Source organism: Juglans regia, chromosome 4, assembly GCF_001411555.2.
Source record: "Juglans regia cultivar Chandler chromosome 4, Walnut 2.0, whole genome shotgun sequence".
NCBI lineage: Eukaryota > Viridiplantae > Streptophyta > Magnoliopsida > Fagales > Juglandaceae > Juglans > Juglans regia.
Window position 1 is genome coordinate 16,943,888 of NC_049904.1, and position 72,089 is coordinate 17,015,976.

At 37.6% G+C, this 72,089-nt stretch overlaps 3 protein-coding genes across 3 annotated transcripts in view; all 3 read left to right on the forward strand.

The window, feature by feature from the left end:
- The first annotated feature begins 21,906 nt into the window (after window positions 1-21,906).
- LOC118348270 (lysine-specific demethylase JMJ18-like) lies at window positions 21,907-23,684 on the forward strand. The gene is made up of 2 exons (XM_035689571.1): window positions 21,907-22,394; window positions 23,053-23,684. The coding sequence occupies exons 1-2, from the start codon at window positions 22,260-22,262 to the stop codon at window positions 23,200-23,202; spliced, it is 285 nt and encodes a 94-aa protein (XP_035545464.1). The 5' UTR covers window positions 21,907-22,259; the 3' UTR covers window positions 23,203-23,684.
- Window positions 23,685-40,881: 17,197 nt separating this feature from the next.
- On the forward strand, window positions 40,882-42,709 carry LOC118348298 ((S)-scoulerine 9-O-methyltransferase-like). Its single transcript, XM_035689733.1, has 3 exons — window positions 40,882-41,664; window positions 41,969-42,033; window positions 42,184-42,709. The coding sequence occupies exons 1-3, from the start codon at window positions 40,917-40,919 to the stop codon at window positions 42,481-42,483; spliced, it is 1,113 nt and encodes a 370-aa protein (XP_035545626.1). The 5' UTR covers window positions 40,882-40,916; the 3' UTR covers window positions 42,484-42,709.
- A 28,886-nt stretch (window positions 42,710-71,595) lies between these two features.
- The window catches only part of LOC108984020 (pentatricopeptide repeat-containing protein At1g30610, chloroplastic), a 14,927-nt gene continuing 14,433 nt past the window's right edge, over window positions 71,596-72,089 (forward strand). The window contains exon 1 of the mRNA XM_018955846.2: window positions 71,596-72,089. This exon is cut by the window's right edge and continues 1,097 nt beyond it. Coding sequence (XP_018811391.2) covers window positions 71,994-72,089 — 96 coding nt within the window. The 5' untranslated portion in view covers window positions 71,596-71,993.

A 72,089-nucleotide genomic window follows, 5' to 3' on the forward strand; every position in this document is an offset into this window, starting at 1 on the left:
TGACTTCATGGGCTTGGGTGCCATAAAAATAATAATAATAATAATAATAATAAAATATTTATAGTTATATAAAAAAATACATAAAACTTATCTTATATCCTAATCTTAGGATCGGGTTGTTACAAACTTTATGAGATGTTTCCATTCCTTTTATATTGAATTATCATATGTAATAAGCCAAGCCATCTAGATTATTAAGGCATGATCATGTAAGATATGTTTATATATGATAGGAAATATTGCCCATCAAACATCCCATGCATGTTATACTATGGATACCTACTATTGATACACATTTTAGTATGCCTGCGGTGTGCCCTAACGACTTGCAACTAGAAAGAAAAGCTCGGGACTTAGTGGGGATGCCCTCAATGCTTAAATCAGTGAGGATTTATGCTTCTTAATCAGTAATGAATTAAGAGACTTTCATTATGTATATACGGTAGGATATTTATAAGAGTATTGTTGTTAATTAGAAACAAACCTTACAACTTACTAATTACTAGGGTAAATTAGAAAAAATTTTGTACTCGAAATTAAGTTCTCTAATTGATATGAGATAATTCACGTATATATAGTAGCTATGCATGCATCAAGTACTTATTTATAAAGTTATTTTACAACTTAATATGAAATTAACTTTAAGATTGTGTGTGTGTGTGTGTGTGTGTGTGTATATATATATATATATATATATATATATACAATGAATGTGTATCATTATTGAAAAAGAAAAGGCAAAGAAGGCCAACGACTCAAAGAAATTACCGTCAACGAGTCAGATCAGATTTTGCTCGGCTAGGTGGTTTTCTCATTTGAGGGCTCTGTTTGAGATTTAGACGAAGCCACTGTCTAATTCTGTGGCCAAAAGGAATTATTTTAGGGTTCAACGTGTAAAATATAAAACCCTTTTACATACCATGACTGTTTTCTCGTCGCAATACATGATTTGCCCCCATCGTTTTTCACTCGACACACGAAATCTGGTGCTAGTTGCTAAAACTTATTGTGGCGGCTTTGTTTTGTGCCATAAGCATGTTATTTCTCACCTGCGGTAGTCTTTGAAATAAAATTCGTGGCAAAAACCAGTGTCATTACCAGTCTAATTTATGAGAGATATAGGGAAAGAGCCACACTCTCTTGCACCAAAGAATATTGAAAATGAAAATGCTAGGTAGTCCCTTGATTTTGTCCCCTTAGTTTAGTCGTTCATGTGTTTTATTTTTTATTTTTTTTAATGATTAAGAAAGTGACTTTTAGTGAATGTATGTATTTTTTTAAATGTTTAAATATATATATAAATTTAAAAGAAAAAAAATAGAAATACATGCATAAAGGACATGCCCAACTATACATACTAGACCCGTTAAAAAAAAAAAAAAAAAACTATACATACTAGATACCCCTAACTTTCTCCTATTGAAAAAACCTCCTCTTCATTATGATGAGAGCCAGCCGGCGGCTAGAATTGGGTGACGCTAAATGGTTCGGACCATGTCTGTAACACCCCATCTTCGAGGATCCGGAGATTTAACTCATGTTACCTGATAATCAACTCCAACACTGCTAATATACTTCCAAAAGCTCCAAATCAAACGTAAACACTTCCAATTTAAATAATCTCACAAACTCATTTATCAAATCCTCGATACAATAACCCAAAAAATATCAAGTTCTCTACAAGTCGCTTAAACTCACATTTCAACAATATAATTATAAACTCTAAACTTCCAATATTATAAAGAAATTTTGATTCAAACTAATTTTCTCAATATAATCAATTCTTCAAAATGCCACATCATCAGAACACAATGAAATTTCCTAACAAAAATCACCAATACTCATCGAAACTTTCTATTCTTAATCCATTATTCTAAAGTCATCTCACCCAATACTTTATGGTCTTGATCCTCTGCTGAAATATCTAAAATCATCTGAAAATATTAGAGATAAGGGGGTGAGTTATCAACAACTCAGTAAGTAGAGAACATATACTAGTAGGTAAATATGAGCATTTATCAGATTTTAAAATGCTAAACAAAATATTTTCTCTCAGAATGCCTAATTAGAAAACTTGTTTTCAGAATGCAAAACGAAATATGTTACCAAAAATATAAGAGTGAAACTTTCAAAAATATTCTTATTCAAAATTTCCTTGGCATAGCATAACCGAAACATCATATCAGAACATAATTTCATATTTAACCTCCGTGGTAGGGTTATGCATTCTACGGAAGGCCAAGCAAAACATAAATCATCATGAATATCAAAGCGATTGCACTCAGAATAGAAAACCATTATTATATCCCATGGTGGGCCAGAAGTCACTATTATATCCCGTGACAGGGCAACTTATCAAAGTAAAATAAAATCAGAATAAGAATTAGAGTCAGAACAGAATCAGAATCAAAGTCAGAACAGAATCAGAACTAGAGTCAGAATAGAATCAGAATCACAGCCAGAACAGAATCAGAGTCAGAATAGAATTATAATCAAAGTCAGAACAAAATCAGAATCAGAGCTAGAACAAAATCAAAAAGTGATGTCAAAAGATTTTTAGATGCCACATCATATCAAAACAGAGTACTAAAATTAAGATCATTTCATATTTTCCAAAACAGATTCAGAATATCTTCACATCACATGCAAAAATTATCAATTTTCATATTCGCTCATATTTTTCTGAGTTCAATAACATAATGCCAAAAATAAATTCATGTCTACACCAATCATACCAGAAAATACATTATTCTTATACAAAATCTTATGAGGAATGCAGAATAAATAATTGAGATCATTTAACATTTCTTTTCATAACACAACATGCACATTTTCAAAATTGACCTCAGTCCATTTTATTTTTATGCAAAGTCTAGCATAAAAATCTCGTTTACCTGTACTTCTTAGCTTCCATGAATTTCCTCGCAACAGTGCCAAACGCATATCAATCATCACCTAAAGAAAATTTATGTAATTTAAATAAATCTCCAATGAACAGATATCTTATATTTATATCTGAAGTACCTATATTAATTCCTCAATACTTAAAATTCTATTAACTCTAAATATCATCACTTTCCAAATTCATCAATATCCACCATAACCAACATCAAACTTAAAACACCAATATTTAAACCTGAAACAGTCACCAGACTGTAGAAGAATTGTTAGTGCAAAAATATATTTAAATCTCAAAAACTTCTTTGGAAAATTACTTATAGTGCTAAAATATAATTTTCGGAGGATCAAGGAGGTGCTAGATGGCGGCATAGCAATGCAATAGTGCAAAAATGGACAAGGGCCGTGGGTATAAAAAACTCAACTTTTGAATGGGGACAAACGATGGCTTGGGATGGCTAGGTGAGGGCTTAGGGGTGTTGGTCAAGTTACTGGTGGTGATGGTTGGTCGTGGATGGCAATTGAAGGCCAAAACACCCAAATCGAAAATGGGGATGAAGGGGCTTTAACGGTGACAGATCTGGGCTAAGGATGGGTGGGTTACGAAGCTGGGAGGTCGCCAGTGCTGTGCTGAAAAGATGGTGGCCAATGGCGGAGGCACGGTGGCGCTGGAGCACAAAAACTGCTCAGCTTGAAGCCGTGCGTGGAGGCTAACGTCGGCGAGGGAGGAGCTGAAAATGAAGGGGAAAGTTGCCGGCCGGAGGGGAAGAAAATGGGAGGGGTGGTGTTGCTCACGGACGGGGTACGACAGCGCTGTGGGCGGACGAAGAAAATGGACAGGGGAGAGAGGAGGGGGGTGTCGCGCAGGAGGCGAGAAGCCGAGGAAAAGAAGGAGAAAAAGAAAATAGGAGGAAAAGAAAAAGAGGAAAAAGGGAAAAAGAAAACGTGAGAGAAAGAAATGAGGTCTAATTCTCACAACTTGGGTCACAAAATTGATCCAACGAAAATAATTTCAAAACAGTAAGGTGGATAAAATCATTTAAATGCAGATACTAGTTAAATAAAATAATAATAAAAACCCAACAATAGAACAATTTTAAAGTCCAATATTGAACTAATTTAAAGTAAAGAGCAATTTAAACGCACATCATAATAAATTTCAAAACTTAAAAATCATAAAATAAATCCAACGAGAAATCCAATAAATTTAAAACAAGAGAACCAATATTTAAAATAATTAAAATAATCATTCAATTAAAATACACTAAAATACAGACGAAGAAAACGGGTGAGGGAGAGGGGCGGGGGGGGTCGCGCAGGAGAAGAGAAGCAGAGGAAAAGGAGAAAAATAAAAGAGGAGGAAAAGAAAAAGAGGAAAAAGGAAAAAAGAAAAAAGAAAAAGTGAGGGAAAGAAATGAGATCCAATCCTTACAACTTGGGTCACAAAATTGATCCAACGAAAATAATTTCAAAACAATATGCTGAATAAAATAATTTAAACGCAGAGACTAGTTAAAATAAAATAATAATAAAAATCCATCAATACAACAATTTTAAAGTCCAACATTAAACTAATTTAAAGTAAAGAGCAATTTAAATGCACATCATAATAAATTTCACAACTTAAAAATCATAAAATAAATCCAACGAGTAATCCGATAAATTTAAAACAAGAGAACTAATATTTAAAATAATTAAAATAATCTTTAAATTAAAATGCACTAAAATACAAGATATCACAATGTCGGATGACCAAAGTTTGGCATTTTACATATGTTCCTACCCTAAATTAATGAACTCTATCATGACCAGGCCAGGGGTGGTCATTTATTAAGAAATAAAAAGCTATTAAATCCTCTAAAAAATCGTGTTGATATTAGGTTATTTTGAAAATAATAAATACTAGAAGGCTAACTAGCTCGCAAGGAAGAACTTTCTTAAAATAGAAAAAAGACTCTAAAAGAAATTAAAACATTTAGAAATACTATTTTTGATTAATTACATAAAAATTTATTAACCTAATAAGTTTAAATAAGAAAAAAGATCAATTGTTAGAGTGTAATTAAGAAAAAACTAAAATGAAGATCAACAAAACACTTAAAATCGTTAATGTATAATTACATAATTAAAAAAAAAAGTAAAAATGTATAGTATTTATGTTCAACATAATACTTTATTATATTATTGTATCAAAATAAATAAAAACAAATTAAGCTTCTTAATCTTTGCCTTGTGCAATCAATGATTGAGTCGCCCATTGATTGGGATTTGCTTTGAATGTATTATACGATCTACTTGAATATTATAATACAGCTCTGCGTTGTTACTCTACCTCTCAAATGCACCGTGCTAGTGCATTTATATTTTTTTTAAATATTAAAGAAATACATAAATGTACTAGGAGCAACTTTGAGTGGTATATTTGGAAGTGCAACATAGCATTTTCCTATAATATATAGTAGCGTATAGCTCCACACACTTTATTTTATCGAGAAATACTAGATACAGTTATAAGTTGTGCAAGCGCCACACACTCCTTTTGAAAAAAAGTGGAGTCTATGATTAAAAAATTAATTTTTTCATTTTGGTCTCATATTTACTCTTTTTTTTTAAAAAAGAAATGCGTGATGCTTGCGCAATCCAAAACTGCAAATATTATTTCTCTTATATATTTGTCTACGCCCATTAATGGGGAGAAAAAGGTATACATGCATTGAAGTTATATCTATCTAACCTAAAATAAGCTCTATAATCAATTAATAGGATAGCTAGCTAGCTAATTAGTATTAGTTCATTGAAGTACTACGATTATAAATATATACATATTCCATCCATATGCTAATGATGGGGAAAGATGTTGAAAGAATTGGAGTGTAACACCCCTGTCCTGGATAGGTCGGAGAGTTACTAACTGTCACTTAAATCATATCTCACAGTACAAATGTAAAGTCTAATTTCTCAATTACCCAAAGATCTTATTATTTTAAACCAACTATTCCAAAATAATTAATTAGAAACACTCCAAAGTCTCAAAATAAATGTCAACCTTTCAAAATACCAAGACAACGTAGCAAAACAAAATTGAACAAACTCTCCAATAATCAAAATACCCTATTTGTACTTGGGGCAAGTTTGGGTAGTAGAGTATTCTACTATTCATTATTTTATTATTACTTTTCACATACTTTTCATTATTATTCACTACTATTTAATATTCTATCATTACGTTTTCATTACTTTTTCATTATTATTCACAGAATATCTGAGATCATCTCACAACCCAAATGCAACCTTAATCTGCTTTGCTCACACAGGCTTGCCCACGCTTCCTATTTTTGATTCTCAACTGAAACATCTAAAAATACTATGGAGATAAGGGTGAGTTATCAATAACTCAGTAAGTATAGAATATATACTAGTATGTAAACATAAGTCTTTTCACAGAATTCAGAATGCAGAATAAAACATTTTAGTTTCAGAATGCATATCCAAAACATGTTATCAGAATATCAAAGTGATAGTCCAAAATATTCATATTCAAAAGTCCTTTGGTATAGCATAACTAAACATCATCGTCTTGTCATATCATTTCATATTAGAGCATCATATTAGAACATAGACCATGTTTAACCCTCATGGTAGGGTTGTGCTATCTCCGGTGACAAAACTGGGCATAGATAGAAGTGAATCTTCCCCTTTAATATTCTCGGAGTCCTGAGTGTGCACACATGAAAGATCATGCCGAAAACCATTTTGTTTTCAAAGTGGGTGCACTCAGAGACAGAGAAATTACTACCAATCATATAACATAGGCTACAGTTTGACACCCGTGGTAAGGTCAGAGCAAACCAGAGCATAAACAAAACCAGATACATAATCAGAATGTCATGCCAAAGGTTTTCAGATGCCACATCGTATCAAAACATAGTATTGAACATAATCATATCATCTTCACATAATCAAAACAAATTAAGAACATCTTAACATAACATGCACAAAGTTTTAGATTTCATATTTGCTCTTTTTATACAGTTCAGAAATAGTATGCCAAAAGTTTGCTCATGTCTACACCAGTTATGAAAAAAATATTTTTTTCTTTTATATAGATTTCATGAGTAATGCATAATAAATAACTGAGATTGGTTCAAATTTATTTTCATAACAAAACATGCGTATTATTTAAAACTCAACCTTAGTTCATTTCTTTTATGCAAAATCTAGTATAGGAACCCCGCTTACCTGACTTTTCAACTTTTCTGAATGGGTAGTGCTACTATGCCCCCTCAATTTGCCCACTTGGTGTACCTCTTAGTGCAAATTGCACTTTTCGTTTTTTTTTTTTTTTACATTTTATTTCAAACATTTTTTAAACATGCTTAAATGTTTTTAAAACATAAAAAAATAACAATACACTAATAGTTATTTCCTTAACCATTACGCAAAAAAAAATTAAAAAAATAAATAAATACATTAGTTGTCAAAATAAGAAGCAAAATGAGGGGGCATACTAGTTGATATAAATAAAAAATAAAAATTCTAATATTGAATTTATACAATTAACAAGTAGAATCTCTATTGAATTATAAGATTTTAAAATTTTAAAAATAATTAATATCTAACTAGTTGATATTTATCCATAATAACAATATATTATATACCTACAAAAATTATTAATACATACATATAATATGATAGCATATATTTATTTCATATATGATTCTCACATACTAATATATGAAATTATTAAATCTTATCGACTAATTATTATACAAATTATAAAATATAACTATTAAGTATATTCAATATATAGAGACATAAGTAATTAATTAGGTTACATATTATATATTTAATTATTAAAGTGCTATGATTATGTTATTAGTTAATACATATATATACATATATGTATGCATATGTACATGAGTGCATATATATTTATATATATATATATATATCAATATATGAATGAGCATTAATCGAGTCAAGCTAACGAGTCGACTCGAGCATTAACGAGTGGGTCTTAACAAGCTTTAGCCGAGTCGAGTCGAATTTTGTTATGTATGTATCATTTATTAATCGAGCGGGTATCAAATTTCACGGGCGATATTTTTTTTACGAGTTGAGTTTGATTTGAGTTTATCTGAGCGAGTACTGAGAAGGCTATCGAACAGACTGGTTCATTTATAGCCCCAAATACAAAGTGAGAGGGAAAAGGGAAAAAATGATGGTTGTAGAGGTTTATCGAGATAGGAATGATGCCATGCATGGGGACTCTTGGAGCAATAACTGGTGGTTCGAGGTGGGGTTCACGGTGCCTGGGTGGTTGCTCAAGGTTGGCAAGGGCTGTTTTCGATGTGCATGGAGGAGCCATAGTTGCTATGTTTGTGTGGAGGCTTGCAAACCGGTGTTGGACAATGGATGGCTTACGACTGAGTATGGCTGAGCAGCAGTGCAACCATGGTGGGTGGTGCAAGGGTGGAGCTGGGCTGAGGAGCATGTCTTACGGCATTGTGGTGCTCTTATGTGGGTCTGGGTTGCGGTATTAGCTGGTGGAGGTGGCCGGGCATCTAGGTTGTTTTCTTGGTGGTTCACGGTGCAATAGAGACCAAACAGGAAAGTGTCTCACGTGGTCCATTCTAGTGGTTGATGTCGTGTGTGCGGTGCAAGTATGGTGGATCGCATCGTGGTTGTGGGTGACTTGGGTCATGACAGGAAAGGTTGTTAGCCTTGCTGCCTAGGCTGGAGATGTTGCTGAGCTTCACCATGTCGTGGCTGAAGACATCTATCGGGTCATGGTTGAGGGAGCGGTGGGTAATGGTGCTCGGTTTGCTGCTGGACTTGCAAAGGCCTACTGCCTTCATGGGTGGTGGTTGGCTATGGAAACTTGAGGGGTAGCAAGACTAATTTGAGAACACAGAGAGAGATAAAAATGAGGAAGAGCATTTGTTGAGAGAAATGAGGACGTGGGTAACGGAAGGGAGAAATGGCATGAGAAGGGGAGAAAGTGTTGGGGAAAAGAAGAGGGAGAGGAAACCTTCGGGAGAGGGGGAGAAAAGAGAGGGAAAAAAAACCCATTTATCAGAAACCGCGTCGTTTTCCAAAGCTATTAGGCTTCTCTACTGGCCTGGATCAAGATTGGGGTGTTACATTCCTCCCTTGTTAAAAAAAGTTATTCAAAATTTGCTGCACCTAAAGCAAACTCTAAAATACTTATCCATCACAGTTTTCACACATATCTTAATCCTTGATTATTTTGTTGAATTCTAATATTCCAAGATGCTAACTTTTCGATATTGTCACTTGGTACCCCACCTACTTTCCTCATGGAAACACGTTCTCGCACATTGCCTTGATTATCACATATTTTAATGTCCAATTCAATTAAAAAAATCTCCACAATGGCTTGATTATAAGCCTAAAAATAATTTTCACCCAACTTCTTAGATTAACTCCATCTGAAATAGTACGTAAAACTCCTAACATAAAATAGTAACCTCATACAAACATTAAAATATAACTCTCCAAAGTCCAGGGTCCTTGATCTCACACTTGATTCATGAAGATATCCCACTCGCAGTCCCTAAGAATTTATCGTTCCTCATAATCCTAAAAAATTGGAAATATATAGCCACGTGATTTAAATTCTAATGATCTCATGTCAACAAATCTTCAAACCCTCACGAAATTTACTTTCAACTCATCATGCCAAACTTCATTTGCACACTCTAATAAATTCACCATCACTTCCTCAATGCCACGTATCCATGTTTTCTACTTCCACTATCTTTCACCTCAGAATCTCTAAAAATCTCTCGTTCTTAAAAATCATCAAACTTGCAATAGTCACGAAGATTTAAGTTCTTAATTGATCTCAAGTCACAACTAGCTTCCAAATGGCCACTAAGTTTACTCTCAAACTATCGTATCACTAAAAACCAAGCTTCTGTTGCTCACTCTGATAACTTTGTTAAAATGTCTAAAACTAGGATACATAAACACATCAATGCTGAGTCTAATCCATTTCAGCAACTACTAAGATGACTCTTACCACATGTTGAAAACAAAACGACTTCTTGTCTCCCAAATCCATGCACTCTCACTTACACTCTTAGATACTCTCTCTCATTATCAACTACAAGCAATAACCTTTTTAGTACACATTTATGATTAATAACCACATACACACTTATGATCTAATAGCCTACATACACCATCTGTACTATCGTTTTACTTTGGAGTGATCTGAGAACTCAGAAACCACCCACTAATTTAAGCTCATGGGATATGCTAGGTTGGGTAGTCAGAACGGGAGTGGTCGAAAGTTAAAGATGAAGTAGTGAGAGTTTGGATTTTCCCCGTATGTAGTTGATTGGCGAGAGGGAGCTGATATAATGAATGAAACCACATTTAGGCACCAAAGGTGTGCTCTGCAAAGTGACTATGGAAGAAGATGCTTAACAACTAAAATGGGAAAGCCATAATGAAGTAGTTGGGTTTAAGATTAGTCCGTACATTGAAAAACCTTTTTTCATTTTCTTTTTTTAACAAAACATACAAGGAAATTTTATCGAAATAGTTTCCAAAAGTACTCTGATCAAAACACTAACTTGAGGCGCCAAAAAGATTTCATTAGGTTGGACAAAGAGGTTGGCTTACCCAAAAATAAATAAATGGAGTTTATAGGCAAAACATTTTCTCAAAGTCGAGCTCTAAAAAGTTTTAGAAAAATAGTGGTTTTCCTTCATATGAATCCCCAAAAGAAACTTGAAGAAAGGAAGACGACTTAGAAGCTTTTGAAAGAAATTGACCAAAACTTAATATTAAATTAAGTCATTCCACTCGGACCATTTTGCAAGAAATTTCTGAAAGAATCTTTTTCAACAAACATAACAAATAAGAACGTGAGGAAATTTGAAAAGTTGGGGAAGATTTAAGTCGACATTGATTAGTGCGAAAGCCATGTGTTGATGTCGTGTTTCGCGAGTCTGGGCAATTCCACACATATAGTACTCGAGCGGTCACTTGCACAGTAACCAGGGGGACCTCAGGGTCTGTTGATCCTCCAATGCTTAAGTTAGTTATGGTGTTGAAGATGAAGATGAGTAATAGTGAAGGTGAGAGTGTCAGATTCCCTACCTATTTGCTGCATGCAATGTTTATTTATACTTGCCGACCTGGTCTCCACGACAGTGGAGTGTTATATAGTAGGAGATTATATTTTCACATTGTCTACTCGCAGAGCTATCTTTGTGCTGTCAGTTCTCCAAGCTATGTAGTGCTCGGGGTAGCTGTGTGCTGCTTGGGCCTTGGGTCACATTGAATGTGGCACACCTTCTATTCTGGGTTGTATTGAATGCGGCATGTTTTTTGTCCTGAGCTGCTCCTATCTCATTAATGCTTGGTGTGAACTGCCGCATGTTTTCCCGTCTGGCATTGAATGCGATATTCCTTCTTCTTTAAGCCTCTCCTATGTCCTCTGACTTGTTTCCTGATGTAAACATGGTCCAACCTGGGTCTCATACCCAGGTTTTGACCCAGGCGCCACTGTTCAACCCAGCCCAGACCTTGTATCTGGGCTCTAACCTAGGCCTTGCATTCAGCTCGACCCAGCCCAGACCTTGTATCTGGGCTTCAACTTAGGCCTCGCCATCAGCCCGACCCAAGGGATTTATTCCCTTCATAGTGCCCTACGAATTTTTAGCACACTTGTGGATTGGAAAGTATAAGAAGTCTCCTTTTTTTTTTTTTGTTGGGCAAATCCCTATGAAGATTTCTAACCTGGGCGAGCATATAGAAGGTGAACGGGTTTGCGTGTACTTATCCGTTCGTTTTCCCCAGATCTAATGGGATGTGAACCGATCTCTGCCATTAATGAATATGATTAATCATTAACTCTGTCTTCATTTATTGAAGATGCTTCTTGATGTGAACTTCAACGTTGCTCGGGATTCGTTCTTTTTATTCACGAGTGTGGTAGGTAACGTCATGCTGTATTCCTGTGGTCGATGTATCCCTTCATACTTCGTGCCGTCATTTCAGACACCTAGCTATTCCATCGAACTGTTTTCATTCAATTTCCTCCTCCTCTTTCTCCTCTTTGCCATTTTTGTCTTGACCTCCCCTTTCGTTTCCCTGAATTTCAAAAAATTCTAAACTCTCCACCTACTTTCACCATGACTAAGCGAGGCGATAAAGAAGCCAGTTTCAGCTACTTTGCTGGGAAGCGGTGGACGTCGGCCATGACTAGTAATGACCTCCGTTCATTCTGTAGACAGTACCCTATCCCTCCTGAAACTATTCTAGAAATCCCTAGTTCTTGCATTCCAATGGTAGATGTGGATGGCCTAGTGACAAGGATGGCTCTCTACCCCCACATGTTTTCCAATGGACTACGCTTGCCATTCTGCCTCCCAGTGCGTGATATCTTGGACTTCTTGCAACTAGCCCTAGTGCAACTTAACCCCAATGTTTGGCGTTTCATAATGGCTAGTTGTGTCACCTTTCAAATTACTCTGGGTGATTCAGAAGATTACCCCGATCTAACTACTCGGGGAGTTTCTGTCGGTGTATCGTATGAACTGGCTTGATAGGAACGTTTGCAGTTTCCAATCCCAATCCTCTGAGAAAATTTTACTACTCTGGAGAGGCATTACTCTTTAGTAAAAGAATGGCACCGTCGATTCTTTTTTGTATCTGGCTTAGATTGGGAGTTTCTGGATGGGGAGAGGGAATATAAGGAGTTTCATGTCCGATCCATTTGGGGTAAGGTTCCAACTTCCAAATCCCTCTCCATCAAGTTATTGGAGAGAGAAGAATTCAGGGTTGCTTCTGTAATGTCCTGGGCAACGGCTCATCCAACTCTTTTTGAGTTCGATTCGTTGCTAAGCGATGAAAACAATCAACATTATATTGTACTTCCCCATTGCTCGCATGTGCTAGGTCAGGAGTTCTTAATAGTTCCCCCCTCTTCTTCGAGGGAGAAGCGCCGCGCAACCTCTCTGCGTAAAGGTAGCCTCGCAAAGCACTCTCAAACAGAGGAAGGTGCTTCTGTACCTATTCAGTTTGTGTCTACCCAGGGTGTCCCTGTGAAACCTTCGCGTTCTCCTCCGCCGAATGTTCCCCGTAAAGAGAAGAGGAGTTCCCACTGAGCGGCTCCAAAGATCAGTTCCTAACGAGCTGCTCCAGAGAGTAGTTCTCACCTAGCTGCTCCTGAAAGTAATTCCTTTCCTTCTCGCCGAGTCCTGGCAAACAAACCACCAATAGGTAATTTCTTGAGATTTTTAAGACCCTTTTTCCTTTTTGTTGCGCTCATTAAGTAAAAGATAATAACATTTTGTCTTGTTTTTCAGGCTCTGCTAAGGGAGATAAGGCTAATATTGTTATTGTCTTTCTCTTCTCCTCAACATTTGATCACCCGGCTTCTCGAGATTCTAGTCCAGTGATGGGAGTTTTTCCCTCCTTTGAGAAGGTACTTAGTCAAGAGGAGGTTTCACGACACAAGCTGCTAGTTACGAGCCAACTCCTTTTGAGGAAAGGCTCGTTGAGGTTGAAGTTTCCTTCGGCGAGTGCTTAGCTAACACCCATGTTTCGCCTTCGAAGCTCTCAGGTCCGACTCCCCCAAGTTTTCCTGCTATCCCCATTTCGATAGTTCTTGTCACCCCTCCAGCGTCGCCCTCGGGAACAACTATGGAGGTTACACCTATTGGAGATAAGGAGCTAATTCCTCCTAAGATTGTGGAACCATGTTCAGAGGAGGTTATGGAACCAATTCCTTCTAAAGTTTCGATTTCTTCATCAATGTTGGAATCGACTCTTCCCCTTGCTTCTGATTTGGACATTCCGACTGCTATTGGGATGAATCCTTTCCCGATTCCCGAGCCAATCCCCTCTATGGTTCCAGAAGTTATACCTTCGCCTCCAGTCTTTCAAGTATTTATTTCCCTCCCTTTTCTCTCCTTTTTTTTTTTTAATTTGTGTCTCATGCTGAGCTGTTCATTCGTTCCAAGAATCTGCAATTCCCCAAGCCGAGACTACTCCTTCAAACCATGAAGACGTCATTCAAGTGGAGGATGGTTCTTCATTTGCTTCCCCTTCATCTGGAAATGGTCCTCCGCGTTCGAGGGCTTCTCAGGGTGAGAGTTCGACTCGGGCTGAGGAACAATCAGGCTCTCTGTCTGTGCTCCCTCAGGCTCCCTAAGTAGAAGTTCCCATTCAACGCGAGGAGGGGTCTGGTCTGCTTTCCATGCCTACTGAAGTTGTTCTGCCGTTAGTGTGTATGGAAAGAAGGGAAAGAAAAGCCGCAGGAGACTAGTCTTGGTTTTAAAAAGGTGCTGGCGGAATCATTTTAAGCACAGGCTCAGAAATTCAGGCCCCCGTTTGCCAACATAAGCATTTCCTTTCTATAAACTGATTTCCATTTTTTTGTCTTTTGCTTATAAATTTTATCTCTTTCTGATCTTTAGGTCATAGATCAACTTGTTGAGATGGTTTCCAAAGAGCAGGAGGCTCTTGAAGAGGAGTTTAGAGCCCAGAAAGCATTAAACAACCTCATGCACTTGCAAGGGAAGAAAATTAGTGATGACCTCCACGATTTAACCATGGAGAATAATTCCTTGAGGGAGGACAACGGGTTCTGTCGTCAAAAAATCCATGCTCAACGGAAGGAGATTGAGGAAATGGAGTGGAAGATGAAGGCGATGGAGCATAAGGTTCAAATGATGGCTTAGGAGATCAAGCTTAAAGGCAAGGAGATTCAATTGAGAGACTTGGAGATCGAGGAGAGCACTACGGAGATTGCTTCAAAGGTCCAAGAGTTGGAATCTGCCTAGAAGGAGATTGAGGATCTCCAAGTCCACTCCGAGCTTCTTTTCACTAAAAGGGAAAACGCCTAAGCAGAAGTTCAGAGGCTGGAGTGTGAGTTGGAGCCCATCCAAGAAGAGCTGAAGCAGTGCAAAGAAGCCATCGAGACATTGGCGAAGGAAAAAAGGCGAGCCATTGAAGTTTGTTGCCAAATGTTCCATTAGTACATGGGGATCTCCATGTCAAGAGATAAGATAAGGGCTTCAGCTCGACTTCTCCAACTCGAGGTTTCTCATCTAGAGTCTTCTCTGGACGTAGCTCGGCATCGCGCGAACCTTATTGAATCTCAACTCAGAAATGCTCCTGCCCTGCGCAATAAAGCTTGAATTTACATGTATAAGGAAGGTCTCGAGTGTCTCCAGGAGGTGCTGATTGAGAATCCGGAGATCGATCTTCATACTATAAATCTTCAAGAACAACCTCCGAATAAGTCAGCTTATTATGAAATGTTGACATGGGGTGTAGCTGACGTGCCTCTAGCCTTCCGTGATGCTCCTCCTTAACCTTCAGCCTCCCTCCTTCTTTTTGGTTTCCAGACCTGCGATGGTCTTTGATGTAATTTTGACAATTTTTTGTATGAATGTACTTTTGGTTTGGTCGAAGCTCGGCTGATTTAAACCTTCTGTTTTTTCTTCTTTTTTATGCCAGTTGCATTCGTTGGTCTTCCTTCGTTGAAATGTGCATTTTGACTGTTATGGGTAGAAACCTAATGAGGTATCCTTTAATTGATGAGAACTGAGCTAATCTCTTCCTTGTTGGCGGAAATCTAAGTTGGGTTCCTTTACTAGATGTTTACCGAGTAGCACCCCTTCACTATAAATGTACCGAGCAAGACTATTTTAGATGGATGGGTACCGAGCAGGACCCCTTAGCTAGGTGTGTACCGAGTAGGACCCCTTTTAGATAGATGGGTACCGAGTAGGACCCCTTAGCTGGGTGTGTACCGAGCAGGACCCCTTAGCTGGAAATGTACCGAGCAAGACTCCTGTCAAATCTCATATTCGTTTGAACATATATTGCTCGCTTATGTACTTTTCATGCACGTGAGTGCTTTGATCTACTGCCGATTCTATGTTGGTCCTGAGGTCACCATTGTTGATGTCCTTTCAATTCCTATTTGTTAATTCGTTGGTGCAATTAAGTCCTTTACTAATTTCCCATTAATTCTGCATTTAACTCCATTATTAACTTCTCCATGAACTCCATTACTACTATCTGCTGCCAGCTGCAAGTGTTCTCCTGATCAGTTTTCATGTCTTAAACATGCCAACCATTCTGTTCATGTGAAATAGACAATAGATTTGTGCTTCTGCGCTACTCTATGTGTAATAACCGGGCTTAGGCCCAGCCCCTTTGTTTTGGTCGGATGCAAGAAACCCAGCCCACAAACAGGTTGAGTGAAGAACGGCGTCGTTTTGGGGAGGGATTTAATTCCCTTTATGCCGTGCACTGTTTTTCTTCTTCCTCCACTGCGTTCCTTCATTCTGCTTTCGGTCTGCATTTCCGTGATTTCCTCCATTCCCGTGCAACTACTTCCCACACCCCACGATCTCTACTTTCGGTTCCGCACATGAAGAGCCTTCCTCACCACATTTTCGAACCACTCAAACTCTCTATCTTGCGCGGACTGGTATTTCATCCTTAGCCGACACATCCGTTTCCGTGGGTCTCGAGTTTTTTGATTCTTCGAAGGTGAGCCATTGTCCTCTCTCGTTCTCTGCATATTTTGTTCTTTCTTTCTGTTTCACTAGCAATTCGTGAATTATTTTCTTTGGGTTTTGTCACTTTGCAGCATATTGTGGGTACCGAAAATCTGAGTGCCGTGGTTGGGTTTTCCCTCTTTGAGTTCTTGAATTTAATTTTCGGTAACTCTCGCTCCACCCACTGAACCGTTAGTCACTCCTAATTCTCTACTTCTTGTTAATGCTCTTAATTCTTCCTTCAATCCGACTTTCCCTCTCTTTCTTTTTTATGTATATTCTTCTTTCTTTTTCTTTTCTTTTTTTTTCTGGTTTTATGTTCACTAGAGATTACTGTGAATATTTTAGACGTGAATTGCAATGGCCATTCGAAGTGGTTGAATTTTTGGGACGTGAATTGTAGTGGCCATTCGAAGTGGTTGAAGTTTGTATTTTTTGTTGGGGTAAGTTCCTCATAGCTGTTGGTGGTTTTTGATGATAGGTTTAGACTGTGAAATATAATAGAGTTACTGACTTGATGGTGGTTGAGTGTGATGGAATTCTTGATGTTGAGATATATGATTTTGGATGATTTGTGAGACTGTTTTTGAATTATTATTTGAGACTTCTTGGTGTAAATGATGGGTGTTTTGGAACTAGTTGTATTGAACTCTCATGCAAGTCTTAATGTGCAGAATGAATAAAATATTGATGCGGACACTGAAATTGTTTTATTCGAAGGTTGGAAGTGAAGTTGGGTTGGGTTATGTTTTTAATTATTGAAGTTGCAATTGTTGGTTTTGGAAATAATTATGATTGGTTTGGTGTTATAGAAGGTGGCTGTTTTGGGTTTTAAATGCGAATGATTTGAAGAGAGAGTTGTTCGGGTTTAATTGTTAGATAGTAATGGAGCTGTGAATGTAACGCCCCAAACCCGGGTGGCTTGGAGAATTACTACTTGTCACTCATAAACATGTCTCCCAACACATCCAAAGAAAATTCTCCAAAAAAACTTCATAAATGAAATTTATCTCAAATCTTCTCAATAATCTCATTACAAACTCCACACAATCTTTAATGCAATAATAATAAATCAGAGGGGTCCACAATCTCCTGATAATAGTAACATACCAAACTGATAAAACCATAGGTCCTACTAAACCCAAACATATAATTAAAACTCAAAGGCATTAAAACTAAGAACATCAAAAGACCTTCCTCCAACCACATCTCCTCAGCTTAAACACGTTCACCAATCTAAACCAGGTCCTCATTTGGACTCTCCACATCATCTGAAAAATATTATCATGATAGGGGGTGAGTTATCACAACTCAGTAAGCAAAAATCATATGCTAGCGTGCAAACATGAGCATTTATAAAGTAGAGCATGCAGAATAAAATATTTTCCAGAGTTATCATGCAGAACAGAACATATCTTCAAATAACAGAGTGATGGTTTTAAGAAAAGTAAAATCCATAGTACTTTGGCACGACATAAACTGAGTATCATCATCAGATCAAAACAGAGCATCAAATAGAGCAGAGACCATGTTTCACCCCCGTGGTAGGGTTGTGCTAACCCCAGTGGCCAAACCAGGCAGAGACAGAGGTGAAATCTTTCCTTTATTCTTCTCGGAGCCCCGAGTGTGCATACAGGAAAGACCACAATAAAACCACTTTGTTTCCAAAGTGGGTGCACTCAGAGACAGAGAAGTTGGTACCAACCCAAACAGAGCAGAGCATAACAAAGCAGAGCAGAGCAAAGCAGAGACAGAGTGAGATATGAAAACAAGTACACCATGCCAAAGGTTTTCAGGTGTTATATCAAAATAATATAGAGTATCAAAATAGAATCAGACAGTTTACACACACTGAACACAAAAGCCAGAATATCTTTTCAAATAAATGCACAACTTTTCATATTCTCAATATCGCTCATTTTTCAGATTTCAGAAACCACATGACAGAATTTAGCTCATGTCTACACAATGCATGTCAGAACATATTTTTCTCTTTTTCACACAGATTTCATGAATAATGCAGAATAGTGACCGAGGTTGATCTTTGTTTTCACAAGTTCCCAACACAACACAAATTATGCAAGTTTTCATAAAATCAACCTCAGTCTTATTAACTTGTATAAAACCTAGCATAGGAATCCCGCTTACCTGACTCCTGCAGCGTATTATCTATACCTTGAAATTGACCTCTATCAATCTCGTCGCCTATTCATAAAAAAATATATAAAGTAAGTGTTAAAAGAAAATAACACAACCCCCATTTAAATAATTAAAACCCACAATTCCAAACCATATTATAGCAAAAATAGTTTACTAAGTCAACCAAGTAGTAATCTGGACAGCCCTAAATTCAATCCAAAATAACATATACTAATCTTAATATTTACTAAAACACCCTCCAAAGCCAACGTCCAACACCAATAATCAAAAATTCTAAGACCATTCTAATACAAAGTGTTGGCTTACTCACTTAAATTACCAAGAACTAGGAATCACAAGCCACGGAAGTCCAAGAACTGACGAAAAGCAACTCAACTCACGGCAACAACAAACTGCAGAAATGAGAATAAAATCAAAATAAATTCGAAGAGGAAACTGCATGAGTACGCTACAGCAATGAGAAATTCCAGCAAAGGCTTCAATGCCTAACCGAAACACACCAACCCGAAATACTCACCACGCACAACACCCAGACTCACAAAACGCAACCCAACCTCACGGCCAAAACAGAAGCTGCAGGAAAAGAGATTAAATCAAACCAAAAACTAAGGAGCAGATTCAGCACAGTTTCAGTAGATGAAACTAAAACCTAAAGGGATGAGAAGGAAACACTTACCAGTCGAAAAAATGGAGGAATGAGAGGTACTGCTCGCTGACTTGCAGAGGAAGAATAGAAACGTAAAAACAATGGAGAGAAACAGAGATGCAGCAGACAGCAACTCACTGGAATAAGATGCAGCGCAAGAGAGAAACCGAAGCAATGAGGAAGTCTAGGGCATGGGATTCGGAACTTCAAACTAATGCCAACAACTGGAAATAAAGATGAAACCGAAAAGAAAAGAGAGACGTGCGCGAGAGAGGTGCGGGAGAAACTGAAACTGCAGAAGAGAAGGGAGAAAGAAACGGAAAACAGAGGAGATATTCATACCTCCCAAAACGACGCCGCTCGGTGGTCTCACTAGACACTAAAATGGCTGGGCCATTTTCACGCACTTATCCGGGCCACTGATGAAGAAACTGGGCCTTACATCCTCCTCCCCTTACAAGAATTTCGTCCTCGAAATTCACTACAAGCTATAAGAACTCTCTTCGAACAAGAGAGGATACTTGACTCGCATCTCTTCCTCGAATTCCCATGATGCTTCATTGGTAGCATGATTATTCCACAATACTTTAACCAAGGAAAATTTCGCTCTAATATTTTTTTACAAGTTTTGTTTCTGCATTCTGAAAGTAAATGTTTTGTTCGGCTTATCAAATGTTATAAATACTCATGTTTACATGCTAGTATATGCTCTCTGCTTGCTGAGTTGTTGATAACTCACCCCGTTAATCTTCATAATATTTCAGATGACATCGATGGCTCAGCTGAAGATTAATATTAGAGTCTATGGAGAAGATTAGCATTGATTTGTTGTTGGGTATCTCATTATATTAGTGTTGGTGTTGGAGGTTAATTATCTTTCTTAAGTTTGCTTCAATGGATTTAGACGGTTTATGGAGACTATGTTAATGTTTTATTATTTCTAGTTGTTATTTGAGACATGAAGAAGAGTTGATTTTATTTGGGTTGTTGGATTGAATATTGGATAAATGAGTTTATTTGATTTATTTAATTGAAGTATTTACGTTCGATTTGAGGTTTGGGAAAATTGATATATTCTTGAATTTAGAAGTACTCTAGCCTTGTTAGAGCTGATTATCAGGTTTTATGAGTTAACTCTCCGGACCCTCGGGGTCGGGGCGTTACACTATGAGTGAGTTGAACACACTGGTTGACGCATTGGAAGGAAGCGTGGATGCGATAAGAGTATGGGCATCAGATGCTAGAAAGGTTATATGTGTAGCTAAACCAGATATTAAAAGTGACACATTAGGAACCGAGTCTTATGATCAAAAGGAAAGTTCATCTTTTTGCCCGGAAACTGAAGAGAAATTAAACTTAAATGTGCCCTGCACTTCATATAGCAATCGTTTTTTGGAAGTTATCTGGTCAGAATCTCAGCATGGATCATTTAGTGTATGCACATCTCATATGAGTATAGATAGTCAAAATAAGATCATGAATGACAAAACTGTAGTCATGAACGGTGAAGGTAAGGTGGAGCAGGATTGCTGTATTGATTTGAACCTCAACATTATGTGTGATGACCATGAAAGTGGGCTGCTATGTACATCGGATAGCCATAATATCAAGGCTGTCACAAATGGGGAGACCTCCATGTCAAATTGTAAACAAAAAAATGTTGATAGTTCATTTTCAGCAAGAGAACCAGATAAAGTGCAACATGATAGCATATACAATCCATCAGTTTCACAAGTTCTTACAAGCAGAGATTATCCTTCATGTTCGAGAGGTATTAAGCATACTGGTTCAGTTGTTGGTAACAAGCTGTTTGGGGTTGATCTTTTATCTTTGCATCCACAATCTGAAGTGCCATCAGACAGATCTTTAGAAACAGGAATTGCGGATACTTTATTCAATGGTAGTCATCCAATACAACAGTTAGATCCTTGTGTTGAGCCTATAAATCTTGGGACTCTCATGTTTGGCAGGCTTTGGTGCAGTAAGCAGGCCATATTCCCAAAAGGTAAACAAATTTGCTGGATCCTGTAAAATACCTTCAATTTGTTCCTTTCCATTCTATGCTGTAATTTTACAGAGGATACCATCACTTTCTTCTCAATTTGGGTTACATTGTGCAGGATATAGGACCCGTGTAAAGTTTTTTAGCGTGCTCAATCCAACAAAAATTTGTAGTTACATATCAGAAGTCCTTGATGCTGGCTTTCTCGGGCCACTGTTTAAGGTGTAACTTTCTTTCTTTTCATTCTGTTTTTAGATTTTTTACGTCTGTTTTGGGTATTAATATGATGATAACCAACACGGTTATAGTCATCTGTTTGGGTCGATGCATATTTACTATTTTTTGAAAAGAAGTTCTCGTACCCGTTAATCTCCTCTATCAATACATGGCACCAGATTTGGGTTCATTCCCTCGTCTAGACTGATGTTCGAGGTAGCCTTGGACCTAGATTAAGTCTTGGTGGTTTTTCAAGCATGACTTCTCTTGATTGATGCGCTGCTGTTGTAGTCAGTTTGGCTTGTTTGTTTCAGCCCAAAAATTTCTCATTTAATCTTCTAGTTATAGTTAGATTTGATCAGCCTGAAAATTAAATGTGAACAAAAATCTGACAACTTGAATTTAAAATGACAACAGACAAGCCTCTACTATACACATGACCACAATTTTGCTTTGTTTTTTTCTTCATAATAAATTTGAACACATTTAAATTTGATAGAGACATGCTTTTCTGTATACATTTAGATGCTACATGCTGTGAGAACAATGGCTTGATTTTATAATCTAAGAAATTGCACTCACTGATGAACCACTAATGACATATTGGAACACATATTGAAGTAATGAATCACACCGTTACACAATAAATGTTTGTAACTTAAGTTTGTGTCTTTTTATTAATATGCATTTTACCTCTCACTTTTGATGGGAATTCCAGGTTACTTTAGAAGAATCTCCAAGTGAGACATTCACAAACTTCTCAGCAGAAAAGTGCTGGGAAATGGTGCTCCAGAGGATAAAAAACGAAATTATACAAAAGAGCAGCCTAGGGGAACGGGGACAGCCCTCTTTGCAGCCTTTGCAGAGTGTTAATGGGCTTGAAATGTTTGGGTTTCTCTCTCCACGGATTATTCAGGTAAAATATCTTCATGCAATCTTAAGTGCATTCATTTGTGCTTTTGTATAGAATCTCTAATACCTGACAACTGAATTGGTTTGAGAATAGAATTGTAACTCTTTTCCTTTTTTATTAGCAAAAGCTGATATATTTTGCATCTTTGTTGGAGTAGATTTTCTTATCCATCCTACAAGCTTGTGCTTGCGCTTTATTTATTAAATTACTTCTGTCAAGCATGAGTGCATCCCCCTACTGTCTGCAAAACAATGTATTTGTTCCAAAGAGGCCTGAAGTAAGTAATGAGTAATTAACAATAATGCTTTTATTGTATCTGCTTTTCCTTACAAAATAGAGTTTGTTGAAAGCCCAATGCTTTTTTCTCCCTCTTTTGTCGTTGTTACTTTCTTTTTGATACATGATAGTTGTTTTTCTTTTGGATTGTTTGAGAGCTACTCTTGCAAGCATGTACTCTTGCAGACATGAATGTCTTGCTTTCAGACAGGCACACGCACATTTGCAAATGTATGCACATTACTTTGTTTCTGTTCTATTTACTTGTCCACATGCTTGCGCTTGCAAACATAGATACTTGTTGATTTTCATTTTGCTGTTACATGCATCTGTTGCAGTTTAACTTTTGAATTCCGTGTTCTGGTTCTGACTGTATTGCTCTCAGGCTATTGAGGCTCTTGATCCCAATCATCGATGTGTGGAGTACTGGAATCACAGATGCATGGTACCTGTGACTTTGGATGCCAATAAGTACTCATGGACATTGAGTTCCTGTACAGAAGACAGGAAGGAAAAAAACTTAGCATCAACTTGACAAAGCAAGACCCGGATAATCCATCCAAAGGGCAAGGTCACCATGACTTAACTGATGAAGAGTTACAGCTAGCACTATGAGGAAACCCGAAAAAATTGACAAAAAATGTAGGATATTTATTCTGCAGTGGAGAGTGCCATTGACACCATTGATAGAGAAGATCCAGAAATCCTGTAGATAGAATAAGGATTAGAAATAGGTCCAACCATTCTTTTTCATTGAAGGTAACTTCTTATTCCCATTTAGTCAAATAGGCCAGATTCTTTCAAAGATCTATAACAGGCAAAGAGAAATCCTTGTGTGAGTTGTGCACAGATGTCAGATGTGCCCACCAATGATGAGCATGATGTAGAGTCTTAATTTGATGATTCAGAACTCATTAAAGGATCTCAATTAAGGCTGCTTCTACCTTGGAAAAGTTTACCAGTTTTGGTTTAATTGTCTTCCCCAGTCTTACACCTCTCACTGTATATGTTGATGCAGTTTTTGTTCAATTGTCTTCCTGCTTTCCTACTGCCCTTATTTCCTAGTGATTTGCATAGAGTAAACATTTGGAAAGACACCTTGGTTGGTTTTCCAATTATATCAAACTTTTCTCAAGGTTTGACCCGTCCGTAAGGCCTGTTTGGATACGTAAACATTCTCAATCCATCTCATCTTATAATTATAATTTTTTTAAATTTCCATACAAAATATAATAAACAATTCAATTTTTTTAAATTTAAAATAATAATAATATTAAAAAATAATATTTTAATAATATTTTATTTAATTCATTTAAAATCATCTCATCTCACTATCGAGACCTAAATTGATCTCCCTTTATCATTTGAAAATTTGACTTCTCTGACATGTTTATATGATTCGGTGCACGACTTCTTATAAGTTGAATGGCGGACATAAAAGCATCTAATCAAGCTTTGTTTGGGAGTGGTAACTTGCTATCAGCAATAAAGTGATTCAAAGGGCTGGAAGCCAAGATCTCTTTGACATGTTGGGTTTTCTGAGTACTTTTTGGGTTGGTTTGTTTTAAAAGGAGATGGATGCATAAGTGACAAGATAAAAGAGGCTTTCTATGACGATATAATGGGGTAGTTCTATTAAATTTCTAAATGATTGGATTGAAGAATCGGTTTGGAATTGAGTTAAAAAATTAAAAAGCATAATCTTCATTGACAAAAGCATTGTTTTGAAACCACATGCAACCAACATATAAAAATTAGCTTAGATAGATAATTGTTTGTGTAAAGGAGATCCGGTCATTGTGAGGTTACGCCACGTGGCAATGCCATGTCAGTGCGTACAAAACTCCTTGAGTTTGTTCTATGCCCTTACACATTTGTCTCCTAACAGCTTTGTCGATTCACACTAAGGTTAGACATGAGTAGTGGACTACGGGACACACATATCACACACCTCCATAGCATGGGAATTAGAGGTATAATCGGTCCGATTTGGTTTTGTTTTGAATAAAATTTAAGATCGAATCGGTATGTATCGATTTTATATTTTCGAAAACTGATTACGCACCGGTTATCCTCCTAAACTGGTACATCCGGTTTTTTTATTTTAATAGTATTATAAGTATTATGGTATAAAATGTAATTAATATACTAATGTATACTAATTAATTAAAATGAAACGTAATTAATATACTAATATATATTAGTATTACTAATATATTATGTATTTATTAAAATGAACATGTTGAGAATTTATAAGGCCATAAAATATTATTAATATATGTATTTTATATTTAAAGCATATGATCAAATAAATTTTCATTTTTAAGATTAAGATTTTATGTTATAAATTATAATAACATTGTCTTATATATAATTATAATTTATATTATTATACATAGTATATACATAAATTTTATATAATATTAAAAATATTCTATATAATATTAAAAAAATTAATTTAAAATATATAATATAGTGAACCGGTCTGATCCGGTCCTAAAAACTATAGAACCGGAACAAAATAACTCAATAGGATTGAAATTCATTTGGGAATTTTAAGAAACACAAATAGAAATATGTCCCATAATATACATTAAACAGATTCTTTTTCTTTTTTGATACAACTGATTATTTTTCTATACATAGTTATAAAAATAAATAGAGTACTATAGGTTGAACCGCCAACAAGGTCTAAAGATTTAAAAACTTGCACTTTACTTCAATTAAGTGCAAGCTAGCTTGTGCTTTATGAATGCCTAGGCTCGAGATGGCACTGTTTCACCAACACTAGAAATTTACATATCAAATCATGATATGGCACAATAGACTTTACTCCATGAGAAAGAATAGTAGTATCTTAGGAGGCGCGGGATAAGATCTAGCTATCGAGAATATGATACCAAAATAATTCTTTCTGATCATCTTGCATTAATGGCTATCCGTAGCATTTCATTTCATTTATCAGCGGCAACAGTACTACATCTCAATATGGCTTCCATGGTAGGTAAGAACCATTTAAATCCGACTCTGCCCATGATGCTACCCAATAAATCCCTCTACTTTCTCTTAAAAATGTACATTATTCTAAAGATAAGTTAAAAATTCAACAATACTTTTAGGGACGAAATCTAGTGGAACTGGTCGAAAGCATTTGAACGAGAATATTCTTTTGGGACGAAACCGTTTCGTCCCAAACAACCGTTCGAATGGAACATGTATTGTTCGAACGGACGGGTTCTGTTCGAAGTCAATCGAAATTTGATTTAAACGATGCGAATTTATTCGATCCTATTCGAATGGATGGAGTGTTCAAACAGTTTATGTCTATTCGAATAGATATATTTATGTTCGAACAAAAATAATCTAATCGAATGTGATTTATATACGTTCGAATTGAAAACGTATGTTCAAACAGGTGGTTCAATATTTTTGTTCGAACGGTTTCTGGTACATTCGAATGATGACAAATGTGTTCAAACAAACTTTTAATTGTTTGAATGTTCAAACATGCAGTCTGTTCGAACGGACAATTTATATATTCGAACAGAATTGACAGTTCTCAAGTCATTTGAACGATTCTGATTGCTAGTTTGAGCGGAAGCTAAACTGCGTTTGAAGGTTAATCAATTGCAAATTGTCGTTCGAACTAGGTATTTTACGTTCGAACTATACTCATGATACAATATATAACTACTAGTATACATATAGTATTATAACTACTAGTATTATAACTACAAATACTATAGTTATACTAAAATATATGTATAAATATTATACTATAAATATTATACCACTATATATAGTATACATTAAACATATATATATTTAATGGTAGTTAAGTATGTAATTATATAGTATACTTATATAGCCATTCGAACGGAGTAATGGCCCATTCGAATGGGCTGGGATCATGTTTAAAAATGAGAAGTTTCATGAATTCACGTGTTCGAACAGGATAGTACATAGTTCGAACGGCTAAATTCTCTGTTCAAACACCAAAATTTCTATTCGAACAAAATAAATTAACAGGCAATGCGTTTGAACTAGATAATACGCATTCGAACGTGGCTGTTTGATACAAAATACCCTGTTCGAATGTCGAACGATTTACATTCGCACAACGCAGTTTGAAGCCCATTCTCCATCGTATTCCAGTCACCGCCACCAACTCTGTTGTAACCAGGCCGCTTTCTGCTGTCTAAGAGGTATGGCCCTTCACTTGAATGTACTGCTTGTGTTTTTAGCTTATATGAACTTGGAAAGGGGGTCAGATTTCGAATCCAATCAGACCCTTTCTTCGTGTCTTCCGGCCGCCACACACGGCGTTTGGCCATAGAAATGGAGTGAAGTTTAGGCTTCACTCCATGTTAATTTGGACCGATTAAAACCAAGGTTGGATTTCATGGATAATCGCGTTTGAACGACTTCAAACCTGGTCGAACTCGAATTTGCCAAACAGCTATTTTAGCGTTCGAACGTTAAAAATTGAGCTGACGGTTCATTCAAATAGGTTTGGCTCTCTGTTCGAACGTAACATTTACTCTTCGTTCGAACGTAACATTTACTCTCCGTTCGAACGTAACATTTATGCTGCTCGAAGGTCATAGGTTTATATTGTTCGAACAACATATTTATTCGTTCGAACGGGTAGTAAATGTTTGAACAAGTTAAAATATAATTTGAATGGTTATAAACCGTTCACAAATACTGATCGATATTGTTTGAACGATATTATTTAGCGTTCGGATTAAATACTTGATCGTTCAAACATATTAGTTCCTATTCGAACGAAGTTGTTTCTATTCGAACATCACAGTATATAATATAATTAGAACTTTATTTTATTTATATTTGTTGTGGTTTTATGAACAGTGAACTAATGGCATACATGGGAAGAAATCATGGGAGAGAGGGCCAACCTAGCGATGAAGCTAGTGAGACAAGGAGGCCGATACTGGTAGTGTAACACCCGAGCCCAGCACCAAGCCCGTTTTCTAAAAAAGTTTGGATTTATACGTATGAAAAACCTATTTGAGATTAACGATTATTTTTTGGGATAGGTTATGGGTCTAAAATTTTATTTATGTGGGATGTGAATTCTTATTGGGCCTGATAATTAGGTTAAAATCATTTGATATTTAATAGATTAGGTAGGATCTTTTAATTTAGTTATAGGCCGAAACTTCTTTTGGAAAGGTTGTCTTATTGAGTCGAGACTCATTAGTATCGATAAAATGGTCGACCCATGAGAAAATTATGGACAAGCCAAAGAGATGGTCAAATTCCTCAAACTGCCCAACTCGGTCCATTTGTTAATTCCATACACAACATGTGGGCCCAAATACTTTGAAATGAACCCTACCCGATCCACCCCAAGGCCCACACCGATTATTCTAAACAAGGAGACCAACGTACAATTATTTTTTTTAAAACTCCCCACCATGCATGTCTCCCTCCCACTACTTTCATGGCAACAACTTTGTATGAATAGATATTATATATATATATATATATATATATATATATATATCGTAGAAGCATGTTCATTTGTTTTCCAAACTAGGGTTACCACACATAGTTTCCAGCAACTGAACCCTAGGAAAACCACCACCTACAATCACTGCTCTGCCACAGTGAATCCTGACCACCATGTTGCCAGCTAGAGACTCCACGGCACAACCTTGCATGCACGCACCAACAGCTTTTCAATCCACGTTCCAGGAGTAGATTAGCCACTTTTGTCACTTCCCCTGTGTCCAACCGCCAGCTCTTAGTAGCCTTGTCGAGAATCACCTTGCTCCTACATGACAAAAGTAACTGGGGCCACTAACTCAAATCTTTGCTTACACAACCATAGACCCACGCCACACCAACACTGCCTAATACCAACCCATAAGCTCCCACCCACAGTGTTTCCCCTGCACGCACAACAGTCATCACACACATAGCAGGTAGCAGAAATGGCGGCAGCACCACCATCATTTGTAATACCCCGTATTTTAGCGTATTTATTTATTTTATGTGGAAGATTTTTTTAAATTAATTTAAATATTATTGATCTTGTTTTAAGAATTTATCGAATTTTTTTTTTCTCGTTGGATTTATTTTATAATTTTTTTTAGTTGTGAAATTTATTTTGATGTGCTTTGGTGATATTATTTAATGTTTGTTTTTAAATTTGCGTTTTGCTTTAATGAATAATTTTATTGTTGGAATTTGATTGTTATTGTTTTATTTATTTTTTTTCTTCTTTTCTGTTTTTTTTTCTCCCACGCATGGCACTACACGGTGCACGTCTATCTCTTTTCTTTCTCTAGGGTTTTTCTTAGCACCCGTTTTATATTACACTTTCATCCAAACCTTCGAAACTGTCTTGTATTCTCGTTGCATCCAGCCTCCAGAGATCACCATCGTGCAGCCCCTCCTAGTTCGACGCCAACCTCCTTTTCCACGTACGTAAAACCGACGCCACCGTTAGCGTCCTTCACCTAGGCTCAACGCCTCTCCGTGCGCCATCGCGTCCGTCTCGGCCTCAGCCGCAGCAGCATGCCATTACCTTGAGAGCGTCCCGCTCATACAAGGAGGTCAGCAACCACGGGCAACCATTGCGCCACGTGAGACGCTGAGCAAGCGGATCGCACGACAAGAGACTTGCCCGCGCACGGCCAAAAGCCATCCTGCATCTTCACGGTTTTACCCAACCGTCTCCTGGAAAGCGCAGCCTCCCAAGGAAGTCAAGTCGCCGCTTGCTCCTCCTCAACGTTGCCTTACGCCGCCACTGTGACCCAGCCGTGAACCCGTAGCCTTCGATAGCCATCCCGCAGCCTCTATTTTTCACTTCCAAAACAGAGGATGTTTCTCCTCCTACCGTGAGCCATTGCAACCTTTAACCACCGTGAGCTTCTTCACGTTGCGGCTCCAGAAACCGCCGGTGAAGTTTTCCATCACCCCAGGTCCGCCTCTTGCCGCCCCGTCGCATGGTATCTCCCTCTCTATTTTCTGTCTCTCACGTTGGTTTACTCTCTCGTAAGCTCTCTCTCACCGTGCATCTCTCTCTCTCTTTCTCGTCCAGTGCATAGCCACCGAGTGCACCACCTCCCGTCGCACGCCGCGCCGTCGCACATCATCATCTCGATGAGTCCCTGCCGCCGTTGCATGTTTTTCGTTGTTTTCTGTTGTTTGTTTATCGTCTGTTTTACGTATAGGGTGCTTATATATATATATATATATATATGTGTGTGTGTGTGTGTGTGTGTGTGTATTTATAAGTAAAGTTTTAACTTGGGCACTTACTAGTTTTAACCTAATATATATTAGGAAAGTTCACGGTTTGAGTGTCGGCTGAGAAGTATTTTTGTGTTGAGTTTATATTTAAATAGAATTTTGTTTTAAGTTTCAATAAATATTGTATTGTTTTTTTAATAACATTGTTAGTTAAAGTAAGTAAATCTATTTTTCTTAAGAGGTGAATTTTTCATGAATTATTTTATGAAAAGTTTATTAACCAGTGTATTCTTTTTAGTTATAAAATATTGTTGGTATTTTAGATATTTTAAATATTAATTTTTTTGTTGAGTTCTATAATTATCATAATGCTTATTCGATAAATTTTCTTCTCCAGTATGAATTCGATTAAGTGGATATTGATGGTCTTAGAAACTGTTGGTATTTTAGGTATTATGAGAATTTTAGGTTTTGAGATTCTTAAAATAGGTTCTTTTAGCATTTTTAAGTTTTAATATCAAAATACGTGGTTGGTTGGAAATTTATGGAAGTTACGTGATTATTTTATAGGTGACGATTAATATTTGTTCAGTATTTTTGAGGAAAATTCTGAAAAGCTAAGAAGTCCAGGTAAGCGGGGTTCCTATGCTAGACTTTGCATTAAAATAAAATGAACTGGGGTCCTTTTTGAAAAATGTGCATGTTTTGTTATGAAAAGAAATCTGAAAACAACCTCATATAATTGTTCTGCATTACTCATGAGATTATGTTTAAGAAGAAAGTAGTTTCTGTCATGACTGGTGTAGACATGAGCTTATTTCTGACATTCTGTTTCTGAACTTTAAAAAAGAGAGCGAATATGAAATTTTGTGCATAAAGTATGTTTTGTGATCTGATTCTGTTTTGTTCTGTACTCTGTTATGATGTGGTATCTGAAAAAATTTTGGCATGACTTTCAGACTCTGATTCTGACTCTGATATGATGATTCTGATTCTGTTTTGCTCTGATATGTGGTCCTGTCACGGGATATAATAGTGACCTCTGGCCCTGTCACGGGAGATAATAGTGACCTCTGGCCCTGTCACGGGATATAATAGTGACCTCTGGCCCTGTCACGGGATATAATAGTGACCTCTGGCCTTGTCACGAGAGATAAGTTCTGCTTGGCTTTCCGCAGGATGCACAACCCTACCACTGGGGTTAAACATGGTCTCTGTTATGATATGATATGATAAGACGAAATTGTTTAGTCATGTTGTGCCAAAGGAGCCTTTGAATAAGAAAAGTTGGTTTCTGAATATGAAATATTTGAGAAGTCGGTCTGATTTTCTGATAATTTGTATTTTTTTGAGATTTGCATATTGATACTGAAATATTTTGTTTCTGCATTCTGAACTCTGTGAAAATGCTCATGTTTACACACTAGTATATGTCCTCTGCTTACTGAGATGTTGATAACTCACCCCTTATCTCCAATTATTTTTCAGATGATTTTTGAATAGTTCAGCTAAGGATTTGGATTTTGGAGCATCGGTGAGATGATTATTTAAGCATAGTTGATTACTCATAGAAGATTTCTGAGAAGTTGAGGATTTTATTAAGAGATTTTGTAGTTTTCTGATGACGTTATATTTTGGAGTCTATAAATATATTGATGAATTGAGTTTTAAGTTATAGGGAGTAACTCTTCGATCCCTGCGGAATCGGGGCATTACATCATTGGAATAGACCAACCATACACCAAGCCCCACTGCACACCACTGCCAGTGCACCACCCACTGTAAACCAAACCAAAAACCCATTGTTTCCCGCACCCAAAACAGAGCACCTACTCTTCACCGTGAGCCATTGCAAACCACCATTACCGAGAGCCGAACACGTCAGAAACCCCACAGACCATCGCTCGCCTCCTCCTTGTCTCACAGTGAGCTTTCTCTCCCTCACGCCGTGTTCTCTCTCTATCTCTCTCTCTCTCTCTCTCTCTCGTGCTCAGTCGCTCAGCTCGATGGCGTATTTGCCACACCACTCATATCCGCCTTGTCTCCCTTCTCTCTCGATAAGCTTCTATCGTGGAACCCCTACTACACACAAGAAGTCTACTTTGGTTTAAAAAATAAATAAATAGAAAGTAATTGTTGAGCCTTCATAAGGAGTAACATGTTTGAGATGATATTACATTTATACCCTTGTGTTATAAGCCAGAGGTGTTTGAAACTTATATTTCAGTTGGGTTTGATTTTATGATGGGCCTAAGCTTGATTGTAGGAAGCTATGGGGTTCTTTTAAGTGGGCTCTGGCTTATGTTAAATTAGCCCAAAAAGTTGTCTATTAGAAAATACTTAAGGTTTTAAATTATATTAGTTGGTATTAAATTTTAAAGAATTTAGAGTTTATATCTTAATCAGAGAAATTAAATGGATATTAACGAATTTGAGAAATGATGATATTTGAGGGTTACATGAATTTTAGATTTTAGGAAAAAATAGGTTATTTTAATATTTCAGGTTTAAGTATCGAAATACACGTTCAATTAAAAACTTATGAAATTTACGTGACTATTTTGTAGGTGATGATTAATATTTGCTCGGTACTGTTGTGAAAAAAATTTTGAACAGCTAAGAAGTCCAGGTAAGAGGGGTTCCTATGCTAGACGTTGCATAAAAGAAATAAACTGAGGTCGATTTTGGAAAAATATGCATGTTTTGTTATGAAAAGAAATTTGAAACCATTTCAGTTATTTGTTCTAAATTACTTATGAAACTTTGTATAAGAAAAAAGTATTTTCTGTCATGATTGGTGTAGATACGAGCTAGTTTTTTGTATTTTGTTTCTGAATTGTGCAAAAAAAACGAATATGAAAATTTGTGCATAATTATATAATGTTGATCTGATTCTGTTATGTTTTGAATATGTTTGACACTCTGATATGAAATGATATGATCTCTTAAAACCTCTAGCATGACATTCTGTTTCTGTTTTGTTCTTACCTTTCCACGGGTGTAAAATTGTGGCCTCTGTTCGGGTTGGTACCAACTTTTCTATTTCCGGTGCACCCACTTTGGAAGTCAAAGTGGTTTTCTACATGGTCTTTTCTGTGTGCACACTCGAGGCTCGAGAGTAATAAGGAAAAGATTTCACATTCTATTTCTACTCATTTGGCCGACAGAATTTGCGTAACCCTACCACGGGGGTTAAACATAGAATTATGTTCTGATGTGATGTCTCAGTTTATGCTATACCAAAAGAATTTTGAATATGAATATTTTTGAACTTTTGCTATGATATTTTTGATAACATGTTCTGATTCTACATTCTGAAAATAAAAATATTTTATTCTGCATTTTGAACTCTGTAAATGCTCATATTTACATACTAATATATGTTCTTTACTTACTGAGTTGTTAATAACTCACCACTTATCTCCATAATATTTTTCAGATAATTTTGATACCTCAGCTAGAAGTCAAGAGTAGGAAGTGTTAGTAAGATTTGATGGTCGTAGAAGAATAAGTGTCAAAGTATACAAGTATTTATTAGAGAGTTTTATTTAATAGAAAAATTATTTTATATTATTTTGGTATTTTGAGTCATGAATATTTTCGAGCCATTGTGGAGATTATAATTTATTTCATTGAGGTATTTATTTGGTGTCTCTAGTTTTGGTGGAGGAACATGTGTTTTTTATTTTGAATAAATGAATTTATATTTTCTAGGAAATTTGGAGTATATAAGTATGTTATGGGAGACGGTTTTAGGTTACAAAAGCTAACTCTCCGGACATCCAGGACTGGGGCATTACAGGTAGAGCGGGAGATCATTATGGATGATTTTCCCGATTTTGTGTGGGATGGACGAAGCCTCTTTTCTATTATCAATGATAGAGGATGAGGCACGATTTGTCAACAGAGGAGTGTGGCCTATCCAAACATTGTTAGTATGTTTTACAGAGCCATGGGTCAGATGGAGGCTAATGAGGAGTCCTTCACATTTACCATTCGGGGATTGAGTATTACTATCTCAGCAGACATTATTGCTAATTTTCATGGGATCCCATGTGAGCTTGGTGCATACCCTGCACAACAACTGCCTGCAGGGACAAATGGTGAAGATGCCATCAAGGATGTGGCTCCAACAGATGATGGTCCCACACACGATGAGATTCGCCAGCTGATGCATGACGATTCGACTCCTCCAAATGATGGCAGCAAGGTGATCAAACAAGTAGATTGTATCGCATTTTCTCGAAAGATGAATTTAATTGTTTCCCATAATATTTATCTAAGGAAACACAAGACTGACTTCGGCATCGAACAAGCTCGATTTATGTTACAGATAGCACGAGGAGAGCCGATTGATCTACCTTTATACTTCCTCCTCTGCATCCAATTTGAGTCACGATATCCGAGTGGAGGTAGTCTACCGTATGCATTGATGATCTCTAACCTCCTAATCCAATTGGAGGTTAATGTAATAATGACATAGCAGAGACAACCACAGATCGAACTCCTTAACAAGATCACCTTCAGCAAGAGTGAGGGCCACTTGCAGAAGGCTCAAATTAATGTTCCAGCGGCACAAGATAGTGGCACAGAGCGTGATCCAGTTTCTACTGATGCCGAAGTTGATAGACATGTTGTAGGGGCTACTATCACGGAGATACGATCCCTGCTCGAGAAGCATCGCATATTTTTTATTTAGGACATGGAGAGGATCACTACGCCCATCATGGTTTGACTGCAAGAGATTGAGGGACGCATTACTGTCATCTAGGAGTACCTGGATAATCTTACACCGTAGTTTTTATCTTTTATTTGACTTTTTGTGTTGTATCGAACGTTGTCAGTTTAATTACTATATCGTTTTTTTTTTTTTTTTTTTTTAGCTAGCTTGTTTTTTGTCAAAAATTATTTTTCTTATTTTACTTACCGTTCATGATAATATAAAAAATGACACTCCCTAGAAGGTAATATTTTTTAATTGCAAATTCTTATTTACCACAATAAATCTCATTAATTAATTGTATAAAATTCTTAGGAATATGAAATATTTTAATTTACCATAAATAATAATAAATTCGTATAGGTAGATTTTTTTATCTTTCAAAAATGATAATTAATAAGCTCAATTAATATTTATTTTTAAAATATTTGAATGCATTTCAATAAATTTCTATAATTAAACGGTACCTTTTGAACTACTATTATCAGCATTCGAACGGTTTATAGATCCGTTTGAACATAAAACTACTGTTCGAACTACTATTATGAGCATTCGAACGGTTTATAGATCCATTTGAACATAAAAGTACTGTTTGAAATATGTTGCAACCATCCCTGCCAGATTCATTTATAACTTCCCACCAAAAAGTTGGTTCGAACAAGATCTAACTTTCTTTAGGCACAATTGTGTATACGTTCCCGCTACGACTATTATTCGAACAGTTATGTTAACATTTGAGTGTGAATTAAAATATTTTTCAAACTTGTATTAGAGCATTCGAACACTATATCAACATCCCCGACATATTTATTTATAACTTACCACCAAAACTTTAGTTCGAATGATTAAATATCTCGTTCGAACGATTTCAAACTTTTCCCGGCACAATTGTATATATTTTCTCGCCACGACTATTATTTGAATAATTATGTAATCATTTGAACAGTCATTAAAATACTGTTTGAACGTTTTTGTTAATGTTTGAACAATTTTCTTTTTTTGAAACGCTATATTTCGTCACAGAAAGTCTATTTTAAACAATATTTCTCTGCTCGAACGCATAACAAATTGCATCCATGTTTTGAGATGAAATTTAATTTTCGTCCCAAATAAGTACTTTTAGGGATAAAAATTAATTCATCCCTAAGAGATTTTGTCTCTAAAGATCAAATCTCTTGTAGTGTATCCTACATCCAACATTAATTTTCATTTTGAAAGATCTATATTTTTCAAATTAACTATATGCTTTATGCAGTAAAATGACATATACAAGCCTAGGGTATGTATTCTTTCAAAACTTTCTCATATGCTACTTTTGCATTCTCAAGTTATTGGGTGATCCTAAAGGCATTAGCTACGACAAGAAAAATAATATTTTTGGATAGTCTTGCATGATAAGTGAATAACACTTACTAATTCACTAAAGTATAATAAAATGTAATTAAATACTAAAAATAAGTATAGTGTAGAAATAAGTTAGAAATAAGTCAGATATTAGTATAATAAAATGAAATACTAATGTATAATAACATGTAATTAGATACTATAGTATAAATATTGTATAGAAATAAATTAGACGCAAGTATAGAAATAACTAATAAGTCTAGTATAAGAAGTTAATAACACATAATACTAATTTACTAAAGTATAATAATATATAATTAGACACTATAAATAAGTCTAGTGTAGAAATAAGTTATGAATAAGATAGACACTAGTATAATATAATAACATGTAATATTTAGTATAATAACATGTAATTAGACACTAAAAATAATATGTAATATTATAGTATGATAATATGTAAATAGACACTATAGTATAAGTCTAGTATAAAAATAAGTTAGATATTAGTATTGAAATAAATTAGCGTTGAATGATTTAGCTTTAGTTTTTACTTTTTTTTGAAAAATTGAAAATTGAAAGTCTGCAAAAAATGCTTTTTTTTTTAAAATGAGCTAAACATGAAGCTAAAAAAGAGCCCAAAGCTGAAAGCACAAATCTGACTTCGCTTTGACAAGTCAAAGTTGGAGTCAGATCGAAGCCTACACAAATCAGAGTTGGAATCGGAGTTTGGATTTGAACTCTAACAAAGTCGGAGTCAGAGTTAGATTTACGGTAATCCGACTCCAATTAAGTCGGTACTCATCCCTAATCCAAACAAGCATGATAACACCAATCATCTCCTTATGATGAATCCTCGCCACAACATAACTTTTATAGAAGTTAAAACTTTCGAAATGCATATGGAATTACATACCAACCTACTCACACAATTGGTAGCACTTTTTCAATCAATACGTCATCTTGTAAGAGTGAGTTAAAAAGGAAGTAAAGACAATAAATAATTTTAACAAAGTGAAAAACTAGCATTCATAAGCAATACGAATCATTAATTAAATACCAAAATAATGATTGCCTCTCTTTAATGAAGAAAACTTGCAAAAATTAGGGGTTATTATTTGTTATAAAAAAATTGGAGGGAAAAAATCACAACACCTACATACCATCATTCATAAATACATACATATATACATACATACATACATACATACATACATACATACATGCATACATGCATGTATGTATGCATATATATATGTACATAGCAATATGAAGCAAGAAGGAAAGGGGATTGAATTCTTATGAGAGGCTCCAAGTCGTTCTAAGAGATACCCTTTTCTGAAGCTAGGCTCCTGACCTTTTATAGACAAAGGAAGAACTTCTACAATTATTTATAAACTGTACATGCATGACCTGACCAGGAAGTAACAATATTTGACTTAACCATGAGGTAAGCTTAACAATAAAGGAGAGTAATTGGAATCTTGTCAGGAAAAGCAGTAGACAAATCAACAGCTTTTTCAACAGTAGTAGTCTTTGGTGCTTTTAGTAGGAATCAGTGAGCAATTCATCAGCAATTGCGGGAGAGTAATATATGTTGGCTTGTGCCGATAGATCAATTATTAGATAGCCTTGGGGTGTCTTCTAAAATTACCCAAGTATCCCAGTAATGCAGCGGAAATATCTACCAATTCACTCAACAAATTGGTTAGTATTTAAGCATGTAATTAATTTAATATAAAATAAATAAATTACATAACACTAAGATTGGTATCGAAGGGAAACCCTTTAAATAACTCTCTAAAGGTAAAACCCTACGGGGCAACCAAACCCAGGAAAATCAATCTTATTATTTGAAAATCAATTACAAGTACTCATCAATTACAAAACCTTTGCAACTTGACTCTCTTACTTGCCCAGATAAACGACCCGTTTGTCTTCTACAGCAATAGCAGCCAGAACTTCTGGCGATCTTCAAATATTGCCTTTCCTCCTAGAACTCTAGAGGCTGAAGTCCAATCACACGATCCTCCACACTCGAAGCGCGATCACACTCAAAGAGAGATCACAAATATGAAAATTCACTAAGGAATTTTCTTACCAAAATAATGCACTAGAAAGTGCTATACAAAATATGTAGATCTGAATCACAATGGATCCCAACCAGTAGGATCCTTTAAATAAACAATCTGAAAAGAATCCTAGTTGAAGTAGAATTTTGCTGACGGGCAGAATCTGTCACGAAGACGTCTCATGGTGGATTGTTGACATGTCGCGATAACTCTTCTCTGTAGTTACTAAACTGTATTCAACTTCTGTTATGGATAATTCCAGATCTTTTTGAATTCGAATTTCATGTTACTGACTTATCTAACCAACCTTAAAGACTCCTAGATAAACTTAATGTTGTTTAAAATAAAGTCAACAATTCTTTTATATTCATTCAAATTCAAACTTATTGATAAGATAAACTCTATCATTTTAGTTACCTAATCCTATACAAACTTATCAACTTAGTCACATAGTCCTAGCCAAACTTTATATCTACATCTTCTAAATCATGTCCAAACACAATACTGTAGGGATCACTAAGAGAAGCTTCTGAGGATGCGTCAGACTCAGTATCAGGATTATCATCGCCTTGTGAGGACTTCTTCAACAGATAAATCAAGTTGTTTTTCTTCAGCCCTTGTTGCAGAGATCTATTCTTTGATTCATAAGATTGTTTGGATTTATTAGATTTAGTAGAAGTATCGGTTTGAGCAATTTGTTTACAAGAAGTACTAGCTTGAGTTATTGGATATTCGAGCAAAGTCAGTTGTTTAATAGCAGCAAGGACGTCTTCAATGCCCTTCAAGACCGGAGAAGTTTGAGGAAAATCTCTAGCAACATTATCAATAACATCTTATATGTGGGGATATATGTCCCTGTAGAAGTAGTGTTTGGCCTCTCTTGAGCCACATTACAACTCCCCCCACTAGCCACACAGAATGTGTTGTACTGCTCAATCAAGTGGCTTAAAAGGATTTTAATTTGGCCTCTATCCTATCCTCTAACTCATCCCCTTTGCACTTTTTCAACCAAAACTTCATTGTCATCATTTTGTATCATGGATTAAGCACAACTTGATTATTTTCTTATGCAATTTCCAATTGTAATCAATAAAATGTGCGGCAATGCATATAAAATTTATATTCTGCACCAACATTCATGTATCGGTGGTGAGACAAATTCTTTGACCATCCAACAATTTCTTTGATTGTATCTCATCTTCATTATACAGCTTAACACAATCCCTTCTTAAAGTGGTTCAGAATGGCAATGTAATTCTAGAGTCCAAATCACCCATGTATTTAATAAACACTTTGTTCTCCACTAACCTAAAAGGCAATTCACACCTAATAAAAAAACATAGCGATTGACATCCTAAATTTTTCTGCATCATACTTCACAAGTGGACTACACACGCTTCCCTCCACGTCCCTTTTAATACGAGAGGTTTGACCTCTTTGAACTCCTTTAATTCCAAGAGGGATCGTTTCACTTGCAACCGAAATGCAACCATCGTAGGTTTAAAGAGGGTTTAGGTTAGGGTTAGTCCATAACCAATTGTCTTTCTCAAATGACGCTCTCTGATTGGCCCATTTGGCATCTAAAAATCACGAAACTTTTTATTGTACCATAAAATCTAAAAATTGATACAAATCCAATGGTAGAATCCATCCTCTCTCATTATGATCCTAATTGCCTCAAAAAAATTCAAAAGGCATTTCACTCCCTTAGATGATCATAATTCGACTACGCTAACAACCAAAAATCTAACTAGTCTTTAATCCATGAATTTTTCCTAACTTTTCATGACATATCCAATGTCGAAATAAAAAGCAATTATTTCTGTTGAATATATTTTGGGGCATTACATGGACAATTTGGGATTATATTAACGATTACTAATTCCTGAATAGCCTTAGACCCTTATCGCAAGCCCTGATTATCAGGTTATTGCTTTTTTCCCTATAACTTATTTAAATTATGTCATGGTTTCATAGCTTATATTTAAAATTGTTAATTTGTAATGCCCCGGTCCCGGATGGGTCGGAGAGTTACTCCTGTCACTTAAACTCACATCAGATATAGACTACAATTTCTCAATTACACATATATCTCACTGTTTTTAACTCAACTACTCTAAATAATTAACTAGGAATACTACAAATTCTCAATATAAATGTCAACTTCTCAACATACCACATCACTAGAATATAACAATTTTATTGAATAAAATTATCCAATAACCATGGCATCCTTTTGTGTTCAGTCCACTGTGCTTAACTAATCTCATCCATGCTTTCTAATCTTGATCATCAACGGAAACATTCAAATTATCTGAAAATATTATGGAAATAAGGGGCTCACGATGTGGAGGGGAGCTAGGTTGTCTTAGGTAGTGTAATTGTGAGGTGGGGTGGGGGCACAAATGCATGGTGGGGCTAGGTGTTGTCGGATGGAGTTGATGGTAGACAATGAGACTCCGAGAGTTAACTTGGGGTCCAGTGGTGCAAAGACGGCGACAGAAGGTGGCTGGAAAGTGTCTCCACGAATGTGCAACGTGCGTGCATTCGTTCTGTTCTCGATTGACTAAAACAAGGCCTCGGTGATGGTGGTTTGCGGGGTGGCAGTGGTGTGGGTGGTTCTCAACCTACCCTAGATTAAGGGTTTAGAGTTCATTTTAAGGTAGGTAAAACCTACCTTAAAATATTGATTTTACCTACCTTAAAATATTGGTTTTACCTACCCTAAAATGAACTCTAAAACCAGGGTAGTTAGTTGAGTACATGAAATTCGGTTTGACAGTAGTATAATCTTTATTAAAATAATTAAAGTCTATAATATGGGACACACCTTATTTTATCGAGACTTCCATTATAAATAATGATGAGGAAAGATATCAAAAGATAGACATGCAAGTCCAAAACATGGAAGTCCAGGAAGCTGGAGATCAACTTTCAAGCTGTTCGCAGTTGGGAGGTTTGGTCTCCATTCAAATGGTTCTAAGAGCTGCAATTGAGCTAAACGTGTTCAATATAATTGCAGATGCGGGGCCCGATGCTTATCTTTCTGCAGCAGATATCACTTCAAAGATCCCAACAACCGATCCAAATTCTGCAGCGTACACTTTGGAGAGAATACTAAGATTTCTGGGCGCATATTCCATCTTATCGATATCTCGAAAGCCATTAGGAAATAATGGAGAAAATGCAAGCCATGAATGGACCTATGGCCTGACAAAGATGAGCCAATGCCTAGTGAGTAGCAGTACCGGCGGAAGTACTGCTACTTCCCCGGCTTCAATAATGATCCGCATTTCCTGTGAAAGGGAATTGCTCGAGAGTTTGCTTAGGATTAAGGATGCAGTTCTTGAGCCTGGAAGCGCGCCTTTCAAGAAGGCCCATGGGGTGAACTTTTACGAGTATCTGGAAAAGAAGCCGATATATAGACAACTGTTCGATGAGTTTATGGAAGTTGGCGAAAAATTAGTGTTTGATGATGTGTTCAAGGTGTATGGTGGATTTGAAGATGTGAGAGAGTTGATAGATGTGGGGGGCGGCATTGGAACCACTTCTGCCAAGATAATCTCTTTGAATCCACACGTTCGTGGACTCAACTTTGATTTGCCTCAAGTGATTGCTGATGCTCCTGCGCTCCCAGGTTAGACCTCTCTCTCTCTCTCTCTCTCTGATCTCTCTCTCCAAAATGTACAAGACTTGTGATGATACTAAGATTTTATTAAAGTAGAGACAAAAACAATACATGCTCTTAATTTCATATAAGTAGGTGATCTCAGAATGTAGGTATGCATGCATGCTCGTTAATCTAAATATACAGAGCATGACATTATTAATATTTGAACTTATGTGATTAATAGCTGTTTATACATTATATATATATATATATATATATTCTATGTTTAGCCATCATTCTTAAGATCTTGATGAAATCTTCTTATTTTCAGGTGTGAAGCATGCGGCCGGAGATATGTTTGAATCAATACCGAATGCCCAAACAATTTTATTGAAGGTTTCTTTTCCTCTATCCGATTCCTTTATTTTCTGAGCTTTCTTTTTCATTGTTATTGGCAAATTAGTACTATATTAATTACTTACCAATAAATAATGCAATGCAAAAATTATGTCTTTTGACTTTTATATATATTTAATATGTAAACAGCGAATACTCCATAACTGGGATGATGAGCGATGCAAGAGATTGCTGAGGAATTGCTGGGAAGCATTACCAGCCGATGGAAAGGTGATAGTTGTTGAAATGGCAATCCCACAAGAACTTGAAAACAATCTCGAGACAATGAACGTTCTAAAAGAAGACTTGTACATGATGCTCCTAATGGCTGGTGGCAAGGAGCGAACACTCGCTGAATTTGATCATCTAGCAAAGGCTGTAGGGTTTACTAAAATGAAGGTCTTCCCAATGCCTCATGGGTCGGTTCATGTTATTGAGCTTTACAAGTAAGGCTAGCTCATGACTCGATTCATGGGGTAGAGACGAAAAACAATCTGAAAAAAGATTATAATCAGATATCTCATGCTTATGTTAATTCTTGCTGGCAATAAAAGACAATGATTGAGAATGTAATTCATGAGCAAGAAAATAAAAAGGAAGACGCAGTCTCCCTTAATTTATGCTCATACTTTCTTTATGAATAATAAGTCTTCCATTGTCATGTTTCTCCCTTTAACTTTATGAGATGTTTCCATTCCTTTTACATTGAATGATCATATGTAATAAGCCAAGCCATCTAGATTATTAAGGCATGATCATGTAAGATATGTTTATATATGATAGGAAATATTGCCCATCAAACATCCCATGCATGTTATAATATGGATACCTACTATTGATACAATTTTTAGTATGTCCGCGGTGTGCCCTAACGACTTGCAACTAGAAAGAATGTAACACCTCGTATTTTTAGTGTATTTTTAATTGAATGATTATTTGTTATTAATTTAAAATTTAATTATCTTGTTTTAAATTTTCAGATTTCAATGGGTTTATTTTTTATGATTTTTAATTTGTGAAAATTAAATTTGACATGTTTCCTTAATATTAATTATTGTAATACATTTAAATTGTTTTTCATATTAAATTAACTTAATGTTGGGTTTAATTATTTATTTTATTTTAATACATTACGTTTGAATTATTTTATTTTACTTGTTGTTTTAAAATCGTTTCCGTTGGATCATTTTTGTGACCCAAGATGTGGGGATTGGACCTCATTTCTTTCCCTACATTTTCTCTTTCCTCTTTTCTTTTTCTTCTTTTCTTCTTTTCCTTTCTTTCTTTTTCTTTTTCTTCACCTGCTTCCCGCGCGCCGCAACCCCCCCTCCCTCTCTCCGTCAGTTTCTCTTCCCTCCCAGCCCGCCACCGTGCGCCGGCGGTGACCGACACTGCCCCTCCCTCTCACCTCCCCTTCGACCGGCGACCACCTCCCTGTAACTTCAGCCCTCCTCGCGCCGCCGTTAGCCCCCACGCACCACACCAAGCCGGGGCACTCCTTGTGCCGCTGCGCCGCCGTCGCACCACCTCCGGCCACCATTTTCTCACCACATCATTCTCGACCTCCTAGCAACCCTTTGGACCCAACCCCACCTCCGATCTGTCACCGGTGAAGCACTTCCAACTCTATTTCCGTTTTGGGTGTTTTTGCACTTCAACCGCCTATTGCGCCGCCACCCACGGCCAACCACCACCACCACTAGCTTCACCGACATCCCTAAGCCCTACCCTATCAATCTCGGGTCTTCGTTTACACCCGTTCAAAAGTGGATTTTTGGGACCCACGGCCACAGTGCATTTGGCACTGTTTTGTTGTTGCGTTGCCGCTTCTAGCACCTCCTTGATCTTTCAAAAATTATATTATAGCATTGTAAGTATTTTTTCCAAAGAACTTTTGAGATTTAAATGTATTTCTGTGCTAAATCATATTTACTGTGAATTGGTTGGTTGTGTCGGACTGAGTCCGAGGAGTAAGGGGGTCGGTTGGATTGGATGATAGAGTTGTTTGTGTCAGATTGGTTTATGCTATGAAATTTGTTGGCTGTTTCGGGTTTAAATATTGGTGTTTTGAGTTTGACGTTGGTCATGGTGAATATTGGTGATTTTTAGGAAGTGATGATATATTTTGGGATTATGAGGGTTGTAAGTTTTGAGATATTAAAATAGGTTATTTTAGAAGTTTAGGCTTAAATATCGAAATCCGTGATTGATTGAAAACTTATGAAAATTATGTGATTATTTTTATAGGTGACGATTTATATTCGACTCGACATTTTTGAGGAAAATTCTGAAAAGCTAAGTTGTCCAGATAAGCGGGGTTTCTATGTTAGATTTTATATAAGTTAATAAGACTAAGGTTGATTTTATGAAAACTTGTATATTTTGTGATATGATCGGAACTTGTGAAAACAAAGATCAACCTCGGTCGCTTATCTGCATTATTCATCAAATTTTTGTGAAAAATGAAAACATGTCCTAACGTGCATTGTGTAGACATGAGCTAAATTCTATCATGTGTTTTTTTCTAAAATCTGAAAAAATGAGCGATATTGAGAATATGAAAAATTGTGCATTTATTTATAAAGATGTTCTGACTTTTGTTGTCAGTGTGTGTAAACTGTCTAATTCTGTTTTGGTACTCTGTATTATTTTGATATAACATCTGAAAACCTTTGGCATGGTGTACTGGTATTTGTATCTGACTCTGTCTCTGCTCTGCTCTGTTATGCTCTGCTCTGTTTAGGTTGGTACCAACTTCTCTGTCTCTGAGTGCACCCACTTTGGAAACAAAGTGGTTTTATTGTGGTCTTTCTTGTGTGCACACTCGAGGCTCCGAGAAGAATAAATGAAAGATTTCACCTCTGTCTCTGCCTGGTTTGGCCACCGGGGTTAGCACAACCCTACCACAGGGGTGAAACATGGTCTCTGCTCTGTGTGATGCTCTATTTTGATCTGATGATGATACTTAGTTTATGTTATGCCAAAGTATTATGGGTTTTACGTGTCTTAAAACCATCGCTCTGTTACTTTTGAAAATATGTTCTGCTCTGCATGATAACTCTGGAAAATGTTTTGTTCTGCATGCTATACTTTGTAAATGCTCATGTTTGCACGCTAGCATATGTCTTCTGCTTACTAAGTTGTTGATAACTAACCCCCTATCTTCATAATATTTTTCAGATGATATGGAGAGTCCAACTGGGGACCTGGATTAGATTGGTGAGCACGATTAAGCTGAGGAGAGGATGTTAGAAGAAGGAATTCTGATGTCTTTTAGTTTTAATGTCTTTTAGATTTAATTATATCTTGGGCTTGGATTTAGTAAGACTTATGAAATTATTAGTTTGGTTTGTTATGACTACCAGGAGATTGTGGACTCCTTAGTTTAGTTTGCTGCAGTAATGACTTCGTGGAGTTTTCAATGTGGTTATTTAGAGTACATGAGATTGAGTTTTGCTAATAAAGTTTTGGAGTTTTATTTTAGTTGTATTGGAAAATATGTTCTTAAGTGACAGGTAGTAAGTCTCCAGGCCAACCGGGTTTGGGGCGTTACAAAGAAAAGCTCGGGACTTAGTGGGGATGCCCTCGATGCTTAAATCAGTGAGGATTTATGCTTCTTAATCAGTAATGAATTAAGAGACTTTCATTATGTATATACTGTAGGATATTTATAAGAGTATTGTTGTTAATTAGAAACAAACCTTACAACTTACTAATTACTAGGGTAAATTAGAAAAAAATTTGTACTCAAAATTAAGTTCTCTAATTGATATGAGATAATTCATGTTTATATAATAGCTATGCATGCATCAAGTACTTATTTATAAAGTTATTTTACAACTTAATATGAAATTAACTTTAAGATTGTGTGTGTGTGTGTGTGTGTGTGTATATATATATATACAATGAATGTGTATCATTATTGAAAAAGAAAAGGAGACGAAGGACAGCGACTCAAAGAAATTACCGTCGACGACTCAGATAAGATTTTGCTCGGCTAGGTGGTTTTCTCATTTGAGGGCTCAGGGTCTGTTGATCCTCCGATGCTTAAGTTATTTATGGTGTTGAAGATGAAGATGAGTAATAGTGAAGGTGAGAATGTCAGATTCCCTACCTATTTGCTGCATGCAGTGTTTATTTATACTTGCCGACCTAGTCTCCACGATAGTGGAGTGTTGTATAGTAGGAGATAATATTTTCACACTGTCTACTCGCAGAGCTATCTTTGTGTTGTCAGTTCTCAAAGCTATGAAGTGCTCAGGGTAGCTGTGTGCTGCTCAGGCCTTGGGTCACATTGAATGCGGCACACCTTCTGTTCTGGGCTGTATCGAATGCGGCGTGTTTTCTGTCCTAGGCTGCTCCTATCTCATTAATGCTTGGTGTGAACCGTAGCATGTTTTCCCGTCTGGCATTGAATGCGATATTCCTTCTTCTTTAAGCCTCTCCTATGTCCTCTGACTTGTTTCCTGATGTAAACATGGTCCGACCTGGGTCTCATACCCAGGTTTTGACCCAGGCGCCACTGTTCAACCCAGCCCAGACCATGTATCTGGGCTCTATCCTGGGCCTTGCGTTCAGCTCGACCCAGCCCAGACCTTGTATCTGGGCTTTAACTTAGGCCTCGCCTTCAGCCCGACCCAAGGGATTTATTCCCTTCACAATGCCCCACGAATGTTTAGCACACTTGTGGATTGGAAAGTATAAAAAGTCTCTCCTTTTTTTTTTGTTGGGCAAGTCCCTATGAAGATTTCTAACTTGGGCGAGCATATAGCAAGTGAACGGGTTTGCGTGTACTTATCCATTCATTTTCCCCAGATCTAATGGGATGTGAACCGATCTCTGCCATTAATGAATATGATTAATCATTAACTTTGTCTTCATTTATTGAAGTTGCTTCCTGATGTGAACTTCAACGTTGATCAGGATTGGTTCTTTTTATTCACGCGTGTGGTAGTTAACATCATGTTGTATTCCCGTGGTCGATGTATCCCTTCGTACTTCGTGCCATCATTTCAGACACCTAGCTGTTCCATCGCACTGTTTTCATTCATTTCCTCCTCCTCTTTCTCCTCTTTGTCATTTCTGTCTTGACCTCCTTTTTCGTTTTCCTGAATTTCAAAAAATTCTAAACTTTCCACCTACTTTCACCATGACTAAGCGAGGCGATAAAGAAGTCAGTTTCAGCTACTTTGCTGGGAAGCGGTGTACGTCGGCCATGACCAGTAATGACCTCCGTTCATTCTGTAGACAGTACCCTATCCCTCTTGAAACTGTTCTAGAAATCCCTGGTTCTTGCATTCCAATGGTAGATGTGGATGGCTTGGCGACAAGGATGGCTCTCTACCCCCACATGTTTTCCAATGGACTACGCTTGCCATTCTGCCTCCCAGTGCGTGATATCTTGGACTTCCTGCAACTAGCCCCAGTGCAACTTAACCCCAATGTTTGGCATTTCATAATGGCTAGTTGTGTCACCTTTCGAATTGCTCTGGGTGATTCAAAAGATTACCCCGATCTAACTGCTCGGGAGTTTCTGTCGGTGTATCGTATGAACTGGCTTGATATGAACGTTTGCAGTTTCCAATCCCAATCCTCTGAGAAAAGTTTCACTACTCTGGAGAGGCGTTACTCTTCAGTAAAAGAATGGCACAGGCGATTCCGTGATGCTCCTCCTTAACCTTCAGCCTCCCTCCTTCTTTTTGGTTTCCAGACCTGCAATGGTCTTTGATGTAATTTTGACAATTTTTTGTATGAATGTACTTTTGGTTTGGTTGAAGCTCGGCTGATTTAAACCTTCTGTTTTTTCTTCTTTTTTCTGCCAGTTGCATTCGTTGGTCTTCCTTCGTTGAACTGTGCATTTTGACTTGTTATGGGTAGAAACCTAACGAGGTATCCTTTAATTGATGAGAACTGAGCTAATCTCTTCCTTGTTGACGGAAATCTAAGTCGGGTTCCTTTACAAGATGTTTACTGAGTAGCACCCCTTCACTGTAAATGTACCGAGCAAGACTATTTTAGATGGATGGGTACCGAGCAGGACCCCTTAGCTAGGTGTGTACCGAGTAGGACCCCTTTTAGATAGATGGGTACCAAGTAGGACCCCTTAGCTGGGTGTGTACCGAGCAGGACCCCTTAGCTAGAAATGTACCGAGTAAGACTCCTGTCAAATCTCATATTCGTTTGAACATATATTGCTCGCTCATGTAATTTTCATGCACGTGAGTGCTTTGATCTACTGCCGATTCTATGTTGGTCCCGAGGTCACCATTATTGATGTCCTTTCAATTCCTATTTGTTAATTCGTTGGTGCAATTAAGTCCTTTACTAATTTCCCATTAATTTCGCATTTAACTCCATTATTAACTTCTCCATGAACTCTGTGTAGCACATCGGTTGCCGTTTCTATATTTTCCAAATTTTGAGGGAGTACGGTTTCCCATGGGAGACACGTGGATGATTGGGGAGGTCTAGAAGACACATGGCCACTCAAGGAGGTCTCAGGAGTTATGGCGCCCTAGTATGCCAAATGTCATTCTTGCCTATAAAAGGGGGGGCTTCTCCCTTTTCTGAGGAATTCATCCGATTATGCTCTTTATCCATTCTTCTAGGTTTGGTGACTTCTCAATTCCCATGCCTTTCTTCTTTTCTACTTTACATCATAAGGGGCGACGCCTTCTCTTATGGTGTTCAGGCTGTCATTGGTTATGGCGGTTTAAATATCGAAGGAATATGTCGTCCATACTTCTTGTCCTTACCCTTTTTGCTTATGGTGCCTCGCTTGTTCTTACCCCTTTGCTCACGGGGGTAGACCTCCGAAGCTGTTGTATCAGAACTCGTTGCGTGTGAGTTATGAGCGGAGCAGGAACAGGAAAGTGGCACGATGGTGGAGACTGAGGAGGACAGGAACATACGGTTCAAGGTAGAAATCAATTCTCTGGAGTTGATTTCATTTGTTTCCTCAACATCTGTCTGTCCTCCACGCCGTCCACCCCAGCTGACCTCGAACCCAGTTCGCCCTCCTGGGAATTTGGGCAGGGGTGCCACTAGACGCCTCCTCTTTCTGAGGAGGAAGATACCGCAATGCTGAGCACCCTGCTCAGTATTGCGGGGGGAAACTAGATCTACTGGGCACCAATCTTCTTGAGGAAGATACCATACTGCTGATCATCCTGCTTCTGTCCAGACAAAATGGGCTTCCACTAGATGTCCCTCTTCCTGAGGGAGATACCGCACTACTGATCATCCTGCTTTTGCCTAGACGAAACTTTTCTTTATGTTCCTTGTAATCTCTAATGATGTAATTTTCTTCTTGTAATCTTAGTTGTAAGATTCTGCAATGTTCTTTCTGTTCCTTGTAATCCTATTCGGACAATAAAATAACTTTATGAGAGCATTGGCAATGGCTAAGTCTAAAATTTAGCTAGAATATTGTGTTTTGACTATAACATGAATTATAGCTAAAGTAGTTCACATTGGACTAGCTATCTTAAAGTCTAAATAATAATTAAATATTAAATATTTTAATAATATATATATGTTTTTAATATTTTACAAATTTAATTAATAACTTTATTAAAAAATAAAATTATTATTTTTCAATTATTTTTTCCCTCAACCTAATTATTCAATAAATATATTTTGTAAACCATTCACCCAAAAATCACATATACAAACATACCAATATTTCTTCTACCCATAAAAACAGTCCACTAAAATTACAAGGAAATGGAACATTATTCCATCAAAACAGTCCAATATTTAAAAAACAATCCACTAAAATTACAAAAACAGTCCATTATTCCATCAAAACAGTCCAATAATTACAAAACAGTACACTAAAATTACAAAAATAGTCCACTAATCCATCAAAACAGTCCACTAATTACAAAACAATCCACTAAAATTACAAAAATAGTCCACTAATCCATCAAAACAGTCCACTAATTACAAAACAGTCCACTAAAATTACAAAACAGTCCACTAATCCATAAAAATAGTCCACTAAAATTACAAAACAGTCCACTAATCCATCAAAACAGTCAAATAATTACAAAACAGTCCACTAATCCATCAAAACAGTCCAATAATTACAAAACAGTCCACTAAAATTACAAAAACAATTCACTAATCCATCAAAACAGTCCATGCATTTAGCTGCTATCCAGCCACATGTTTATACATCCCACATGTGGCTGGGCAGCCACTAAATTCTCAAAAAATTAGTAGTTCCAACACTAGAAGTTAGACATGCAATGGCATGCATTAGAGCAAGGAAATTTGATGAGGTAAGGTACTCTTCAGATGTGGTGGCTGCCATGAATTATCTGGTGTCCCAAAAGTATAGCGCAAATATGGTTATCAAGGCTGATGTTAAGGGCACTGAAGATAACTCTCCAAATGAAATAGATATGTTGGATAAGGGCATAAAAAGGGAGCAAGCTGTTGCAGATAAAGCATAGCATTGCTGAAAGCCTGAAACTATTGCTCTTTTTAAAAGATCTCTCTCTATCTCTCTCTCTCTCTACATTAATCTACATACATACATACATATTTATATATATATATATATATATCTTTCGTCAGATTTATTAGTAAGCTCATACAATGATTGCTGATCTGATCTTTAGTAGATGTAGGCACTGTTCTTAACCCTTATTTGGTATTTCTTCAAGGTCCAGCCCAGCAAACATCAAGGTCCAGCTCAGCAAACCTCAAATTGCATCTCTTGTATATATTCCAAAGATAGCTTATCATATATCAATTAACAAATAATAATAGGTCTCTGACTGGTACTTTAACAAATAGATAAAGAATATAGTAAGCAGGAAATACCGAACATTTAATGCAACCAACCTAAGGCTATACTTGTTCTCAATCTTCTAGTTAAGTGCAAGTTTGAGTGGGATATCCTCGAGCCTAGTTTGATAATCCAAATGCATGTTCCTTCTCTTTTTTTTTTTCTAAATATTTTTACCTAATTCACATGATAATTTGTTGGCCAGGTTCTTGAAATATACAAGGAAATGGAATATGCTTGATGTACTCCGGATAGGAAGGCTAGAGAGATGACAAGCTTCTCTAATGGTCCTTGAACAGAGACATTACAAGTGCTAGATCAGTCTGGAATTTAGGGTGGTTCATTGTGCTGATGTTTGGCAAGTTGTGGATAATTATGATAAAGCACATGCAGTGGACAAAGTACTGATGTTTGGCAAGTTGTGGATAACTAGAGTCTGGAATTTAGGGTGGTTCATAGTTAAGTACATGCAGTGGACAAAGTACTCCAGCAAGTATCTGTCATTTTTATAGGCTTTGAAAATAAATTTAAAATAAATTTACATGCTATTTCAACAAGTTAGCAAAAATGCCATGCTTGTTTAAGCTCAAATTGAATATTAAATGCAAAAATGCCATGCTTGTTTATGAATGCAACAAGACTTTGATGAATTTCCCAAAGTTGAATACTACAATTTCTCAGCATGTATGATGTTCAAAATTACAAAATACTCGTTTGAGTTCATATGTACAGACCACTCACAAAATACCAATCAACATTTTTCAATAACCAACAACATTGCACACATCAATAAAACCCTCATAAATCTCCACAAATCACGGCTATATATACATCCCCCAAATTCTTATAAAAAAAATATATACATCCGCAAAACAATTTTGTATAAATTGCATACACTCCACAAAACAGATCATCCATACCTAAACCTGGATGTGGGGATCGATTGCTTTCACGAGCTGCCACACGGTCCAGTGATGCAAAATTGCCTCCAAGTCTGGAATAGTAAAACCCACAAATTTCATCATGTGAAAGCAAAGAAATCTAAGTGTGTGTGCATTTAAACAATTGGGGGTGTGAGTCCTCGTGAGTAAAAAAGAGAGTAGTGACTTACCACTAGCAGACACTTCCAGTGAGGAGAAGACGAAGAAGACCTGCTAACCACTTCGGGAGTTTCGGGAGAAGGCGGAAAAGGGCGAAGAAGAGAACTCAACAAGGGAGTTTCTAGAGAAACAAAGAAAAGGGTGAAGAAGAGGAGAGAAAGAAAAGGGCGGAAGAGAAGGGAGTTTTGGGAGAGAAGGTTCAGGAGAAAGAAAGAGAAGGGCGACGCAGAAAGGAAGCGAAGGGGTTTCGGGAGAAAGAAAGAAAAGAAAGAAAAATGGGGGTTTCGGGAAGAAAGGGAAAGTCGAAGAAGAAAGGAGAGAAGGAGTTCAGGAGAAAAAAAAAATAAAGAGGAAATGGGTTTCGGGAAGAAGACAGAAGGTCGAAGAAGAAAGGAAGAGATGAGTTTCGGAAGAGAAAAAAAAGAAAGAAGAAATGGTGGTTTCGAGAAGAAGACACAGAAAAATCGAGGGAAAGAGTTTCGCGGGAGCAACAAATAATAAAATAAACATTTGATCCGTGTGCAGTAACTCGCCAAACTTGGCGAGGGGTGAAGATTTACTGTAGATAGAATGTTAAACTTTTGATGTTTAGCTAGGCCAATGTAGATGATTTTTTCTCTATTTACTTTTAATTTAGACTTGCGTTGGCAAATGGCTAGTCCATTGCCAATGCTCTGATACATTTTTGTATCCATGTTTGTAAGATTCCATGTTGCATTCCATTTTTGCCATTCTTCCTATTGCTTCCTTTGTGGACAGTCAAGGGAGTAGGTTTGTACCTCGCGAAGGCCAGCAAGTCCAATCTAGGGACTGGCTTGTATTCCGACTAGCTCTTGTGGGCTGGCAGAGCCCTAGGGCCCTAGCCAATGCATCGCAGGCAGCAACCTTGCACGAAGCTCGACAAGTCATGGGACTTGCATTCCGAATAGCTATTGTTAGGGCAGAGCTCATGGCTATAGTCCTTAGCTAAGATTTCGTGGCCAATCTAGAGACTAGGCTTGTACCCCACAAAGGCTGGCAAGTCCATTCTAGGGACTGGCTTGTATTTCAACAGGCTCTTGTGGGTTGGCAGAGCCCAAGGGCCATGCTCCCTAGCCAATGCATCGCAGGCCGCAACCTGCACGAAGCCTGACAAGTCATGGGACTTGCGTCCGAATAGTTATTATCAGGGCAGAGCTCATGGCTTTGGTCCTTAGCTAATACTTCGTGGCCAATCTAGAGACTGAGCTTGTACCCCGCGAAGGCCGGCAAGTCCAATCTAGGAATTGGCTTATATTTCGATTGGCTCTTGTGGGTTGGTAGAGCCCAAGGGCCCTGCTCCCTAGCCAATGCATCGCAAGCAACAACCTTGCACGAAGCTCAACAAGTCATGGGACTTGCATTCCGAATAGTTATTGTCAGGGCAGAGCTCATGGCTCTGGTCCTTAGCTAATATTTTGTGGCCAATCCAGAGACTGGGCTTGTACCCCGCGAAGGCTGGCAAGTCAAATCTAGGGACAGACTTGTATTCCAATTGGCTCTTGTGGGTTGGCAAAGCTCATGGGCTCTGCTCCCTAGCCAATGCATCGCAAGCAACAACCTTGCACAAAGCTCAACAAGTCATGGGACTTGCATTCCGAATAGCTATTGTCAGGGCAGAGCTCATGGCTCTGATCTTAGCTAATACTTTGTGGCCAAACCAGAGACTGGGCTTGTACCCCGTGAAGGCCGGCAAGTCCAATCTAGGGATTGACTTGTATTCCAATTGGCTCTTGTGGGTTGGCAGAGCCCAAGGGCCCTGCTCCCTAGCCAATGCATCGCAGGCAGCAACCCTGCATGAAACTCGACAAGTCATGGGACTTTTGTTCCGAATAGCTATTATCAGGGCAGAGCTCATGGCTTTGGTCCTTAGCTAATACTTCGTGGCCAATCCAGAGACTGAGCTTGTTTGATTTGAACTTTTTGTAGGATTTTTGTATTCTCCGTGCTGCATTCCATTTTTTCCTTCCTTCATTTTGCTTCCTTTGTGGCCAGTCAAGGGACTGGGTTTGTACCCTGCGAAGGCCGGCAAGCCCAATCTAGGGAACGGCTTGTATTCCGACTGGCTCTTGTGGGTTGGCAGAGCCCAAGGGCCCTGCTCCCTAGCCAATGCATCGCAGGCAGCAACCTTGCACGAAGCTCGACAAGTCATGGCACTTGCATTCCAAATAGCTATTATCAGGGCAGAGCTCATGGCTTTGGTCCTTAGCTAATACTTCGTGGCCAATAGAGAGATTGGGCTTGTTTGATTTGAACTTTTTGTAGGAGACAGGATAATGCAACATTCATAATTAGTTCACAAAAAATTTAATTAATAAATTACAACCTTACACTATTGAACCGAGCTTTGGGGTTTTTATACAAAATCCTTCCTTAAGTGCTCGGCTCTCCATGGATGGGGCAATTCATGACCTTCTTGGTTCTTAAGTTGATAAGAGCCAGGTCTCCCGGTTGCTGTTATCAAATACGACCCTTCCAATCTGGGGCCTAGCTTGCCCTATTCTTGAGTTGTAACCCCTGTTTGTTTTAAAACCATGTCTCCCACTTTGAAGGTGCAGGATCGAACTCATTTGTTAAAATACTGTTCAACTCTACGTTTGTTGGCTGCTGCTCGGCTTACTGCTTCCTCCCGCCTTTCTTCTAAGAAGTCCAGGTTTTCTCTCAATCCTTTGTTGTTGCTCTTTGGGTTGAAATGTCGTATGCGGTACGTGGGTACGGCCACTTTAGCTAGTATTATGGCTTCAGTTCCATAGACAAGGGTGAAAGGAGTTTCCCCAATAAGGGTTCTTACTGATGTTTGGTACACCCATAATGTGCTGGGAAGTTTTTCAGCCCATTCCCCATTTTGGCTTCCCAGCTTTTTCTTCAAGATGTTAAGTAGTGTTTTGTTGGTTGTTTCTACTTGCCCATTGGCCTGCGGATGGCCCGGAGAGTACTTAGTTTTGATTCTGAGTTACGAGCACCATTCTCGATAGTGGGAGCAATCGAATTATCTTCCATTGTTCGATACGAAGCTTTGGGAAATTTCGAAGCGACAGATCATAAATTATCTTCCGCATCTTTGAGAGAGTTAGGCCAGTAGTACCTTGCCCGCGTAGCTCATTCTGCTAGTGCCCTCCCACCAAAATGATTCCCACAAATGCCTTCGTGTATCTCTACTAGATACATCTCAAAAGGGGCTCGACAAAGCCTCTTTTATACAAGATTCCTTCCACTAATATGAAGTGTTCAGGGTCACAGTGTGCTGCTCAGGCCTTGGGTCGCATTGAATGCAGCACACCTTATGTTATGGGCTGTATTGAATGCAGCACACCTTTTGTTCTGGGCCATATTGAATGAAGCGTGTTTTCTGTCCTAGGCTCCTCCTATCTCATTAATGCTTGGTGTGAGCAGCCGCATGTTTTCCCATTTGGCATTGAATGTGATTCCTTCTTCCTTAAGCCTCTCTTGTGTCCTCTAACTTGTTTTCTGATGTAAACATGGTTCAACCCGGGTCTCATACCCAAGTTTTAACCTAGGCGCCACTATTCAACCCAGCCTAGACCTTGTTGTATCTGGGCTCTAACCTGGGCCTTGCCTTCAACTCGACCCAGCCCATACCTTGTATATGGGCTTTAACTTGGGCCTCGCCTTCAGCCCGACCCAAGGGATTTATTCCCTTCACACCATGGGTAATGGTAATTCAAGCAATTGAGGCAAAGAAAGTTTAAATCGTTTCTTCAACTCCTACTCATGGCGACATATATACTAATGATCAACTCTACGACGATGGTATTCTCAAACCCAAACTTCATTCAAAATGTCTGTCCAATCGTAAGTCCACTCATTTCATCTAAAATAACTAACGTGCTCCAAAAGGTCCAAAACCATCCCCAACCAAAAACAACGCACCTATAACTTAACTTTCAACCCGACAAGCTAGACTTTCATGCCCATCACCTCATTTCTAACTAGCATTTGTTGTAATGGCAACTAAAATCAATATCAGTCACCACTAAAGTCCACTAGAATCACACTGAAGTTTTGACTCAGCTATAAACTAGTCCACCCAAACTTACTCTCAACCTAAGTTGATCACATTCTACACCATCAAATAAAAATATCGTTTCCAATAGTTTGATATATTTATATCCTTAGATCCAATAGCAATCATTTGTCCAAAAATCTATAGAGTCTATATCCACGTAAGAAAATAATTACTGCTTAAGGCCTGCATAATTTATAACCTAAGATTCAATCAAAATAGGTATTAAAATCTACATAATCAATAACCTCAAACTTGATCAAAATCACGATCAAAGTCTCTAGTTTCTATAACCTTTAACCCGATAGACCATAGTCTACAGAATCTAAATCAATAAATCTCATCAAACTCATTATTAAAGTCTGGAGTATTTAAAACCTCAAATCTTATAGAAATTGTAATCCTGAAGTCCGCAGAATGTAACACTTTGCATCTCAAAGAAATTATTTCTTAAAATTTACAGAATCCAAACCTTAAATCTGTAACACTTGTCCTTGTGATGAGACTTTAGAAAATGATTTTAGAAAATGAGACAGGAATTACTGACCTTTTTAAAACTTTTTTCCTTTCCTTTCCAGGACATAAAAGATTCTATGTTTTAAATTAAAACATACTCTATAACTATAAGAGAGAGTTTTGCAGCAAAAATTATTAAGTTAAGTTTAAAAGTCCTTTTACAAAAATACTCTTTCGTACATTATATAAAACTTGCATAGGCTTTTGTCACACTTCCCTTGGGCCATGTCTATCATGACGCTTCTTCCTCGTTTTGTCCCTAAGGGGCAGAGGGACATACATAAAAACTAAAAGTGATTCGAATACTCAGTAAGTATTACTTCATACTGTAAAAATATATTGACATAGGTTTTCATTCATGCATTCATCATTCATCTACATACTTTACATAAAATATTCATTTCCTTTAAAAACATTACAAGGTGGAGTTTTCTTGAAAAAAGTTTTCCTTTCTTATAAAACATTCCCATACCTTGTACATCCTTCATAAGAGCTAAATGATTACACAACATTCAACTTAACTATTTTTACTTTTCCCCTAGCCGATACACACTGTTACATCCCATGTGTTGGGGTTAGCGGTCTTTTAGACCCGGATTCTGTCTGTGACCACAGGTTGGGAATCCCTTTCAGTCAGGGGGTAGCACTGGGTGCACTACTTACCTGGCATTGCAATTTGCCCAATCCTTTAGTACCATCATTTATTCATTCAGTCATGGTGGTTACATATTTTCATACATTAAAACATTCATTCATTTCCTTTCCTTTCATTTCCTTTCATTCAGTCCTTTCATTCATCATTCCATTTCATTTCATAAACATCATTTAAAAGCATAAGTTAAACATCATCAGTAAACATCATTTTATAGCATGCCTTAAACATCATTTCATAGCATCATTTAAAACTCAGTTCGTAGCCTCATTTAAATATCAGTCCATAGTATCATTTAAATACACTTTCATCACATCATTTAAAACATCATTTCATTTCATGGAAATAAAGACAATAACTACTACATATAATATCCATTCACATTCATACAATTATTACTTTGGGTGAATAAATAGGGGGCTGCCAAATAAAGCATTTACATACATATACCTTTAAATATCAATACTTAGCATACTTTCATAAAACATCATTTCATTTCATAAAGCATCACAAAGGGAAACTTTTCATTTTCATTTCACATCATTTAGAAAACTCTATAAAAGTATGAACATAATGTTTATCTGGACTCCATGCCATTCTCATTTCATGTAGTCCATTAATGTTCGTGACAGATGACAACCTACATACATACATAACCTTAACATCATTTCCTTTTTAAGTGCATATGTAACTTAAACTTAGAAAATACATAAACTATTCTCCACTTGGACTTCCTTCACTCAGACATTCTTTTCTATCCAAGTTCATCTTTTATGCTTTCATTTATCACTTTTCCTAAATGCTCAATCCATAGCTTGGGACCCACTTAAGGTCACATTTCTAAACACATCATTCTACTCCATGTTCTTATCCTTTAAAGTGAACCTCCATGATTCACTTTAAAGTTAAGATACACAATCACCTTCATCATACTCTTCCTACCAAACCATCCATCCTAATGCATAACTTGGACCAACCAAGTTATACAACCCAATCCTAGTCAATACATACATCCATTCCTTCATTCATGTATAACCTAACCAACACTTCATCGAAATCTTAACCATGCATAATACACAACTTTAAGTCAACCTTGAGGCTTAAACATCATGTACTCATGCTTAAGATAGATTATCCATTACATATAGTAAATCTGTCCGGCACATGTGTCCAACCAATTTACACATGTATCTCACCCCTTTTATCACCTAAGATTAACATATAAGCCACTAAACGTCCACTTGTGTAAACAAGCTTCATACACCCGAGACTAACATCCAACTCAAACACATGCAGTCATCACACTTCACAGTCTTCCCCAACCTTCACAATCCTAACACATCACTTGACATCATGCCACTTCACAAACTATATAACTATCCCAACACTTTACACAATTCCCAACCACTTCCAAACTGCATCTCAATCCCATCACTTCACATGGCATCCGACCACTACACGACTACCCAATCACCACATTCTTCTCACAACACAACTCTACATTCAATCACCATCACTTCATAGCACATTGCCATAACACCAACCACATTACACGGCACAACTTCTCATCACTTCACACTATACACAGCCACACACAATTACACTAAAACCCGTCACTTCACACTACGCACAACCACAATACAAACTACTCCGCAGAGCACTGTTCACAGTTCCCAACACTTCACATCACCATCCACATAACACTCTGCAACTACATAGCCTTCACGCTCCACAGTCAAATTGCAACAACACAACAATGCCTGACACTTCAACCGCACAACCATATCACCAACAACTCTGTTCATAGATCACAACACTACATTCACAACACCATTCCAATATCAACTTCACAACAGTATAATTCTTAATGTAGAAGTGATAGGAATCATACCACAGTGAGAGGCTAAAAGCTTGTGTCGCTTCCTGCCCGGCATGGTCCTATTGCATCAAAAGTCGCTGCTTTGGGCTGGGGTCTATTGTGCACAGTGGTGGAACCAGATGAGGGCTGAGCTAGCGCAGGGCCGGCTCTTCCATTAGGCAAGTTAGGCAATTGCCTAAGGCCTCTAATGGAAGAAGTAGGGTGGGCAACGGGGGCCCGCCCCCCACTACCCAACCCCCATTCGCCCTGCCCCTGCATGGGCTGGCAGGCTACCCCGCACTACACATGCGGGGGCGGGGGGCGGGCTGAGCCCCAGCAGAGCCCCGCCCCACACCCTACTCCTCACCGTCCCAAATTATAATAAAAAATATTATTTTTTATATTTATATAAATATATACAATTTGTTAAAAACTTGAATTCAAGTTAATGGATTGCAGTAAGCCCTACATTGTTTAAGAATGACTATTGTATTACATTGGTCTCCTATATAATGGTTGGTCAAAGAGGTCAAGACAATCCAAAATACAACTCTAATGAGTTTATATTTTTTCGAATAAAATTTATAATTATATTATATTATAATTTGGGTCTAAAAAAAATTAGACTAAAAAAAATTATAAATCCAGTGAATCACTGGGTTGAGCAGGGGGCTGGGCGGGGTGCAGTTTCAACCCCGCCCCCCGCTGCCGGGGCTGGGGGAGGGGTTGAAACCACTTCTCCCGCAAGGTGCGGGGCGGGGGACGGGGAGGGGGTGCCCCAGCCCCGCACCATGTGGGTAGCACCCCTAGGAAGAAGACCCCAAAAAATGTATATATATATATATATATAAAGTAGAATTTTTTTAAAAAAAATATATATACTCAACAAAAAAACTCAATAAGAATGAGAATATAAATAAGATCAAATATATATTATATCATTATTAGTTTTTAAAGGTATCATATATAATAATTATTTTACATATTCTCCTTCTAAGAATACACTTCTTTTTTGTCATTATTAGTTTAATATATAATTAATGTAAAAATTATAAATAGCAAAATTTAATTTTCCAGTATTTATAAAAGTTTTTGTATAATCCTTTGAAGAGGCAATGACACATTTTTTTTCCAAATGTGTAAGTTGTTTATAGAACTTTATTGACAATAATGATTATAATTGTGTCTAAGAATCTAAAGTACTTGTAAGACTAGATTTGATAAAATTCTCTCTAAATAAAAAATTTCCTAATAAAGATTAAATTCAGTTATTAATTGAAAATGTGGTATAAAATCTTAATCAATAATTTTACTTTACAAAACAATAACAATTATTGTCACAACCCTAAACCGAGATGGGGTATTATCTCGGTGGAGCTCCTCTAGTCACTCAGGAACATGTAAAACTAAGTGACGTCCCCTGGGCGACAACAGGCTCGGTCAAGATGGCAACGCTCTTGGTACGACTCTAGAGCCCCTCTACTGGCTAGGGCTAGAGGATGCCTGGTCACGTTACGTGCTGGGTGCGGAGCTGGCATCGCTAGTAACAAAGTCACACATGCGGTCATTACTCGTGGTGTTATGAAGGGAGCAAGTGTGTAAGGGTGGTTCTGAGGGGAGACCATGTTGTACACTATAATAAATGGTTGTGTTTTGGGTACAAATGAGATTTTTAGAGTGAGTGGCTGTAATTAAATGATTTTTGGGAAGGTTGTAAAAATGGCTATTTTTGGGTAGCTCCTTTCATGATTGTTGAACACGTTTGCTTGTATAATTTTATGTTTGAATCTCTTGGTTGTTGTTCTGTTGATTCATTTACTGAGATTACAAAATCTTATTGTGGGATGTCTACCTACGGTTCCATAACCATAGACTTTGATGCAGAGGATGGGTATGAGTAAGAGGGACCGAGCCCACCTCAAGAGTGATGGCTTGGACTTTTTCGTTGTTGTTGTTAGATCCTTTTATTTCTTTACCTTATTTCAGCTGGATGATTGTAATAAATTTATGGAGGTTTTCTGTCGGGTTGTAAAATTTAAATTTTCTGGTATTTATTTTTGACTGCCTTATATTTTTCATCCAGCTGTATTATTTATGCTACACACATATTGCATGTTCAGACACACTTACAAGAGGCGATGGGGTGGGTGACCCGAGTGGCCATCATCTAGGTGTCACGACTCCCACCAAATCACACGTGAGGGTCGAGGGCGCCACAGGTGGTATTAGAGTGGTTCAGCTCTGGGTAAGTCCATAAGTCACTTAGGTACAGTACCAAAATTCTATGCCTCAATCTTACTAATATAGGCTTGAAAATTTTGGGAAGTTAGACTTGGATTTTAGAGATGTTGGCTAGGATTTTTAGCATGATTGGTATGAATATTTAGTATAGTAGGATTGAACTCTTAGCAGTTTTTTTTTCTTCGAAATATCGAGGCTTGAAGGGGAAACGAAGTGGTCTAGTCGAACTCAACGGAGCAAAGACTGAAGTCATGAGTTGTTGAACGTAATAGCTTCTAAACGCGCAATAGATCTAATAGATCTAAGGTTTGAGATTCTATAGAATTTATGGAATCTGAGGTGGTAGATTCAACTCGCATTTTAGGAGTTAATTAAATTGGAGGTTTTAGATTTTGCTGACTTTGAGAATCAATTGGATAACATTGGTGTTAGAGAATCTACAAGCTTTAAGAGACGTTTATTTGTTTTAGATCTAAGGTCATCAATCTTGCAGACTTCAAAAAATGATTCTTATATGATTTAAGATTTTAGAATTGCACACTCTAAGGACAGATTTATAATAAGATGTTAGGTGGCTACAAGTGCAAAACACAATGTTTGGGAAAGTGGCCTCTTTATTGCACTTGACACGAATTACAATGATTGGTCATTTTATACAAAATACATCCTAAGGTGCTCGGTATTTCATGGATGAGGCTGCTCTTTCCCTTCAGCATCTTTGAGGTGGTATGATCAAGGCCTGTGGCAAGGTGTTACCACATACAGTCTTTCCCATCGTGGTTGTACTTATTTCTTCCAGGACTAAGTCTCCTACTTTGAATGACCTGGGCCTTACTCTTCGGTTAAAGTACTTCTCTACCTTCCTCTTATTGGTCGTCGTCTTGGCTTCCGCCTTTTCTCTCATTTCGTATGGCAAGTTAAGGCTCTCCTTTAACCCTTTGATGTTTTGGCCCTTCAACAAAGTGATGGACCCTGTAGCTTGGCATTCCCACTTCAATCGGTATAACTGCCTCACTTCCGTTGGGGTTTCAGCGGTTGTTCTATATGCTCACAAGACTCTCGAGAGCTCCTCAGGCCAATCTCCCCTTTTGTCCTCCATTTTTTTCTTCTAGATTCCCACTAGCATCTTGTTGGTCGCCTCAACTTGTCCGTTGGCTTGAGGTGCCCCGTGGAGGAGTACTTGGCCTTGATTCCTAGTCTGATGCACCAATTTTAATAGTGGTCAAAATCAAACTTCCGGTCTTGGTCTGATACGATGCTTCATGGTATCCTAAGCCGGCATATGATGGCCTTCAACAGGAATCTAGTGATGCTTTTGGTTGTGATGGTTGCTAGGGCCTCTGCTTCCACCCACTTTGTGAAATAATATACAACGACGACGAGAAATTTTACTCCTCCCTTGCCCAGGGGCATAGGTTTGATGAGGTCGACCCCCCATTGTGCGAAAGGCCATGGTATCGACCTAAACTCTTCAGGTGGGAGATGTGATACTAGCACGTGTAGTTTGTGAACTTTCTGACAAACTCCTTTACGTCCTTGAGGGCGCGTGGCCAGTAATATCCTGCTCTCATGACCTTCTTCTCCAGAGCTCTCCAGCCTAAGTGATTTATGTGTATCCCTTCATGTATCCTCACCTTTCTCGCCTCCCACTTGTCATTGGGAAGCTCCCCTATTGATAGGATTTTTGTCACGCCGAGCGCCCAGTCCAAGGTTTCTAATCTTACCTCTGAGACTTTCGCCTTGACAGTGGGAGTTTCTATCGTCCTGGTGGTCACTTTCCAAGGCATAATTGTGTTGTTAATGCCTGATGCATACCGCGCCAATTTATCAGCCTTCCAATTGTCTTCCCATGGATTAAGCTAATACGAAAGTACTGGAAACGATCGCGCCTTTCTCATACTTGTTGTAGATACTTCTTGAGCTTCTCGTTGTTTGCCAGGTATTCCCTCGTTATCTAATTGACTACCACCTCAGAGTCTGCCTTCATATCGACTTCGTCAGCGCCCATGGCCTCTAGTATAGTAAGTCCTGCTAGCACGGCCTCATACTCTGCCTCTTTGTTGGTAGTCTTGAACTCAAGTCTCATCACTAAGTAGCTTTCTTCACTGTCGCTTGTTACTATATATACTCCTACCCCCCCCCCCCTCGCGACAAGTGTGACAAGAGGAGCCATCGAAGTACACTTGCCAGGGCTTCTCGATCAGGGCTTTTTGCACGTATTCGCGAAAATTTGTGAACTCGGCTATAAAGTCCATTAATATTTGCTCCTTCACCGCTGTTTGAGGAAGATATTCTATATCGAACTCACTCAGCTCGACCGACCAATTCATTAGGCAGCTCTATGTGTTCGGCTGCTGCAGTATCTTTTTGAACGGTGCCTCTGTTAAGACCTTTATCTGATGTGCCTAGAAAAAAGGTCTCAACCCTAGTAGCTACCACTCAGGGGTATCTGGCTTCTGCTCCCCTCAGGCCTCAACTCGTGTAATAAATCAGTCTTTGTATCTTTTCCTCTTCTCAAACCAGGGCAACCAACACAGCTTCCAATGTAACCGACAAATATAAATACAAGGCTTCCTTTTCCCTGATTTGGCTCAAGAGTGGAGAATTTGAAAAATAATCCTTTAGTTGGACAAACGCCCTTTCACTTTCATCGTCCCAATCATGGGTTGTTTAGAGGACATAGAAGAATGGTAGGATCGTGTCTGTAGATATGGACACAAATTTGTAAAGTGCCGCCATTCTTCTTGTAAACTTCTGCACCTTATTCAGGTTCTTGTGCGACTTCCTATCATTGATCACCCAGATCTTCTCTCTGGGTTGGCTTCAATTCCTTTTTCTGATACCACGAAACCTAGGAACTTACCCGACCCTACTCCAAAAGCTCACTTTGTCAGGTTGAGTTTCATTTTGTATCGTCACAGCACACCAAAGGCTTCCCACAATTCTGGTATATGCTGTTCGGGCTCCTTGCTTTTAACCAGTAGGTCATCTACATATACTTCCATATTTTAATCGATTTTCTCTTTGAACATCCAATTTCCTCTGGTAAGTAGTACTGGCATTTTTTAATCCAAAGGGCATCACCAACCCCCTGTTTGTTATCAAGGCAGTCTTTTCTTGGTCATCTTGGCTCATCCGGATTTGGTTGTATCAGAAGTAGATGTCCATGAAACTTAACATACGATAGCCTACTATTGAATCTATGATCAAATTGATACGGGGAAAGGGGAACTTTCCTTCAAGCATGCTTTGTTAAGGTCTGTGAAGTCGACGCACATTCTCTATTTGTCATTTGCCTTGTTGACCAGAACAATGTTGGAGAGCCACTCGGGGTATTGGGCTTCTCGGATGAACCCCACGACCATAAGGCGTTCGACCTCTTCTGCTATCGCGACATACTTCTCTGTGCTAAAACTCCACCTCTTTTGTCGAATTTTGTTAGCCTCAGGATCCACGCATAAGTGATGTTCAATCACCTCTGTGTCTATCTTGGGTATGTCCTTATAGCTCCAAGCCAAGATGTCCTTGTGCTCAGCGAGTAACTGCCTCAACTATGATCTTACTTTGGGCTTCATTTTGGTGCGAATTCCTACCATCACTTTTGGGCAAGATTTGTCCAAGGCGACCAGCTCAAGAGGTTCATTGACCTCGCCCCATTTTAGATTTCGCTCTTCTCAGATCTTGACCTCCCACTCAATGAGCTAGGATGGCAGGGGCAATGGCCATTTAGCAAGCTCGGATGATTCAACCACCTTCACATCTTTTTTTCTTGCCCTTAAGTTCCTGGACAGAGCATTCCCTTACTAACACTTGCTCGAAGTGCACCTCTTTGACGCCTGTATCCATTGGGAATTTCATTTTCATATGGTACGTTGAGGTGACAACCTTCAGAACGTTCAGGGTTAGTTGCCTGATGATGGTGTTGTAGGATGATTGGGTCTTGACCACCAAGAAATCGATCATGGTGGTGATCATATGTGGCCCTGTCCCCACGAATACTAGTATAGCAATGGAGCCCATTGGCAGTATCGTTTCTCCTGAGAACCCCTTCAACGGAGTGGGCATCTAGCGTAGCTAGCCTTGGTCAATTCCCATATTCATAAAGGCATCCCAAAAGAGGATATCCACTGAGATGCCGTTGTCGACCAGTATTCTTCAGGTGGTAAAGTTGGCTACCAACATTGTCACTACTAGTGTGTCGCTGTGCGGGTAGATGACTCCCTCACAAACGTGGTCATTAAAAGAGATGGCCATTGTGGGTCATGCCCTTGCTTGCTTATGGTCTCACAATGCTAAAGACTTCATACCTTGCCTTTCAGGCGTAGGCCTTCCTCCTGGATGATGTCGAATCGTCTCCAGTGAATCCCACAGCAATCGTGCAATTTCGCCAAAAGGGGGGTTATTCCTGTCTGGGCTTTGGCGAGGGGCTCTATTGGGGTTATCTTGTGTGGTGATGTAACACTCAAGTCCAGCACCCAGCCTACTTTTAAAATTTTTCTTGAGGTTTTTTTTATTTCATTATTATTTAGGCAGAATATGTTTTTTTTTTTTTTCGTTGGGTTTGATTATGAGGTTAAAAATATTTTTTATGGGTTGAGAAAATTTTTGGATAAGTTGGTTTATTTTTTTTTTAAAGGTGAGTCAAGGCTTATAATTCACTGAAAAAGACTAAGCCCAAGCCCGTGTTACCTTATTTTCAGACTCCACGTTCAACACAGTTTCACGTCAATTTTATCCCTATGCATGCACGCCGCTTTCTCTCACCCCTAGGGTTTTAATTTTGTCTTTCAATCACATATATATGCACATCCTTCGTGCATGAAGAAAACCCAAAATAGGGTTGCCATCTCCTTCCCCAAGCTAGGGCTACCGCACATTAACTCCCCCACACCTCCACGTCTAGGCAGCACCAAACTCACGCACACAACCCATTTTTCCCACCCTTTGATATTTTAGTTCGTCTTCCATAACCACCAAGTCCCACAAACGGCAGGTTGCCTCGCACCCCAGTCCACGCATGGTCAGTCCATGGAGGAATCTGTTGTGATCATGCAAGAAACCACCTCATGCTACCGAGGCCTCTAAGCTCTGCCCTACAACACCTCAAGCCACCCTTTACATTCAGACCATCACAAAAATCCAAGCTTGTGTGCGCTCAGCTAAACCGAAACCACCACCGTGCGAGTCTTTCCCCTGCACGGTGGAAGCCACTAGTCATTGCCCAGCCCCTCAAGAAACCATAAACCATCGTACCTGCACCATACACACGATGCCAACCATTGGGAACCACGAGAAATCATCCCCTGTTTTTTATCATCAAAACAGAGCCAATATCTCCACTGCATAAGGCTCCTCCACTAGCTGCCCAACCACTAGGACGGTTGCACCGTGCAACCATTGACACCACTGCCCCAAGCCACTATCACTCACTGGAAAGCAAGCCTCTGCCGCGTTACCCAGCTATTGTCGTGGTTTCTCGTGTCGCACAACGCAAGCACCCTCAATAAGACCCATTCTCTTTCCACATGAGACTCTCTCTCTCTCTCTCTCACCGTGCCCAACTCGCCAGCATATCCACCCCAGCCGCTTTCTGCCATTCGAAACTTCTCTCGGTAAGTCCTCTGTTACTCTCCAACTGTAACATTTCTGCCTTGTTTCTAGTATAAGTGTTTAGTTCCTGTAAACTTCCGTAGGTTTATTAAATATTTTGAGTGATAATTACAATTTTACCCTTTTAGCCAAGTGTTTCTTGAACAAGTGTTTTCGGTAGGACATGTTTTTCCATGGGGCTACGTCGTTTTCAGTGAATATTTTAGTATTCTATATGGGTTTTGTCTCACGTTATAGTACAAAATTATATTAGTTAATATTAATGTTTTAGTCGGAGTTATTAAGTGGAAAAGTGATGAATTCAGAAAGTAATGGTATTTTAGAGTTAAGAGAAATTTTAGGTTTTTAGGTATTAAAATCGGTGTTTCAGGTTTAGATATTGAAATACGTGGATTGAAAATTGATGAAAATTACGTGATTATTTTATAGATAATGATTGGTTTCCATTCAATACTAGTGTGGAGAATTTCTGTTGAGCTAAGAAGTCTAGGTAAGCGGAGTTCCTATCCTAGACTTTGCATAAAATAAAATAAAACGAGGTTGCTTTTGAAAATATGCATATTTGTTTTGAAAAGAAATCAGAAAACAACCTTAGATATGTGTTCTGCATATGCAACTATATAAGAGAAAGTATTTTATATCATGACTGGTATAAACCTGAGCTAATTTTGTGCATTTTGTTTCATGCAAAAAGAGCGAATATGAAAATCTAAAAATTTTTGTTGTGAATAAATAAAAATGTTTTGATTCTGTTTATTTCGAACATGTGAAATTATCTGAAGATGTTCAGTTTTTAGCTTTTCATATGAAGTGGCATCTGAAAACATTGGCATGAGATTCTGATTCTGTATTCTGATTAAGTCTGATTATGATGTTCTGTTACGGCCTAGCCACGGGTGATAATAATGGCATACGGCCCAACCATGGGTTATAATAGTGGATACGGCCTTTTCACGAGTTATAATGGTGGTTTATAACCCTACCATGGGGGTTAAACATGATATTTGTCCCGATGTGATATTCTGATTGATGAAAATAAGATCTCAGATTTTGATATGCCAAATGATTTTTGAATAATAATGTTTTCCTAAAAATTTCATTTTGATTTTTTTGTAACATGTTTTGATATTTGCATTCTGAAAGTAAATATTTCTGTTTCTGCATTCTAAAGGTAAACATTTTGTTTTGCATTCTGAATTCTAAAAATGCTCAAATTTACATACTAGTATATGTTCTCTGCTTACTGATTTTTTAATAACTCACCATTTATCTCCAAATATTTTTCAGATAATTTTGATGATTCAGCTGGAGAACAATAGTAGGAAGTTTTAGCAAGGTGCGATGATCGTAGTGGAATAAGTGTCTGATGGTACAAGTTTATTGGAGAGTCTTTTTTTTAGTAGGTTTATGATTTTATGTTATTTGATATTTGGAGTCCTAGATATTTCTAAATGTTTATGGAGTTTTTAAATTATCTCATTGAGGTATTTATTTGGTGTCCTGGTAGAGGAACATATATTTTTTATTTGAATAAATGGATTTGTACTTTTTGAGAATATTGGAGTATTTTAAATATGTTATGGAAGTTGGATTTAGATTACAAGAGTTAACTCTCCGGACCTCCGGGAATGGGGCGTTACAGGTTCTCTTCTTTTAGGGCTTCGATCCTGGGTGGCCTTTGTTGCCATTCTTGTCTCCTCCCGTCCATTCGCCTTGGTAGCAAAGAATTATGGCAACCAGCTGTTCTAGTTCCCCGTTCTTCCACATTTCCTTGATCCTCTATTTCAGGAAGTGACAGTCCTCTGTCCAGTGCCCCTCAATGTTGTGGTACATGCAATACTGACGGGTTCTTTGGGCATGGCCGTTGTAGCCTCGGGTCCTTTCTCCATCCTTGTTTTGCATGTTCATGCTGGAATATGCTACCCTAGTGCTCAGGTCTCTAGTGGGCGCGTTTCCTTCTCTCCTATCATACTGGCCCTTGCCTTTTGCTCCTTTTCTCGTCCTTTTCCACTATTGGTTCCCTTCGATTGGCTTTTTGCATGTTCCACCTCTGATTTACTAGGTGTGCTTAGGGTCTGGAGGGTATCTTCAGCGTTGACAAAGTCATATGTACAATCCATAAATTGCAACGTTATTGGGGTCATTATCATCAACTCGGCCATGAATGGGCTTCTAGGCCAAACTTCTCCAACGTGATTTTCTCATCTTGGTCATCTATTGTCATGCGCTCTTTGTTGAACCTAGCGAGGTACACTTTCAAGCTCTCATCTTTTCTCTATTTGACAGTGAGGAGGCATTCAGAAAGGCATCTTCTTCTCTTGCTTGCCATGAACTGGCCCAGAAACTATCGACCTAGTTCCTTAAAACAGTTAATGGAGCCCAATTGCAATGCTCCAAACCACCCCCTCGTTGCTCCTTTGAGAGTTAGGGGGAAGGCCCAACATACGATCTCCCAGGGAAAGCTGTAGAGTCATATGGGCCTTAAACGTCTATAGGTGTTCGACTGGGTCCTTCGATCCATCGTACATTTTGACCTATGAAACCTTAAATTTTGGTGGAAGTGGCATCGCCATTATTTTTTCACTATAAGGTAGGTCCGTGCTAGTAAGTAGTTGATCGACGGACAATAACGCGTCTATCCTCCTAGACCATCTCTACATACTTGTTTATAAGGTTGCGTAAGTTGTGGTGCATCTTTTTCTTTTCATCATCATCCAAAAGGGGGCCTGCCTGTGCTCTGCATTTCCGCTTCGCCCCGCTCATTGTGGCTTGGAGCAACATCTTCTCCTGAACCCACATTTCTTCGTTTCAGGGCTTCGTTCTCATGTTGGAGAGTCTCCATTTCCAGGGTCATCTTTCTCGAGAATGCATTGTTGCAAAAAGGCGAAAGAAACGTTGAGTTTTTTCAGTAGGATCTCACAAACGGCACCAACTGTTACGGACGTGTTTTGCACTCTTGCTCATAGCGTCTGTGGACTTGCACTAAGAGAACCAAAGAAATGTTAGGGTGATATAGAGAACCTCCGATGCCTAAGTCAGAAGAATAGACATATGTTCTTTGTATTCAGGAGAATAAGTGTTCAAAAAAGAAATTACCTCAGATGTGTGTTCCTCTCCCGTATATATAGAGTGAATATTAAAGTGATAGGGCTTGCTTAATAACTCAATCTCCTGATCCACGTCAAGATTGGAGGTTGTTAACATTTTGAACTCGCCGCCGTGTTGGGCGAGGTTATCATCCTCAGCGGGCAGTTCGGACCTTTATCTTGTAACAATCTTATCGCCTGATTATTAACGTAGGTTGGTTCAAAGTTCTACATTAGCACACATGTTGATGATAACTAGGACTCTTTGTCAGGTGGGTCGGTATCCTTGGGTTCACGGGCCTCTAAGGTGTGGGGTTCGATCCATTTCAAGCGAGTGGATACTTGTCCATTTACAATTATTTATTAAGGATTATATACAAGAATAATGATACATTTACAACTACTTTATAATAAATTTATAATTTATTTTAAATCAACCAATATAATTTTGACACTTCATTCAAAGATAATTTTAATTTTACTTAACTACCCTTCATTTTAAATAGAGTAATAAACTAATTGTAGACTAATCATAAGCTTATCATTTTCCAATATACAATTACAACTTTTTTACAATAATTTTGTCATTTACTTTATAATTAACCAATATAGGGTTGGAAATAGTTATAAAAAGTTGTAAATTATAAATTTTCATTTTATAACTCTTTTACAATCAACCAATATGGAAGTGTAAAGTCCTCAAAATTGTTAAGATTTTCTTAACTTGAATATTTTAATTTTATATAATTGTTCTCAAGAATATAAGTGATAAAAAGTTGCATGGATAAAGATTTTCTATAATATTTTGCTTGAAACACATTCTATAATTCAACATAAATATAAACCATAGATAGAATTAATTACTGTGAATCTATGTATTGTGGCTCCGTTTAGATATTTATAATATTTCAATATATCTATTAATAATAGTAAAATTATTTGAGTTGAGATATTTTATTAAGTTTTAAAAAAATAGAATAAAAAAATTAAATAAAATATTATAAAATTATTTGAATATCATTTTCTAATATCATTTTTGTTTTAAAATTTGAAAAACTTGTATTATTTTTTGTGTTTTATTTGAAAATTTAGAAAATTCGTAATTGTTAGTTAATGATTAAATAAAAAATTTGAAATCTTGAAATTGAAAATTATTTTGCGTTAAGTGATTTTTGGGAATAAAATATTTTAGAATAATTGCAAAAGTTTTGGGTTATAATTATATGTGAAACCGTTGAAGTTGAAGATCTAGGTTGTGTTTAAGTGTTGAGATGATTTGAATTGATTTGTAAATAGTAATATTTTATAGATCCATTGAAATGTGTTGAATGTATAAAGAGCAACACTATAGCCACTGTAAAAGTGTCTCGAAAAAATATTATTTTTTTATTTTTTTAATTATTATAAATATTTAAAAAATTAAAAAATTTATAATATTATTAAAATACATCCTTAATTATTAAATAAAAAAATAAAAAGGAGAAATGCTCGGGACCCATTGTCGGGATCCCAAACATTTTTTTTATATAAAATAGGTTTATATATAAATTTAAATGTATAAAATAAATCGAAATATATTAACTTTTAATGAGAAATAAAAAAAATAGTCGGTTGTATCGATAATTGATTTGAAATTGGTTGAGATGGAGTTGAGACTAATCTTTACACAGTACACATGCAACCTTTAGCGCTGTGAGCTGCAAAACAGCAATCCGCGCACTCTCCGCTCGCGATTTACGACTGCAAAGCCAAACCACCATCATATTTTCCTAAGATATTTCTTTGTTCCAAGGGAAAGAAGGCGAAGTAAATGGATAATTGACTTCCCGAATCTTGTGGCGTGTACAGAAAAGTCTGGAGAGCACAGTCCGGGGTGGTGGAACAGGTTTTCTTTTAGCCGAAAGGGACCTGGTAGTTAAAGCTTCCTCGTTTCAGTCCTCTTTAAACTTGACTTCGCTTTCCTCTTGGTTTATTTTCAATGTTCTTTGTTTACTTGGCAGTATTTGCCTCAGCAAGGTTTGTAAAATTTGGTTCTGAAATTGTTGGGGTTAAATTGAAATGGGTTGCGTAGTTAAATGCTCAAATGCTCAAATGGGTGTCTCTTATTTTGAAAGATATGGTGCTTTTGCTTCAAATTGTTCCTGCAATTCGTTC

Bases quoted from the DNA above. Each gene is read 5' to 3' on its own strand.
- LOC118348270 (XM_035689571.1), top strand. From the start codon at position 22,260: ATGGTGCTCCAGAGGATAAAAAACGAAATTATACAAAAGAGCAGCCTA. The intron at 22,395-23,052 runs GTAAAATATCTT...TATTGCTCTCAG, and splicing joins TCTCTCCACGGATTATTCAG to GCTATTGAGGCTCTTGATCC.
- LOC118348298 (XM_035689733.1), top strand. From the start codon at position 40,917: ATGCAAGTCCAAAACATGGAAGTCCAGGAAGCTGGAGATCAACTTTCA. The intron at 41,665-41,968 runs GTTAGACCTCTC...TCTTATTTTCAG, and splicing joins TGATGCTCCTGCGCTCCCAG to GTGTGAAGCATGCGGCCGGA. The intron at 42,034-42,183 runs GTTTCTTTTCCT...ATATGTAAACAG, and splicing joins CCCAAACAATTTTATTGAAG to CGAATACTCCATAACTGGGA.